The 60,948-nt window shown below is 44.8% G+C and overlaps 1 protein-coding gene across 1 annotated transcript; it reads left to right on the forward strand.

The window, feature by feature from the left end:
- Positions 1–30,280: 30,280 nt before the first annotated feature.
- LOC310792184 (NACHT, LRR and PYD domains-containing protein 3-like) lies at positions 30,281–60,190 on the forward strand (the record flags this gene model as incomplete). The annotated part of the gene is made up of 11 exons (XM_083653913.1): positions 30,281–30,305; positions 31,273–31,345; positions 32,773–32,848; positions 33,018–33,246; positions 36,564–38,352; positions 38,484–38,657; positions 40,181–40,354; positions 41,946–42,119; positions 42,850–43,020; positions 43,511–43,557; positions 59,601–60,190. The coding sequence occupies 11 exons, from the start codon at positions 30,281–30,283 to the stop codon at positions 60,188–60,190; spliced, it is 3,522 nt and encodes a 1,173-aa protein (XP_083510039.1).
- Positions 60,191–60,948: the final 758 nt, after the last annotated feature.

Genomic DNA, 60,948 nt, shown 5'->3' on the forward strand with positions numbered 1-60,948 from the left:
CCCTGTAAAAACTAATTTCAGTGTTGGCTTTCAGCCAATTTATTTAGTGTTGCCTGTTTCACAATACAATAATATGTCCATCTTCGGGTTACAGTACACTGATAGGCTCTGGTTTCTAAGAATTTATTTTTTGGGTGCACTGGTCCTTTTTAAGAGCCACTCAGCCAAGTGTGTTTTTTTATCCAAGCCCTGCTACAACACTGACTGACTTTAGCTTGAAAATATGTTAATACAAAAAGCCAGCACAGGTCCAGTAGGACAGTAGGATAATGAGTTAAATTAGATAAAGTTTCAGACAAGATGTAGGCTAAGCCTAGCCTGGTAAACCAGCTCATCACGTGAACTCACATTTCATTTGGTTCTGCTTTTCATGGTACTCAAATATGCTTAACAAGGGGGTTTAAAAAGATCAAGGAAACATCACCACATTAAAAACATAATACACAATATAAATGATCAAAGAATGAGGAAATATCATGTTAAAACAATACAGAGTACAATACACAGTTATCACAGGTTAAAAGCATTTTTGAACAGGTGAGTTTTGAGTAATGATTTGAATGTGGGCAGATTGGTGCAGTCTCTGATGTGTTTGGGGAGGGAGTTCCAGAGGGAGGAGGCAGGAACGGTCACCCCAGGTCCGGCGCTTGGTCCTGAGTGGTGGTAACAAGAGGTTTGCATCTGAGGAGCGGAGGCTACGGGAGGGGGTATGGTGGTGGAGCAGGTCTGTGAGGTAGGAGGCGGCCTGGTTATGGAGGGCTTTATGAGTGAGGAGGAGGACTTTGAACTGGATGCGTTGTGGGACAGGGAGCCAGTGGAGGTTATGGAGGACAGGGGTGATGTGGTCACGGGAGTGGCTAGTAGTAGTAATAGTAGTAAACGGTTTTTATTTGGTTGAAGGTAGTAATGCACTAATGGCAACACGAGTTGAATTGATAGTACATTTTACAATGCAAGAGTTTACATACACAAAACACAGATAATGATTGGAAGCAGGATCTCCAAAAAAGAAGAAACTATGTCTAAAGATATCTCTAATCTAATACATAATATATTACAACAACAATAAATCAGACATACAAAAATATTTCAGCAGTGCTTCAATTATTTAGGAGTCTGGTCATGTACTGTAGGGAATCGCGCTTTTTCTGTACCGCTCCGTTCTGCATCGGACCAAGTCCAGTTGGTTTGCAGAACGTGTCTGGCGGTGGCTGATGGTTGAGCGCTCAGAAGGAAGCCAGCTGCGGTATTGGGAGCCACGGAGCGATGAGGCAAAGTTACGTGTAAGGTCCACGCGTCGTGAGCTGAGGTTGGGAAGCCCAAGGCGGTCACAGGCTTCTCCGTATGAAGTGAATTCACGACCCAGAATGATGCGCACAGCTCTTCTTTGGACTTTCTCGATTGATTTAGTTTGAGCTGCTGTGAGGCCGGAATGCCACACAGGGTGGGCCGGATATAACCCATGAAAATGGAGCTCAGATCATCTGGGTGGACACCAGCATTTTTAAGCCGTCTGAGCAAGAAAAGGCGCTGGCTGGCTCTTTTACAGATATAGTCCACCTGTTCAGACCACTGCAGGTTGGCCTGAATATGGACACCCAGGATCTTTAAGGACGACACACTCTGGAGATCAATGTTGTTAATTAACAGCCTTGGGGGGGTGGGGAGAATCTTTGTTGAGTTAAAATGCAACACCTTGCACTTTTTAGGGTGAAGTATCATGGAGCTCACTGATGACCACCTCTCCAGGTCAGTTAGGTCGTGCTGGATGGTGGATGGGGCAGACACAGGTCTCATCTCCAGCAGGTTGAGGTCATCCACATACTTCCAGCACATAGCTGATGTCTGTTCAGCTGCACTGTTGATGTAGGCAATGAAAATTAACGGGCCTGTCAGAGTTCCTTGGGGTAGTCCACATGTATTATTAGACCTTTCCGAGAGCATTCCATGGTAGCGTACTGACTGGGTTCTGTTGGTTAAGAAGTCTGCTATCCACCTGGCGAGGGATGGACGGAGGCCGAGGTTCAAAAGCCTGGTGATAGCCAGGCTGTGATCCACTCTGTTGAAGGCTTTGCTGAAGTCAGTAGTAACAAGGGAGCATGTGAAACCCGGATTATCCAAAGACCTGAAGAGGTGGTTTGTCAGGTCAAGGAGGGTGTGTGTTGTCGACCGGCCTTGTAAACCCCCAAACTGTTGGCTATCAATCTGGGGTAGGATGTCATTTAAAGCCCACTCGAAAATAAAACTCTCAGCTACTTTGCCTAGTAGGGAGGTGAGTGAGATTGGGCGTATTTCACTGATGGAGGGGGGTCTTGTTTTAGGTAGGGGGACAACAGTGGCTGATTTCCATTCAGTGGGAACTAAGCCTTCCTGAAGGGAGTGATTTAATATGTTTGCCAAGGGTTTACTGAGTTCATAGGCAAACTCCTTGATCAGTTTACCTGGAATATCATCAGGCCCCGCTGCTTTTCGAATGTTTACCTTTTTTAGTCTTTCATAGACCTCCCAAGGCTGGACTGTTGGTGTTGGTCCAGCAGGCAGGAAAGCAGGCAGAGTTGCCAGGTCTATAGGTGGTAAAGACTGAGTCACTGTAGACAATGTTTATTTATTATGTTAGCTATTACTTTCGGATCATCATAGTCATTGTCTTCAATGTGAACGGTTGCTTCACCCTGTGAGAGATTGGCCAGTTTTTTTATATGTTTGTGCCATTCAGAGGCATTCTGATTTTTAAGGTCTTTTATTTTATCGTTATAAAACCTTTTTTTTGCTCATTTTATTTTATATTGCACTTTATTTCTGAGATCCTTCCATCTGTCGGTCTCTTTGTTGTGGAAGGCAAACTGGCGTTGTTTGATCAAAGTTTTAATCTCGGGTGTCATCCAGGGTTTATCCCGGTTGTGAAGGCGTGCAACTTTTAAAGGGAAAAACTCCTGGATTTTGGAGTTAAGTGTGGCATACATAGCCTTGGATTTCTCCCTTGGATCTGATTCCGAGTAGACCTCAAGCCATTGATGTTCTGTTATCATTTGACCAAAGCGTTGCATGCTAGAGTCTTTTAAGGGCCTGGACACTTTCAACTCAGTGTGATTCAGCGTCATCCTCTGTGCAGGCTGGAGCAGGACACTGTTATGATCGCTAGAGGTCAGGGGTTCAGTAATGACAGGGACGGCGTAAAGGGAGGATAGGTTAGTGATCAGAAGATCTAGGATATTATTTTCCCGTGTAGGTTTGGTAACAATCTGCTGCAAGCTATGGCCTTTACACAGGCGGTCTACCTCGAATTGATTGAAATCCCCTCCTATGACTATGCCACTGTCAGGAAATGTAACTCTTAAAGCATCAACAGACTCAATTAAATGATCAATGAGGAGTTCAGCATGTGGGGAGTTGGGTGGAAAGTATACTGCACAGACAATAATGCTGTGAACTGATCGTGGCAGTCTGTGAGGTCTTGTATATATCCACAGGCACTCTAGTTCAGGGGGGATTGGAATGTCAAGACATTTTGAACAGATTTTGTTGTTGACATACACAGCCACGCCACCACCTGTTTTGCCAGTATGTGGCTGCGAGTAGGTGGTAAATCCATCAATGGTGGAAGCCTCTGTTGGCGTATTGTCTTTAAACCACGTCTCAGATACAATGGCAATGTCAGATTCAGAGTGGTTTAGTCTGAATTCAAAATCCTCCATTTTGTTGCACAGTGAATGTGCATTGCAAAGTGAACGTGCATTGCAAAGAAAAAAAGAGGGTAAACGGCATGCACTTAACATAGGTTCATGCTTTGGTATTGAAAGTGTAATGACTTGGAGGTTCACTGGGTTACAGCTTTGAGTCACAGGTGTTTTGTTGTGATGTACTGGGCGAAATCCAACAAGTTTGAATCTGACTCTGCAATACCAGGGGTGGGTGATAGGGGGAGCTAGTGCAGGGGATGGGCATCGCGCTGACCAGAGCTGTGGGAGGTGAGGAAGAGTGCTGGAAGTGGTCAGGCAGTCATGTGCTTGGAACGGACAAGACCACATGCTGGATATTGTATAGCAGCATTTGGCTACCAAGCTTATTATGGTGAATCCCGTCTCGATTAAACAGAGGCGCGGTCCCAAAATAAGTTAAAATTATCAATAAAATACAAGCTGTGGGAACTGCACTCAGATTTAAGCCAGGTGTGCAGATGGAGAATACGGCTAAAGCGTTCCGACCCTCGGCCAAAACAGGGGATGGGGCCACTGATAAAAATTGACTTTCCGCTGCCCTTTAAAACGTTAAAAAGGAGATTAAGATTTTTTTCGGTGTTCACAGACTCACGCCGCGATGCGTCATTTGACCCTACATGCACGATTATTCGTGTTATGGAGGATGGAAGAGAGGGTAAGAGGACAAGGAGTTTGTCTATAATGAAGGGGACTGTGGCACCAGGGAAGCAGTGTGTGATTGCGTTAAAAAAGCGGATTTGTCTCACTATCGAGTCGCCAATGATTAACGTGGTGGTAGGGAAAAGAGGACGTGGGGGAGAGTCAGCAGTCTGGGCAGTAAAGTGATTTGGTGGCGGAGGGATGGTAGCTGACTTGAGGGGCGGGTCATTTTTCTGGTGCTGGGGGAGACCCCCGTTCCGACTGATGACAGCTGACATCAGCATTTTGCGGCGGGCGGAGGAGGACGTTGATGCCCGTCGTCTATGCTCCTGGTCAGAGGTGGGCTGGACTGCCCCCTGACCAGTGATGGCTCCAGGTGTAGAAATGGCACCGGCATCAGTTGTCATCTCAGCCGGGGAGGTAGAAGCAGGATGGGGGGTGAAGTTGATTGAGCCGAGTCGAGAGAAGGGGGCGCGTCGCTGGGAGCGATGATCGGCAGCCGAGGCGGACAGTTTGGACACGGCTGGAGGGAGAGGAGTGATTGGAGGATCATCGGACTCCGGAGACACAGGGGGGGTATTGTGATCAGAGAGTGGGGGGAATTCCTTCATGTCCAGGATGGAGTATTTATTGCTGGTGGTGAGCTGGGGGACAGAAGGTGGATGGGAGCGAGAACGGGGATTGTTACAATGTTTTTTACAGTGTTTTCCCTGACCGGCCATTGTCCAAGGCACCGACTGGGCAGGTGTGGAGCTGGCCGGGGGCGGGGCTTTGGGCTTAGCACCCAGGATAGCCCATCGGTCAGTAGCCTCCAGGGACAGGACAGTCGAGTCCAGCCCGCCCACAGCTGAAGTGGTGACAACGGGGCCCACCAAGACCACGGAGTCTGTTGAGTCAGCCCCGAGGACAGAGGTGACAGCAACGGGAGGGCAGGCGGAGTGCGAGTATGAAACCCATAACCAAAAGAGTCATACATTCCGTCCTTGTGTTATACTTATGGTTGGAATTCTAGTGAGAATAAATTACCCTTTTTAATGGGGACCACTGGCTTAAGCTACCAAATACTTCACACTGGAAAAATGTGAACTACAGTAAAGCTAATATAGGGAGATGTTTGGTTAACTAAAGCTACTTAGAAAAAGCAGTTCAAACTACTTTGTGAAAAGAAAATTGACAATGTAGGCCTACATGTGAATCAAAATATAATACAAGAAAGTCACATGCCAGCAGAAAAATATCACTCAATTCAATGTATTCCAAAGAAATGCCTAATTGTTAATAGGTCACATGAGCAAAAAACATAAACTACCCCACTATTCATGGGAAAGTGCAAGCAATGTCAGGTTTTTATTACTGTTCATGGTCTTTACTGACAACACCAAGTCAGTCAAACTTCAGGGATATCAATCTGTCCATTTAGGGAACGTTGATTTTGAACTCTTAAATGTTTCTCATAATCCTTTGTCTTCTTTGCAGGGGCATTGGCGTCATTAGATCTTCACTCATTGCATATAGGCTGACTAGGTTGCACCATTTCTTCGCCCCTTTGGGGTCCGATGTTGAGTCTGCACCCTAGGGGCCCTATCTTCCGTTTAACACCGTGTGCAATGCAAATTGGGGGCGGGCACAAGCGCATTACTGTTATAATTGTACTGGGCATAGGCGTGCCACATGCCAAAGCAGGAGTTTCAGCGCTAAAATGTGGGGATAGATGGCATTATCCTATCGTGAGCAGCGCACAATTACTTTGCGCTAAGAGCTTTGACAACCACCTCTTAACTGCACTCTTAGGCGCTAAAACTCGCTGCGTTTGATTGCACCATAATCTCCACACTGTGCAGCGCAGAAACGTCATTACGCACGGACGTGCCAACCCAGGACATCAAATTCTGCTGCTAAAATTGAGTAACCAGCACATTATTCGGTGAGGCAATCAACTATAATTCACTGGGAAACTTTTATCACATTGCAAAGAGGGAAATGAATTGAGAAAACCTGTTGGACAATGGACATAGGCTATTCACCTTCACCTAACCCATAACCCGGAGGATCATTGGCACCACAGATGAGAGAATTACAGCATATAGAGAGCCGCAGGAACGAGTCCGGAAATCATCGATGCTAACACTCCTGGTTCTTCACTGTTTTCGTCTATGGGATTTTTGAATGGGTTTTTGGCGCGATGCTTCTAATAAGGTATCTGGCCAATGCAAGCTTAATCAAACGCGAACCAGTGTTTAGTAATATCATTTTCACACATGAGGACCACTTTTATGAGTTTTGAAGGTTTTACGTGCCGTTAAACGGGCGGCTAGCTAGCAAACGGCTAAATGAGACTACACTGTTGAGTCGACGGGGATATTATACGTCAATAACGTCATCACTTCAAAGGATGAACACGGAAATTCTCTTTCCCTCACCTGGTTCAGCCCGTTCAGCCTGGGGTAATCAGTGCACAGCAGCGCACACATCAACAACAGTCCAGGTTGAGTGCTGACGTGACGGGGAAGCCTATGCGACACTGTGTGTAGTCCTGGATTAGCTTAGCACAAGCTTTTTACTTCTAGGGCTCGCATTTACGCTTCAAAACTCATGGATTCAGATTCAGATTCATTTATTTAAAGAATGGGACTTTACACATTAATGAACAGTACAGCCGTACAGTAAATATGCCAGGTTATAGCCCAAGGGCTAGTTTCCACCTGTAGTCCCATGGCAGGTTGATGTAATCATGAAAGCGAAAAAAAATTAATAGTACAAAAAAGATTAATAGTACAGAAGGTTAGTAAAACCAAAAATGATTAAAACACACACAATTAATAGTACCAAAAAATTAATAGTACAAAAGGTTAGTAAAACCTAAAATGAATAAAACACACAGAGCATGCAGCAAAACATGGCAGATGATATGTTAAGTATGTTAACCCTAGAACACTAACGTGATTTAAAGTCACACCATCACTAACGTCGGGTGTATTTCACCCGATGCAATATACCCCATAAAACATACTTCTCATCAAAATATCTTAAAGTACAACAATACATGGCAAATTGAGGTACTCTTCTTCTGTTTTTAAATGTGAAATATCACAAAAAACACAAAAAAGTTTATTATGGGGGACACTATAAAAAATATGTCAAATTCGGGAAAAATGAGGTAATCACTATAAAAATAAAAATAAACCCAAAATAACAGGAGCTCCCAACTTCTCCTTCGGTCCACCCATTCATGGGACTTGTGTGGTGAAAAAAAAAAAAAGTCACCACAATACCATTGTAACTAACCAGAAGATATTTTACCCTCTATCACTAACGTCGGGTGAAAATCACCCGAACACGTGGCCGGTAGAAAAAACCATGAATGGGAGCAGGGAAACAAACCTACATTCAATGACGTCAGTGAGCATCCTGAAGGTACCTAAGGACCCGCCCACCTCAGACAGCAGCAAGACAATGAAAATCACGTGAATTCAATTGTCCGGGTGAAAATCACCCGACGTTAGTGTTCTAGGGTTAAGTGTGATCACATTGTTGGTTTGATCTGAGCCATATTTTCAACTGGCCTTTGAAGGTGGCGAGACTAGGGCATTCTCTAATAGAGGGAGGTAGATTATTCCAGAGGGTGCTTCCCATGAAGGATAAGGTCTTCTGGCTAAAGGAAGTTTTTCTAAAGGGGACCTCACAGACCTTGTTCGTGATGGCCCGAGTGACACGGGTCGAGTTGGCGGTCGAACGATATTTGATGAAGTCAGCAAGAGGAGGCGGCGCCAGTCCACGTAGAACTTTGTATATTAGACAAGCAGAGGTGAAATTTCTAAAGTTCTCAAAACTTAGCATGTCATATTTACGTATGACATGACAGTGGTGATGAGAAAAGGGTTTTTTATCTAGTATTTTCAGGGCTTTTTTATAAAGTAGTTCGGCTGGTTTGAGAGTGGCTACTCCTGTCAGCGACCAGCTAGTTATACAATAATTCAGATGGGAAAGGATCATCGAGTGTAGAAATAACAAGACCAGGAGACCTGGTTATGCCAGACCCAGAAGGAACAAATTCCTAGTAGGCAACACACCTACAAACCACTTTATAAGTTAAAAGTATAAATCATTTTAGGCATTTTGTGTGTGTGTAGCATTTTGTGTATAGGGGTATTTGGTTGTAGATTTGTGTATAGGCTAGACCAGCAAACCTTCCAGTCTGATTACATTCACCTGTCCCTTGTCAGTCAGTGCACAGAATATGGGCAGAAGGGCTTTTCCTCCCCAGCCATTCAGGAACGCTTCAGATTTCAACCACCAGGGGCAACAGAGTAGGTCTGGTTTTGAGACCAACACACCTACAACAAACCACTTTATAAGTTAAAAGTATAAATCATTTTAGGCCGTATTAACATTTTGTTGGAATTAAATGGGAATACAGCACGGTGGGGGTGTATAGGGGTATTTGGTTGTAGATTTGTGTATAGGCTAGACCAGCAAACCTTCCAGTCTGATTACATTCACCTGTCCCTTGTTGATTAGACCCTCATTGATTTTACTTGCTCACCTGACCTGCCCAACGCAGCTTCCCAATGCAATTTGAGTGGCTAAAACATTTTCAACTCATGAATGTTACAAGTGTGTTGTGGGTTTATGGTTGTGTAAATATTAGGGGTGTCACAATATATCGTCCCACGAAATTTCGCGATAGTAAAACGTCACGATATGTATCGTTGAGATGAAATATCATATCGCAAAAAAAAAAAAAAAAAAAAAAAATCTTCAAAAAATAGACTAAGAAACGTCTTTGTTTGTTGAAGTTCAATGTGTGGAAAGTAGTTCAGTTGAACAAGTCTCTGAAGAGACACATGAGAAGTTATACAGGAGAGAAACCATTCAATTGAGTTTCTGGCAAAACTGTTTACCGTACTTGACAGGAAAAACTGAAGATGCATAAAAAATAGATTAAGAAAAGTCTTGTTGTTTGAGTTTGAAGAAAAACTGAAGATGCATAATGAGAATTTATACTGCTGAGAAACCTTTTAGTTCAAAGTAAATCTAAGTGGGGTAGACCCCCTCCCAACCCGGGAGGGGGCCACCGAGGCCGGGACGAACCTCTGCATGATAGAGCGAAAAAAAAATATATTTTTTTTTTTGGGTGGGGGGGTGGGGGGGTAGGTCGACCCCCCTCCCAACCCGGGAGGGGGCCACCGAGGCCGGGCATACCTCTGCGCCATGACGGGGGTCCGTCCTGGAGCACCAGGACCCCTGGGTCTGGCAAACAATTTTTTTTTTTTTTTTTGGGTGGGTGGGGGGTAGGTCGACCCCCCCTCCCAACCCGGGATGGGGGCCACCGAGGCCGGGCATACCTCTGCGCCATGACGGGGGTCCGTCCTGGAGCACCACACGAAAAATGGAAAAAAATGGAAAAAAGCTCCATAAAAGGAGGCTCTCATCCCGCTCAATCTATCCGCCAATAGTGCATCCCAGCCTGGATGACTCTTGCACGGTCCCCCTGTGTACCTCCAGGGAGGAAAAGAGGGACAGACCGACCGACAGACCGACAGACCGACAGACCGACCGACCGACAAAGCCTTCTGTAGGCCGACCCCCTGGGTCTGGCAAAAACGCAGCGTCTGTGGACAGACAGCTCCTTATTTGTCTGAAATTATACAGGTGGAATTTAATTTTTTTGGAGATCATTTTAATGTGATTGCTGAACGTTAGGTTGGAGTCCAACATCACGCCTAAGTATTTAAACTCGTTAACTACAGATAATTCCTCTGACCCCAAGAAGACATTGGAGCGCGGAGGTGCAATGTTTCTTTTAGAAAAGAACATACAAACTGTTTTTTTTGCATTCAGCACGAGACAAGATTTAGTTAGCCATGCCTGGATATGAGAGAGAGCTGAAGATAAGACACGTGCCGCCTCCACTGGGTTTTTAGCCCTTGTGAAAATAACTGTGTCGTCAGCATAAAGCTGGACATCTACATTAAAACAGTAATCTGGAAGATCATTAATGTACAGGGAAAAGAAAATTGTGGAAGTGGTCCTCATGTGTGAAGATTATCCGGTTGAGCACTGGTTCGCGTTTGATTAAGCTTGCGTTGCCCAGAGACCTTATTTGAAGCATCGCGGCAAAAACCCATTCAAAAATCCCATAAACAGAAACAGTGAAGAACCAGGAAGTCCGGGACTTCCGCGTTCTGACTACAAAAATACGTCATCCCTGCGGCTCTCTATTCACTGACACATTTGACCCCGCCTATATGATTAGCATGTCAACTACAATGAACCTGACTCACATGTTTGACCCCACCCACATTTAGCATGGCACCTTCCTGCATGCCTGCACTGGATTAGGCAATGCTCATGTGGGGACTTTGACATCTCACCAGCAATGAATCAAAGTTTGATCCTTTCCTCCCGAAATGATCATAGATATACAGCTGTAAGAAGATAATGTACAAAATAGACAATGGAATGCTGTTATAGTTGAGGTTTAGTAAGAATTTATTCTCCCCAAAGGGAAATTTCTGGTAGCAGTGACAGTGTTCTCGCACAATATAACTTAACTTAACACGTTCACTGCCGTGGACGAGATATCTCGTCAAGCAGAAACCAACGGTTGACTGCCGTGGACGAGATATCTCGTCCAAATTTTTTTTTTTTTTTTTTGACGGTGGGACGTGGATCTAACCCTTTTACATCTCCTATAAAAATATGAGAGCCACCGAACGTGTATAACCCATTCCACCGACCCACTAAGTGGCGACAGTGCTCTCCAGAGTAGAAAAAGCCGAGCCAAAACTGCAGGGGAAAGCGCGAGGAAACCATTCTCATACTGTAGAATGGTTTGGCGAAAACGCTTTCGGTGGCGCACAACGGTGGGGGGTTCCAAAAATAGACTGGGTGCACACTTTGAAACACGCAGCATAAATAAGCCCAGAATCGCAAAAGCTTCATCAAAGCTCTCAACCGAAACCCCAAGAAACGAGCGAGCCCATCCAGACTCGCCCGACGAGGGGCAGCCAGGCAGCAGACAGGCAGCAGCAACTCGCTTGTGACACACCCGCTGCAGAGCAAAGGAGGGAGGAGGAGAACGCCCACGGAGGGAGGAGTTTGAAGGAGAGGGGGGTTTCCTGCTGTTATGGAGGAAATTACTGTTCAAAACTATTGTTTAGATGTCTGACGTCTTACTGATGCCAAAAATAAATGGTTAAAGTGACTGTTCTATCGAATTTCACAAAAAGCCATTTATCTCAGCTTAAATTTTCAGACGCTGAAACCATGCTGTATTCAACTGCTAATGCCTCCATAACTACTAACTCTACAAACTAACTATTTTAGACAGAGAAAGCACACATTCTATTAGTTCTTTTGAGATATTTTGTATTCACAAAATCCTAGCAGAAAATAATACTCGGCTCTTGAAAGATGAGCCAGAATCATCAAAAAAAAACCTTGGCAGAAGCTACCTACAGTAAAAAAAAAACTGCTGGCAGTGAATGTGTTAACAGTATGGCTTGTATTTGAAATAGTGTTTCAGTACAGTACCACTTTAACCCTTTAGTGGAGTATGCGAGGGATCAGGCTTCGACAGCTTCTGGGGGCAACTGCCCAAGTTCAACGTGAAACCATGCCCTCTTTGAACTCTAACGGCTCCTTCATACTTTAAACTAGACACCCCATTTAAACTTTAAATTAGTCAGTGGTTTTAGGACTCTATCCAATTAAATCAGCTCATGTGTTTCAAAGTCAGTGGATGGAAGATGATCAGATAACATATCAGTGTCATTATGATAAATAACCCTTGACTCAAATAAACAAGACCCGCCTATATAAAATAATGGCAGGATCAAAGTCCAAACAGTGTCTGATATCCAACTTGAAGTCTGGCGAAATCAGGAAGCAGTGTTATCAAATGGTGACATTAACCACGTCAGATACAGTGAGAGCAGCCGTCCTGAAGCTACAGCATAACATTTGTAATCATGTACAAGTAGCTTCAGTTGCAAAATAGTCAACTAGCTGTGAATCATGAAAAAAACAGGTCAGAAAGAAAATATTTACATGAAAACTGAAGTAATGTTAGGCAAGGCAGGCAAGTTTATTTGTACAGCACATTTCCTACACAAAGGCAATTCAAAGTGCGTTTACATAAAATGGATAAAAAGAAGAGGACAGAGTGAAATATAAGGTAACTTTTTTTTTTTTTTTTTACTTTGTGAGTGAATTCATGTGCATACTTATATCTTAAATCATGCACTATTGTGAATGAATTATGTAAGAGTGTTTTTTATTTTTTATTTCCTCTTCCCCATATCACTTATTCACAGTATGTATTTTATTTGACAAAGGGCCCTTCCTTACAGTATTCCATCACAGTCAGTGCCAAGGTAAATATTAGACAAGGGCTGGCTGCGGCCCCTGCATACAAATTCACTCAAGAGTAAAGTCACATTTAAAATGAAATAAGTAGTGAACCTGTTCAAATTATAGAATATCTCTACATAGCATACTTTTTTATATTCAAGTTGAGTATGTACTGTGTACAGCATAGAGACTGTGGGCTTACTCAATATACTCATCTCCCCCATAGTGCATTGCGACTCTTCAGGTATAGACTGAAAACAGTAGAAACGACGCCAATATCCACGGTACATTTGTAAAAATGTTGCACGCTATTTCATCACTAAATTAACGGAATTCACTTCTGACACCATTTGAGGTGGGTAACGAGGGGTGTATCTTAATTTGGCAGCATTACAAAAATCTGGGGGGAAAAGCTCCAGACACGGGCTCGTCAGCAGCTATCCCCTGCGTAAAGAGGCTCTCTTATTAGTTGCAATTAGTGGCTCCTGAGCACATTTATTTTTAAAAACTTTACATCATTGATGATGTCACTGATGATGTCAATGATGATTTTACTGATGTTGACATTTTAATGTCTGGGGTCCCTATGTTTGTCATGTCAAAATGGGGTCACAAGCCAAAAAAGGTTGGGAACGCAGTACTAGTCTATCCTGATTGAAGCTGTGTAGTCTGACTGCCTGGAAGCAGGCTGCGGGTTGAAGCTCTGCCATTGGCTCAGAACCACTCAGAGCATTTCAGTCGGAGCGGAAAGGGATTTTATTCCGCATACTCTCAAATGCCTCTGCTGCTCTGAAACAACAACAATGCTAGCTTGTTGCTAAATGCTGAAAATGGCAGGTTTTGAGGAAGATTTGGATTGTGCAAGAAAGCAGGCCTGCTTGGTACTTTCGGTGGATGGTTGTAAAGATAACACAACCTTTTAGTGCAGTCAGACTCTCTCCTGGAACGGAGATAGTCTGGCAAGCGAGAGAAGCTGTGTGTGCTACAGGCCTGGATCGCTTTCCAAGCGGACATCAGGAACTGCAATGTAATCTGTCAGACTGAGATGTGGCTGTCAGCTGAGGTACCAAATCAACCATGAAGCTCCCGGAAGACAAAGGAATCTCTAGTCCAGGGGTGCCCAAATTCTTTCCCATGAAGGGCCAAAACTCAATCTGGGTGGAGGGCCGAGGGCCAAAAATAAACGTTGTGGAATTACATTAAAATGTATTGTGTTTTATAGAAAATTAACATTCTAAATCTAAAATAACATTTCAATATAATAATCTACTTTTTATCTCTTTGGTAATTGTAATAATTTGCAATTGGTTATATATATTTAAAAAAACATCTGCATTTGTGGGGAGCTTAAACACCCAGTTAAAAACAGTTGTATTTTCCACCTTTGTAATCAAGAGAGAAATTTGACTTAATTCACAACTTGAAAAATCCTCAAGGTACTTTGAAAATCAGTTTCGTAGTGGCGACGTATATTGTACTCTTTCAAAACAGCCACTCTCTGTCTGCAAATGAGACGAACCGCTGTTGAATTTACTTCAGTAAAAAAATACTCGTCTTGCCACTCCGTCCTAAACTTTCTTTTGTCAGTGTGCCACTGCCGTGATGATGATCTGTCCATCTTGCTGAGCTGGTGTAAAGCCAGTGACTGGGGAGGGATCAAATATCAGAGCTCACCCCCCAACCAGGTGATTCAGCCAACCAATCAGGAGCAATCATCCTCAGATAGCAATGCCTCACACCCGTGTGATAGAGTCGGGGAGAGAGAATACCAGCTGCACAAAATTAACGTTAATCGTAGATAGAAGAGTCCCGACATCTCCATTCAGGCGCGGACTGCATAATCGGGCACGTCGGGCAACTGCCCGGTGGCCTGGCCTGCAAAAAAAAAAATAAAAAAAAAAAAAATATATATATATATACCGTATATATATATATATATATATATTTTTTTTTTTTTTTTTTTTTACCCCCAAATCCGTGGCGGGCCAAAAAAAAAAGAGCCCGCGGGCCAAGCTTGGCCCGCGGGCCCCAAATTGGGCACCACTGCTCTAGTCTATGGCTGTGTGTCTCATGGTTAACCGGGCCTGGTGATACTCCAAGGCCTATAAAGTAACCCTTCAGCCGGAGCTGGAACTTGCCATCTTCGGCTGCTCTGAATCTTCTCTGTTCCTGCCTACGGTGCAGCAGTCTGTGACGCAGGGGACGACCGTCGCCAAGAGACTCATCTTAAGGGAGTGGAAGTCCTCCTCCCCACCTTCTTTTCAGCTATGGCTGTCGGACATCGTTTCAGTTATACGTATGGAGAGACTCAGGTTCCTGAGGACCAATTCACTTAGGAAGTTCTCTACCATCTGGGACCCATTTATGGCCTACTTGGGCGACGTTCACCCCGCTGATCTCTCATTGACTCCTTACACGGGATTCTATCGTCTCTTAGAAGCACATAAGCGCCTTATGCAGCTGGTAGCAGCACCTCACGATGATGTTGTAATGTTGATATGTGTATGCTTTTTCTTTCTTTTCCTTTCCGGTGACTGAGCTTGTTGGAATACCTTATGCTACAGTGTCGGCCCTTCTGGCTACCACAGGAGTTCACATCGGTTGCACTAGCCACTGTGTTTTCCCCCTCAGGCTGCTTGAGGAACTACACCAAGCGCTTAATGTGGAGGAGACCAAGTAGCCGAACACCGCACTTATTATTGCTGTTTACTTCCACCGGGCCAACCTCAGAAAAATACCAAAAATCTTCATCAACACATTGAGTCCACGTGACAACACTGCCCTGCAAAGCTAAAAGGGGGTAACTCGCCAGAGTGTAGAACTGAGAAAAATGTCTTTAAAGTTTTGTTGTTGTCCAGCCAAATGTATTGTAGGAAGAAAACTGGAAATGTGTTAATTATTTGTTTATTTAATGTAGTTATTTATCTACATACTTTTTTTTGGCTCAAACTTGACCTTTGACCCTTATTTGGAAGTTACCTTACTCTGGCTTTGCATTGTCTGCAAAATAATAAGGGGTGATGCCAAGCAAAAAGACAGTAACTTCAATTTGATCCTTCATTTGGTTGCTTATCACTATATAAAACCAGTATATATGAGAATAATGATAACATAGACATGAAGTCTCATGTTCATGGCACAATTACGCTTAATATAATATATGTATAAATATAATATAACTAGATTATCAGGCTGCTACACATCCTTAAAGCCTAGTTTGGTGGGACTCTTGTTGGCCTGTTATGTGTCTGTGTGTTGGCGCCTCGGGGGTTAATGTCGTATGAGCTGGCTCCTCAGGGGTTGATGTCGTATGAGCTGGCACATCTGGGGTTAATTTCATATGAGCAGCACCTCAGGGGTTAATGTTGTATGAGCTGGTACCTCAGGGGTTAATGTCATATGAGCTGGCGCCTCGGGGGTTAATGTTGTATGAGCTGGTAGCTCAGTGGTTAATGTCATATGAGCTGGTGCCTCAGGGGTTAATGTCATATGAGCTGGCACCTCTGGGGTTAATTTCATATGCGTGGCGCCTCGGGGGTTAATGTTGTATGAGCTGGTACCTCGAGGGTTAATGTTGTATGAGCTGCCACCTCGGGGGATAATGCCGTATGAGCTGGCACATCTGGGGTTAATTTCATATGCGTGGTGCCTCAGGGTTAATGTGGTATGAGCTGGCGCCTCGGGGGTTAATGTCATATGAGCTGGCGCCTCAGGAGTTAATGTTGTACGAGCTGGCACCACAGGGGTTAAATTTGTATGAGCTGGTGCATCGGGGTTAATGTGGTATGAGCTGGCGCCTCGGGGGTTAATGTCGTATGAGCTGGCGCCACGGGGGTTAATGTCATATGAGTTGGCGTCTCTGGAGTTAATGTTGTACGAGCTGGAGCCTCTGGGGTAAATGTGGTATGAGCTGGTGCCTCGGGGGTTAATGTCATATGAGGTGCCTCGCGGGTTAATGTATAAGGGTTAGGGGGTTAATGCCATATGAGCTGGCAACCTTGGGAGTTAATGGGTGTCTGTGTGGGTGGGGGTGGTATTGGTCCGATGTCACAATCATTACATTAGGCCTGCCCAGTAATGTAACTCATACCTCAACTCAACCTGAGCATTCTGGTGAGTTACCCCCTTTTTGCGTTGCAGGGCAGAGCATTCAGAGTGCAGTCAAACCAAACCAAACAACCGTAACTGATGTTACCTTAGTCTTGCTTGGCTTTTCTAGGGCTTTTGGAAGTTACTGTAAATATGACCCCCTATTTTCTCCAAGAAACAACACAATTGACTCAAGATATTTTTCGACATGATAAAGCAGATCTTCAATGTTCCAAAAATGACAAAAACTAATTTTTGACAAAAATTGAGTTACCCCCTTTTAGCTTTGCAGGGCAGAACAGTACGCTGATCATTGTTACAGCCGCTACATGGTCATGGCTACAAGGCCCTCCCTCGCCCCTCATTTGGCAAATCAGATCACTCCTCCATCCTCCTCCCCGCCTATAGGCAGAGGCTGAAACAGGAAGCCCCTGCCTATAGGACCGTCCAGCGCTGGTCGGACAAATCAGGCGACATCTGATTTTTTTAATATTTTATTTTCAAATTTTGTATACATGCCTCAGGAGGTCCGTGAGGATAATTAAGAAATATACACGCAGCGGTGCCTCAGGAAGTCCCTGAGGACCATTAAGAAGTATACACCCAGCGGTGCCTCAGGAGGTCCCTGAGGACCATTAAGAACTATACACCCAGCGGTGCCTCAGGAAGTCCCTGAGGATCATTAAGAACTATACACCCAGCGGTGCCTCAGGAGGTCCCTGAGGATCATTAAGAACTATACACCCAGCGGTGCCTCAGGAGGTCCCTGAGGATCATTAAGAACTATACACCCAGCGGTGCCTCAGGAGGTCCCTGAGGATCATTAAGAACTATACACCCAGCGGTGCCTCAGGAAGTCCCTGAGGATCATTAAGAACTATACACCCAGCGGTGCCTCAGGAGGTCCCTGAGGATCATTAAGAACTATACACCCAGCGGTGCCTCAGGAAGTCCCTGAGGATCATTAAGAAGTATACACCCAGCGGTGCCTCAGGAAGTCCCTGAGGATCATTAAGAACTATACACCCAGCGGTGCCTCAGGAGGTCCCTGAGGATCATTAAGAACTATACACCCAGCGGTGCCTCAGGAGGTCCCTGAGGATCATTAAGAACTATACACCCAGCGGTGCCTCAGGAAGTCCCTGAGGATCATTAAGAACTATACACCCAGCGGTGCCTCAGGAGGTCCCTGAGGATCATTAAGAACTATACACCCAGCGGTGCCTCAGGAGGTCCCTGAGGATCATTAAGAACTATACACCCAGCGGTGCCTCAGGAAGTCCCTGAGGATCATTAAGAACTATACACCCAGCGGTGCCTCAGGAGGTCCCTGAGGATCATTAAGAACTATACACCCAGCGGTGCCTCAGGAAGTCCCTGAGGATCATCAAGGACCCAATTCATGGTGCACAACAGCCTGTTCTCCCTCCTGCCCTCATGGAAGAGCTACACAGACACTACACACACACACACAGGCCATAAGACCTCTCAACAAATAACTGTATCTCTCTCTATCTCACACACACACACACACACAAACATCCCCCCCCCCCCCCCCACACACACACACACACCCTGCACGCACGCATGTACACACACACACACACACACACACACACACACATATTACCTTGTGCAAGTTTGGAGTGCAGTATGACTGACTGGTTGTAATATTGAGTAAGGGCAATACCTGATCCATAGAAATATGACATAGCACCTTGCACTGCCATTGCTGTTGTTCATTGTTCTTTTTTGTATTCTTATTGCTCTTGTGTGTTTCTGCTCTTTTATTCTATGTTTCATATTTATTACATGTTGCTTCTTTTTTCCTGCGACGAGCAGCTCTATAAGTCACCCTGTCAGGGCAAATTTCAAAATGTAGGATGACGGCAGTAGGCTGAAATTTGGCATGGAGGTCAAGTGTGTGTGGTGTGTGTGTGTGTGTGTGTGTGTGTGTGTGCGGTGGCGGCAGAGGAAGAGTAGGGTGGGCTGCCTCTACCATCCTGCATTTAAGAAATTTGCATATGTGGTGGCAGCTATTGTGAATTTGCGCTTGTTTGCTCAATATTTTATGTCCTGTTGAGCCTTTGTCTCTTAATATCTCTCTTCTTTCTGCCTGCCCTCTCTCTCTCTCCTTCCCTCTCTCTCTCCCTCCCTCCCTCCCGCTCTCTCTCTTTCTCTCTCTCTTGCAGAACTCTTTCACAACCACATATTGGCGTGGAGCAGAGCATTTCCAGCATGAAAAGGTATTGTCTTATTGTACAGTAACATTGTATTCTGTATTGTTGTAGTAACATTGTATTCTGTTTTATTGTAACATTGTATGATATTGTAGGGTATATAGTGACATGTTGGTTTCTGACTGTAAGACAGTGCTACAGATGCAGCTTGTGTTTGGTTGTAAACACAGCTGTTTGTGACAGTGTGTGAACAGGGCAGTGTTTGGTGTTAACAGTAACTATACTGAGCATTGGTAGGTCTGTACTTTTATTAATCCCCCAGGGAAAATTCCGTTACAGCAGTGACTAAATACAAATAAACATGGCGGCAAAATAAGAATAAGTAAAAATAAGAATAAAAATATGCATAGCATTATGTTTAGCAGCAATATATATATATATATATATATATATATATATATATATATATATATATATATATATATATATATATTTCACAATTATATGTATCAAATGTACAGACTTATGCACCTATACCTACACACACCACACTAATAGGATAGTAATAATAGAATAGTAATAGTAGTAATGATAATATAGTAGCAACAAGTGACCCTGTCCGAAAGTGACTGTAAGTGAGCGGTGGGGTTGTTAGCCAGGGTGGTGCACCGAGGTAGAATGAGCATGTTGCTGAACGTGCTCCCACTCCAGGCTAGTCCCCAGGGCAGACCGCCACACTCATAGGGTCCAGGCTTGCCCCCAGGACAGACCGCCACACTCACAGGGTCCAGGCTGGTCCCCAGGGCAGACCGCCACACTCACAGGGTCCAGGCTGGTCCCCAGGGCAGACCGCCACACTCACAGGGTCCAGGCTGGTCCCCAGGGCAGACCACCACACTCACAGGGTCCAGGCTGGTCCCCAGGGCAGACCGCCACACTCACAGGCTCCAAGCTGGTCCAGACCGCGCCCTCCTCAGCAGCTTTTTAGCCTTGTCAGTTGTGCAATTGTGAGCCCCGCGGAACCCCTCACCTTATTAAAGTAGTGAGATTATTATTATTATTACTGTCATTGTCTCTCCACTTGATGCTGTGACTGACTTGCCTCCTCTCTGTGTACCAGGGTTTCACTATTATTATTATTATTCTCTATGTACCAGGGTCCAGCAGGAGAGTCCAGGCTCTCCTCAGCCCAGCTGTAAGTCCACGAGGAATGAGCGCTCAGAGCATGACTCTACTGATGTTACACACCACCCTTCTTCTGGAAAGGAGTAGGTTGTTCTTACGATTACAATGTTTCTGTGTTCATGTTTTAATCTCTCCTTTTCAGCATTAGACTACTGCTCTTCACAAGGGTTGGGGGTGTTACTTTAAAAACAAGGCTAGGTCGAAATCTAGCATATGGTCAGTGTGGGAAAGCGTTGATGAGCCTGTTGTCAGCCAACGTGGCTGGCTGAATTGTACCAGCATACACATTTGTTTACCAGGCAGGCATATTTTGTAAACCCACTTTTGTGTGTAAAGGACAGGTTGTTCTTTAGAAGGGGGGGGGGGGGGGGGGGGGGGGTCACTGGAGGGATTCGGAGCGCTCTCAAATTAAAAGATGTGACCCTTCGCTGACCAAAATATATTTTTCCTTGACCCTCCACAAGTGATTGGAAAAATATGATTGACAAATTGCTTGTAAAACATTGCCATGTAGCCTCGTCATTCAAGAATTTTCTTTCAACGGTGCAAACGGCAATTTTACATAGCTATTCTTTTGAATAGACGGACCTGCAAGAGTTTATGTCATTAGTGCAAAACATTTTAGATTTCAGATGAAATCTTCTGAACAAAAGGATCATTATTGAAAAGTATGACTGAGGAGCTGTGATTACAAGTCTTACACCTGCAATAGCCTACTGTTGTAAGCAGGGTTTGTACAGCTTTTTAAGAGTAAAATTCAAGCACTTTCAAGGTACCTAAACCAGGCTCTCGAGGCCTTTATCATCACATCCAAATATAGTGACAGTGTGAACAAACAAATGGCATTGTTACGCCTGGTGAGTGAGGAACTTTGGGTGCTCCCTGTCTTCCTGCGCACCGTCTACAGCCTCTCGCTCAGGCTGCTGTAACATGACACCGGCTGGTGGCTACATAGGGGGAGAGGCAGCGGCGGTGCCAGCGGACTGGAGACTCCGCTGCTGAGTTTACTCACTCATACAAATAGCTTTGCGCTGCAGTGTTTCGCGAATACGGGACAAAGCACATCTTTGTTTACAAATACGGGGCGATTCCGTATTTTAAGGGACGGTTGGCAACCCTATATGAGATCGAGATGTGCTGATAACCATCGCGTCACCAGGTTCTATCACAGGAGAAAGCTCTGTGACCTTTTCTCACCCAGCCAAACAATCAGCTCATCAACCCGTGTTCTGTCATTTCCTTAACTCCGAGGGTGCTATGTGGGACTCAGTGGCCAATACAATGGGCAAATTTATGAAGCCAGTCCTGAAATTTCATTCTCTCGAAAGGCCGGAGGCATGTCACGGTCCGGAAGTGACGTCACGTACATTGGCCTCAATGGAAAAATGAGCCGACTTCTCTCTCGGTCTGTGTCTTAAATAAACATTTTCTGAATGAGTTTCAGTTTAAACAATTTCAAGTCTTTATAAATTGAAGAAAATAACCACCGCACACTTAAATTGACTTACTGAGATTTATTCAGTGAACAACGCGTTTCGCGTGTATGCATCAGGTTCACTCAAAATGCCATGAGGACCACAGGTGAGTTAAGTACAGTAATTAGTCATGTGACCAATTACTGTATGACCCTGATGTACTTAACTCACCTGTGGTCCTCATGGCATTTTGAGTGAACCTGATGACGCATACACGCGAAACGCGTTGTTCACTGAATAAATCTCAGTAAGTCATTTTAAGTGTGCGGTGGTTATTTTCTTCAATTTATGTTTCATGTTCCTGCAAACCGACCAGCACCTGATCACACTGGCTGTGCGTGGGGATTCCTTCTTGCTATATAATTTAAAGTCTTTGTCATGGGCTCCGTTTTCTAAATGATGAAATCCCATTTAGAGTAAAAGAGGCGATAAAAAAAGACTTTTGGAGCGAGGTTTCCTTGATTGACACCAGCCACAGCAAACCAGATGATCCCAACCACAGCACAGCCAGTTGCCAAGGCAGGCTAGCTAGCCTAGCAACGTAGCCATAGATTAAAAGTAAACTACCAGAAACAGCATTATCTTTATGATCTTTTAATGATGTTAGTAGACACACGTAACAGTATAGACCCCCGTTATGAGGTCAGTTTATCAAAATAACACCTATATCGAAATTGGATTTTAGCGGACGGGCAGCGACCATACAAGCCGGGGCTTCAGGGCTGACCTAGACACATTTTACGGCGAAATTATCTGATAAACTGGTCTGTGCAGCTCTGTGGTGATTAGCTAATGTCTTCATAGCATTGTGATTATGATTTAATGCATTATGGAAGATAAATGTTGGTTTAACATAATGAAAACAATTCCCTACCATACACCATACCATACCATACGCACCTGAGAGTAGATTATATAGCCGAGTCCGGCCAATCAGCATGCAGGCGCAATTGCACCCAGGTGGTGCTAGTTAGTGTCTTAAAGAGTAATCCACGACAGCTGCGCTGGATCAGATAATCTCATCATGAATGGAATTCAGGGAGGGAGAGAAGTCGACTGATAGGAAACTCTGGTTCCCAAATCCGTGACTAAATCGGCCTGGACAAAGCAAGATACAGGGCCGTCTCCGCCGGCCAAAAATGTAATCCGTTACAATTATTAGTTACCTGTTAAAAGGTGTAATCAGTAACATAATCCAACTATCACAATATTAAAGTAATGTAACTGATTACTTTCCACAACTTTTGGATTACTTTTGAACACGTTTCCTGCATTTGGAGTATGGGCGGGGAATGTTCCTCAGGACAAGCTCACAGTTCCCGTTTCTGGTGACCTGTCCCCCGCTGGAGCTGTCCCCGAAAATGTCCCCGATTTTCAGAGGCTCCAGCATGATCTTTTTTAATACAGTAAGTAAATAACATTCCACATTTAGGCAACATTTTTGGCATCGATTTATTCAGTCCTAACTGAGTCCTAACTCTCACCTCAACAGGGCGGCTTTAGCTCAGGAGGTAGAGCGGGTCGGCCAATGAAGCAAGGGTTGGCGGCTCGATCCCCGCTCCCTCCCAGCTGCTGTCGTTGTGTCCTTGGGCAAGACACTTAACCCTCCTTGCTCCCGATGGTGGTGTGTAGGCATCCTGCGTGGTAGCCTGCCGCCATTGGTGTATGAATGGGTGAATGTAGACTATCTACTGATTGTAAAGCGCTTTGGATAAAAGCGCTATATAAATGCAGGCCATTTACCATAAGATATCTGGATGAGAATGGGTTCTATGGGTACCCACAAGCTTCCCCTTTCCATACTATGCAGTATACCAGTAAATGTGTTATCTTAGTCTATTCTATTTATTTGAATATCCCTGCATACTCGGGTCACTAAACAGTCTTGGAATTGCATAAATTGGGTATGACTGGAAAGCGGAGACTCTTGTTTAATCAATGAACCCAAATTGTATTCATGTGTGGTGATGTTAGTCCCCTAGTAGTCTTTTCATTGTAGTGACAAAACTTGACCTCACTGTATAAAATGACGTATGTGACTTCTAGGATAATCACAGCCTCATGAGACTTTACAACCACAAACTAGAGACCGAGGGCATTCAGGGGAGTGTGCCACTAAGGCTTAGTCCTTTGTGTGCCCGACCCAGGTTCGAATCCGAGGTCCTTTGCCACATGTCATCCCCTCTCTCCCTATCTTTCCTGTTTATCTACTGGCCTATCCAATAAGGGCAAAAAATCCCTTCCCCCCCCACCAGGAAAATAAGAGAAAAAAAGTCCAAGGTTTTTTATACCAAATCACAATATGAATTGTGGTGTTCCTCAGCGCTCAGAAGTGAAATCATGAATCCATCATTATTCAGAGTAAAATCTCTATCTGTTGTGTTGAAGCCTGATCCAGCAGGAAAGACCAGACTCCTCTGTACCCAGCTGTGTATCCATGAAGAGTGATGCTGCACTCTCTGATGCTGGTTGCCCTCCAGCATGATCTGTCTCACCCACTATACAGTCAATGGTCTCGCCCCTTGATGTGACGTCACCTAAAAACAAGCTATGGGTTGAGGAGGAGCGTGTGCGTCCACACCGCCATGTTGAAATGCCAAGCCACACATGGGCTGTGTTCGAATACCTCTACTAAGCCAACTTTTTGTACTCAAATTGAGTAGGTAGTGTGTTTACACTGTACAGTACATACATTTTGTGTAGGCGACATTTTCCCAGAGGTCTACTACATTCGCAAGAATTTCTGAGTAGACAGCGGGAGGGTCCTCTGCTCTACTCATCCGCCCATAATGCATTGCGAATTTGCGACTTCAGTGGATTAACAACTTATCCTTCACCTCCATTACCGACCACGGTACGTTTTTACAATTTTCACACGCTATTTCATCACTAAATTCACTTCTGTCACCATTTGAGGCGGGTAACCATTGGTGTATATGAATAATTTGCCATCTTTACAAAAAATTTTGGGGGAAAAAGCTCCAGACACGGCTTGCCAGCAGCTATCGCCTGCGGGGAAAACGGCTGTCTAACCAGATTACTTGGTAGATGGCCCCGGTCCAGTCTGCTCAATGGTGCTCAAATAGGCTACCAGTGTTGTTCTCTTCGCCCCACAGTCACAATATGTGGTCAAATAATATTCAAATGACGGGGGTTACGCTATATTCACAATATTGTTGTTGGCATTGTATGTAATGTTACCGACCAACTGGCCTTAGCTAACACAGGCCTGCTGTGTTAGCTAACGTTAGCGTAATACGCTAATGTTAGCTAACATTAGGGAGTTTGCTAAGGCTTGGCACCGTTAGATAACTGCAACTGAATGTGTAACGTTAACAGTGATTAACCACATGGTACCGCAAGGAACTGGACTGATGACATGACACCGGACTGATCTGTTGAACCCGACTGAGCGGCGAGCACCATGAATGGAAGCTAACGTTGCAGACGAACAGGCACAATGATGCTGTCATGAAAGGCTTTGTGAAAATTACGTTTTAAGTGTGTAACGTTAATCTGCATGTGCATGGCTCATCATAATTTGTTACTCGTATACTCTCTTGAGATGTAGGTTATAACGTTAAGTACATATTGCTGATGAGTTTAGTCATTAACCTGGGAGCTTTGCAAATAACCAGTCAAAATACTGCTAGATTTGAGAGATACAATACAATGATTTACTATGCCGAGGAATTTCAACATTTATCTGTGTCAGTACAATGGTAGATTTTCATGACCGGAGAATATTATTGGATTGCTTCATAATTGCTTGCATCATAATAAACAGATTGCCTCCAAAGATTGTGTTGTTGTGTATAATGTGCCACAGGGATGACATCTTTTTGAGGTGTGTGTGTGCCACATGCCACAGCGGATCAAAGGAACTTCATCACTCACTCATTCACTCACTCACTCACTCACTCACTCTGTGACTTAGTGACATTCGAGTTTCTAGAGCTGGCCGCCAAGCCATCCAGCTAACAATACATTCACACACACACACACACACACACACCACACTGCATTAAAGTATTATAGCTGCTTGTCTCTCAAAATATACTGTACTATTATGTGGCCCTCCACACACTATTGGTTAATCAAGCAAGTTCACTTTGCATTTTTTCCCGTTCACCTAACGATGACAGCACTATCATACAATTAGTAGACAAGCACCAAAAGCACAGGCAGAATGTTTTCAGATGCTAAACAAAATCCATAGAGTACAATTGTATTGTATCTGTGTATTTTTTATTTTTTAAATAACCCATATGACAGGAGAAGCAGCTGGCACCCCAGTATTTTCACATTAGTGTGTCTGTGGCCCTAGTCTTTGCAGTGTGTCTGTGGCCCTAGTCTTTGCAGTGTGTCTGTGGCCCTAGTCATTGCAGTGTGTCTATGGCCCGAGTCGTTGCAGTGTGTCTGTGGCCCTAGTCTTTGCACTGTGTCTGTGGCCCTAGTCTTTGCAGTGTGTCTGTGGCCCTAGTCATTGTCTATGGCCGTAGTCTAGTCCAGGGGTTCCCAAATGGTGTGGTAACAGGTCGATGGAAAGGGAGGGAGAAAAGGTCAGATAAGAAACTGGTTTAGTAACAGAATACTCTGATATTTTTGCTTAAACAATTGGATTGATTAAAATATGGTATGTTGCTGCTTTGATGTAATTTTGCAAAGTTTCAAATGGATTCTTCTATTATTTTGTTAAGTAATTATGCTTGTTAAATAATTAAAAAGCATTTACGGACTATTTGCATCGATATGAATACAGGTGTGCCTTGAGATTTTGGCTTGCCATTTGGTGTGCCTTGGGCACAACACGTTTGAAAACCACTGGTCTAGTCTTTGCAGTGTGTATATGGCCGTAGTCTTTGCAGTGTGTATGTGGCCCTAGTCTTTGCGGTGTGTCTATGGCCGTATTCTAGCCTTTGCTAATGCTTGGGGTTCGATTACCCAGGCCTATAGTGTGTGTGTTCATCCACAGTTGTATGTCAAGCCTTGCCTCTGTGACATTAGTATTATATTAGCAGTTAAGTGACCACCTGCACTCGGGGTCATATTTATACTATAGAAGAGTACAAAACCACAACATGGTGTCAGGAGAGCGGACTTACGGAGCGCGCCAGGCAAAGTAATGTGACAAGCTAGCTCAAGATTAGCATTGCGAGCTAACGTAAACATGGAGCAGTTCAAGCCGCCGTCACCGATGTATGTGGTCGCTTCAGGTGCATGTGCCAAAGAAGAGGGGAGAATGCTATAACGTTAGATAAGATGCACAAAGTTTCATTGATTTATACAACTTGTAATAGCAATTAGCAAGCAACTTTGACGTTCACCGCTAGTCTCTGCCTCGGTATTCCTCAGTTCTGTACAGGTCCACTATGCTCGGTTCTATAGGGGTCGGGTCCGACATTTGTCGGTTCTGACGGGTCCGGGTCTCAGCTTTCTAATAATAGACTCTTGTAACGGACAAGCCCGTCTTTTATTGTCACACGAACACCACAATACATGCATGCGGCCACAACACACTCATGCTGACGGTGGCCGGTGAAAAGTGTCCTCTGCATTTAACCCATCCAGGCATGTCCTTTCCTCCGAGGGGCAGGCCAGGAGCAGTGGTCGCTTTCTCGTACAGTGCCCGGGGACCAACTTCGGATGTTGTCGTCACTGGTCGTATGACGATGACGATCTGATCTTCTGCATGTTTTTTTTTAGTGGGGGGGTTATATACGGAGGAACCCCCTGGGGGGTACGGGGAGAACATGCAAACTCCACACAGAGAGAAAGGCCCTTACGAGACGAGATAACCCACCTGGGCAGTAGGCACTGAAGATATGGGGGGGAACACAACCACAGCGCTCACAGTGTCCCAGGCGAGAATCGAACTCAGGACCTTCTAACTGTGAGGCGACAAGCGCTACCGACTGCGCCACCGTACCCCTAGACGGGTCCAGTCCGGGTCAAATTTCCTGGGTCCATTAGGGTCCGGTGTTCATCATTTTGGATCTGTGAAGATCTTTACTTGACAATACTACACTAACTTTGATTCAACTCCTTTTCAATAACTCCATGTCTCAACTGTCCCATAGGCTTAAAAAGCCTATATAAAGGCCAGGCAGACTGAGTATTACATACACTCTGTCTGTGACATGGTACTGACAGGATCAGCCCCAAGAATCAACCCTTGATGTGATGAAACCTTGTTCTCACGAATCAGCCCAGTATGTTGTGTAAAGGTGTTGGCTCTATATGAGTGAGTGTAAGGAGGCTCTCTCTGTCTGGGGATGACAGCCGGAACAAAGCTAAGAGGTCAGATGAGGATCACTAAATGTCCATGATTGTTCTCCATCTCAGGGCTCAGCATTAAATCATTGACCCGCCATTATTCAGAGTAAAAGCTCTGTCTCTGTTGTGTTGAAGCCCAGTCCAGCAGGAGAGGTCAGACTCCCCTGCACCCAGCTGTGTGTCCATGAGGAGCGACCAGTCTATGGTGGACCCTGTAAAATTTAAAAATAAATATCCTGGAAATAAGTAAGTCATTATTTTCTCTGTATTTTAGGATTAATGAAAACATGAAATTGTCTTCTTCATAAGGGCACAGATACCTTCATATGTTAAATGTTTCTATTAGTATCCAGCAGGAGAGAGCAGACAACTTGTAATAGCAATTAGCAAGCAACTTTGATGTTCACCGCTAGTCTCTGCCTCGGTATTCCTCAGTTCTGTACAGGTCCACTATGCTCGGTTCTATAGGGTTCGGGTCCGACATTTGTCGGTTCTGACGGGTCCGGGTCTCAGCTTTCTAATAATAGACGGGTCCAATCCGGGTCCGGGCACAAATTTCCTGGGTCCATTAGGGTCTGGTGTTCATCATTTTGGATCTGTGAAGACCTCTACTTGACAATACTACACTAACTTTGATTCAACTCCTTTTCAATAACTCCATGTCTCAACTGTCCCAGAGGCTTAAAAAGCCTATCTAGATTAACCTGGTCAGTGTATTGGATGTACATAAAGGCCAGGCAGACTGAGTATTACATACACTCTGTCTGTGACATGGTACTGACAGGATCAGCCCCAAGAATCAACCCTTGAAACCTTGTTGTCATGAATCAGCCCAGTATGTTGTGTAAAGGTGTTGGCTCTAGTATGAGTGAGTGTAAGGAGGCTCTCTCTGTCTGGGGATGACAGCCGGAACAAAGCTAAGAGGTCAGATGAGGATCACTAAATGTCCATGATTGTTCTCCATCTCAGGGCTCAGCATTAAATCATTGACCCGCCATTATTCAGAGTAAAAGCTCTGTCTCTGTTGTGTTGAAGCCCAGTCCAGCAGGAGAGGTCAGACTCCCCTGCACCCAGCTGTGTGTCCATGAGGAGCGACCAGTCTATGGTGGACCCTGTAAAATTTAAAAATAAATATCCTGGAAATAAGTAAGTCATTATTTTCTCTGTATTTTAGGATTAATGAAAACATGAAATTGTCTTCTTCATAAGGGCACAGATACCTTCATATGTTCAATGTTTCTATTAGTATCCAGCAGGAGAGAGCAGACTCCCCTGAACTCAACTCTGTGTCCGTGAAGAGTGGCTCGTCTATCACCCACCATTTTAACTTCAAAGATGGTCACCACTCTCAAAGGTATTTATTTAAAACTGATGACAACAACAGATGGGTTTGCTGTTGTCAGTTTCAGTCATCAGATATAGAATTTGTCAGATCCTTGAAATTCTGTGGATTGAGTTTATAATAACTAGGCATCTCGCGTGCTACACGAGAATGGGTTGTCAGCAGGCAGAACAATGAAGTGGTGCATGCTGTCAGCTGATTAGCTATCAGCTGTCCTATCCAAACAGCAGCTTACTCTCATGACCAATCACATTCAGACAAGTCACTGAGGCTGTTTATAATGTGCCAGCTATCTGCTGATCATTCTGCACTGCTGCTGTTGACCCAAGTTCATCCAAACATCTCAGCTCTCATCTGCTCACAGGATGCTTGCACCTGTCCTGGAGCACCAACACCACGGGGCTGATAAAAAAAAGCGCAGCAGAGACTTTACTTCCTGAGACTTCTCAGGAAGCACCACCTCCCCCAGAAACTGCTCGTAGCTTTCTATCACTGCTCCATTGAAAGCGTCCTCAAATACGGCGTGTGTGTGTGGTACGCCAGCTGCACGCTGTTACTTCTTAAATGCACTTTTGTTTTTGCTGCTAATCCTTAGTGCAATTTGGGAGACGTGCAATATGTGGCCAGGGCCAGAAATGTTTTAGATGTATGGATGTTTTACCCCTCTAATTCTTTTTACCATGACCCCCTTTTTTATTACCTTTTACCCACTGTCTGTCTTTGCGTATTGTCTGTCTGTTACTATAGCACTTTTTTAACCTTTTACACTGTAGAGGATGCATTTTTCAATTTCATTGTTGTGTAAATGACAATGACAATAAAGGATCTTGAATCTTGAATCTATCTCTGAATTATCTCTGTTTTTATGATGGTTTCATGTTATTTAATGAAATATATGTCTGCTGTGCCCTGGGGGGTTTATTGTGTTCAGGATCCAGCAGGAGAGACGACACTCTCCTCAACCCAGCTGTGTGTCTCTGAAGAGCAACCACTCAAAGGATGACCGGATGAATTTTAAAGATGGACACCATTCCTCTGAAGAGAAGTAAGTTGTTTTTACTGACTCATGCAGAGAAGGTTTGCTGAGCATGCATTGCTTACATTTTAAGCAATATCATGAGAGGGAGTGATGTTCGACTCTAATATCGTCACGGCTGTCATTCGGTCAAAGCCATGAGGCCGCAGGCCGAATGCCGAAGATAATCAGAGCCATGATGATTAGAGCAGAACATCACAACCTTGAGTGTGATTGCTTTTATACAACAGTTGTACAGCATAAACAAAGCTATTCATCAAGTAATAATACAGTAGCATTCTGTCCCCGAAATTGCTGAGGTTGGACATGTGGGTGGAGAGAAGGCCGGCAGAGGTGGATCTGAGGAACCGGGAGGGTTGGTAGGGGGAGAGGAGGTCAGTGAGATATGGGGGGGGGGGGGGGGGATTGGTGAGCAGCTTTGTAACTGATAAACTGAAGCCAGTGAAGTTCTTTTAAATCTGGGGTGATGTGATGCCAAGATTTGGTGTGGGTAAGAAGTCGGGCAGCTGCGTTCTGGATCAGTGTTAGAGTCTGTTGATGAGGCTGGTGTTGATGCCATGCAGGAGTGAGTAACAGTAGTCGAGACAGGAGGAGATGAAGGTGTGGATGAGGGTTTCAGCAGAGGGGCGTGAGAGAGAGGCACGGATCTTTGCAATATTATGGAGGTGGAAGAAGGAGGATTTGACAGTTTGGCGGATATGGGGCTGGGGGGAAAGGGTGGGGTCAAGGATAAAGGTTGCATGCCTAAGAGGATCGGGAAACAGTGGTGCCATCAATGATGGGTGTGGGGTTGTTGATTTTACTGAGGGTGGACTTGGAGCTGATAAGGAGGAGTTCTGTTTTTTTACTGTTGAGTTTGAGAAAGTTGTTTTGCATTCAGACTTTTATTGCAGACAGGCAGGTTTTGATGTCAGAGAGGGATGGGTTGTGGGGGGATTTGGTGCCGAGGTAGATCTGAGTGTCACTGGCATAACAGTGGAACTCCAGGTTGAAGTGGCGGAGGATGTGACCGAGAAGGAGGATGTAGATGATGAAGAGGAGAAGGCGGAGTATTGAACCTTGCTACCTCAAGGTTCAATACTCCGCCTTCTCCTCTTCATCATCTTGTGTGCCAGTGGATGTGACAGAGTGGTTGTGGAGGGAAATTAACTGTGATCGGTTGGAGAGGTAGGAGCGGATCGACCTGAGTGTGGTGCCTACGACACAGAAGTCTTCAAATCTGATGAGCAGGATTTTCTGGCTATCGAAGGCAGCACTCAAAAAGAGGACAGACAGGAAGTTGAGGGAACCGGTGTCAGCAGAGGTGAGGAGATCATTGAGAACCTTGAGGAGTTTCTATACTGTGGAGTGGGTCCAATCCAGACTGGAGGGGTTCAAATAGGTTATGGGAGTGCAGGTGGTTTTGGAGTTGAGTGGCAATGAGGTGTTCAAGGGTTTTTGAGAGCAAGGGGAGATTGGAGATTGGCCGGTAGTGGTTAAGACAGGATTGATCGGGACCAGTTTTTTTCAGGATTGGAGTGACAGCAGCAGTTTTAAAGGCAGATGCGACAGTGCCATGGGACATTGAGGAGTTGAAGAAGTTTGTGATGTAGGGGCAGAGGACAGAAAGGCATGTCTTCAGCGGGGGGATGGGGAGGGGGTCGAGGGAGCAGGCTGTGGGTTTGGATGGGCTGATGAGTTTGGAGATGGTGGAGGGGGCAACTGGAGTGAAGCGGGAGAGCTGGGGGGGGGGGGGGGGTAGGGAGGTCAAGAGGGATGGAGAGGAGGAGGGCCCCGATAGGGGCTGGGTCAGACAGAGAGGAGAACCGTGTTTTTGTGTGTGAAAAATTGAAGGAATGAGTTGCACTGTTCAGATGTGGAGGTGGAGAGGACGTCGGCACAGGGCTTGAGGGGGTTGTTGAGGGTGCTGAAGAGGGTTTTAGGGTTGTGGCTGGAGTCGTTAGTGATGGTGGAGACTTGACGGTGGTGAGGGCATCTTTGTAAGCAGACAGGTGGAGTCTAGGCATCTTGGTGAACGGTGAGTGATGTTTTCTTGTAGAATCGTTTGAGTTGGCGGCCAGTCTGTTTCATTGTGTGGAGGTCGGGGTGAACCAGGGTGCAGCGGTGGTGAAGGATACTTTTTTTAGCGGGGGGGGGAGGGGGGCAGTGAGTTGAGGGAGGCAGATAATGTGGAGTTGAGATAGTTGGCAAGATCATCAGGTGAGGTGGAGGCTGGTTCCAGGGAGAGAGCAGTCGAGAGCAGGTCTGAGAGTTGGAGGGGATTGACTGATTTTGTGTTCCGGAAGGTTAATTCTCTGAGGAGTTGTGGATGTGGGGGATGGAATAGTGAACTGGATGAGGTTATGATCTGACAGAAGAAAGGTTTCTTCTTTCAGAACATCACATCTAAGCAGAGCAGCATTACAGTTGTGTGTGTATGTGTGATAACATAACTTATTATAACTTGACCTAATATCTGATATGTTTTTCCCCTCAGAGTTTGCCAGGAGATGTCAGAGGTTCCCACTGGGTCTGACCAGGAGCATCAAACAGACATAGACTCCATATTTATCGTATGTAAATCAACATAATCGCCTTTTACTTCGCCAAGTGAAATTCAAAACAAACATTCAGGCTCCACGCTAGAGTCTTTAGACCAACAGGCTTTCAATCTATGCAAGATGGTTGTAATGTGTTCCATGTTTATTATGAACGTTTGATTTTTATGTTATTCTGTTGCAGCTGCTTGAGGAGAACATCGTCACCTTTGTGAAGAACGAATTGAAGAAGTTCAAGAGGGCTCTGAGTGCAGATGATCCAGAATGCTTAGAGAGTCAGAGGGGGGATGAGGAGGTGGTGGACGGTGAGGAGGAAGAGCAGAAGAGGAGCAGCAGAGAGGCTTTTCTAGACATCACACTGCTCTTCCTGCGGAGAATGAAGCAGGAGCAGCTGGCTGACTCTCTGCAGAGCAGTAAGAAGCTTTGAACATGTTTGACTTTCTTTCTGCAGCTGTAAATACAGACATGTCTAAAACAAGATTGGAAGGTCAATGATGAGCACAATCTTTACAAATAATCGGGTAAAATTATGTGGTGTCGTGCTGCACATCATCAGATGTCATGCCCATTGAATCTGAGGGGGCAACAACGGGTGCAGGCGCAAATTGGAGGCGTGCCAAGTCATTTGTGCATGGCGCAAAGGGGATTTGGGTGGTGTTAACCACCAGAATTATTCACAGGTGTTCCCTGGCAATGACTGGGCGTTACATCAATCAAACGAATCAGATTCCCGTCTCGCAGTCCCTGTAATACATCCCTGTAATACAGTTTGCATGAGGCATATGCTGTAATTCTCCCCATGCGTAATTTGGATAGGCCTATCTCCATTGACTGTATATATTATCCCTATCTCACAACAACACCATCACATCATATACCTGTTAAAAACATGTGATTTGATGCAATTCGGGTTATTTTGTTCACTGAAAAATAGAAACGTGTTTGCAGTGGGGAAACGGGGGAGACAAAAGAAAAGATGGGAGGATTTAGAGTGGACTCAATTAAAACTCAGTGAAACAGTGAGAGCTGCCAAGGACAGAGAGATAGAGAAGAGAGCTTGTCGACAGATAATCTGTGGTGCCCCAACGACCCTCCGGGTTATGGGATAGGTGAAGGTGTCCAAGTTTTCTCAATTAATTTGCCATTAACCCCTCCTTGCGATGTGTTAAAAGTTTCTCAGTGAATTATCAGTTGATTGCCTCACTGAATAATCTGCTGGTTAACCAATTTTAGCAGCAGAATTTTATGTCCTGGCGTGGCACGTCCATACGTAATGACGTATCCAAAAGGAATTCCCCTGCACTGCGCTGCGTAGCACGGAGAATAATGGTGCGCTCAAGCACAGCTGGGTAATTTTGCGCTAAGAGGTGCTTTTCAAAGCGTATTTTGCGCGGACATACCTGGTTAAATCATTATAACGGGCGTAGAGGTAATACTGCATGGCAGGGGGAGGACAAATGTGCTTGTGCATGCCCCCAATTTGCATTGCGTGCGGCGTTAAACGAGTGGAAAACAAGCGTAAACGCTAAATTACTGCTTTTGCGATGATAGGGCCCACAGTCTTTTTATGTGAATAACGTTTTGTGGGAATCGAGATTTAGCTTTGTCAAATATGTTTTAATAGAAATAAAGATTAAAAAAGATGTAGGACATAAACGCAGTCTACATTTTACATTTTTCATTTCTGAGAAACAAAACCAGACATAGAAAAGCAAAGGAATACAACACATAGTCCAACATTTAAACCCCATAAGAAGAAAAAACACCCACACACCTTCCCTCCCTCCCTCCCTTTCTGCTCAGTACAAGTGAGTGACTAAGCTAATAACCATAACAGCACAACTAATTGACAAACATCTCTAAATAAATATACAGTATTTACCCTAATGAGAAAAAGAGCAAATATTTATGGTTAAAACTGAATAATAGAATCACAACAGTCTAATGCTAATTTTAAATGAGATATTCTGCTAAATCTGGCGTCAAACGGCCAACTTTTTAGAAAAAGCTAAAATTCACCAAATATTGCCCTCTTAGAATATTGGCTTGCATGACACCCCACATGATAATAGAAACATGGAAAAAAGAGAAAACAACAACAGAACAGTTGCCTTTCGCATTGAGCTCCACACACAATCAGGATCTATGTGTCCACTGAGCTGAAAACACTTTCAAATTTCAAATTTATTAGAAGGATAAACCCCTTGAGATGAACCATCTCGTTTTCGAGGCGGTCCTTAGCACAAATATACAGAAAGAAAACAGGTGTTACATAAAACAAACAACATAAAAATACACTCATACATACATATAAGAAGCACTCCCAGGCCTAGCCACTCCCCAACCCCTTAGTCCCCAAAGATAGCATAATATATACAGTGAGAATAGATAATGTAAGTGTACACATACCCAGATAAGGTGAAATTACATGCATGAAGTATCATGAGCAAGTTGTTTCAAAATTTCAAACATAATTAGAAGCAGGAGCAGGTTGTTTGAAGATAAGTGAGGAGAGATGCCTTGAAGGAATGAAAAGATGTGATAGATCTAAGTGAGGTAGGCAAATTGTTCCAGTCAGATGGAGCTTTAAATTTAAATGCACAACGTCCAATTTCTTTGTGAATTCTAGGAACGAAAAAGAATGGATGCTCAGCATGCCTGAGACTATATGATGATCTAAATGGAATTAAGAGTTATTTTAAGTATAAGGGATAATTAAAGAAAATACATTTAAAAACAAACTGCAGCTAGTGTGAATGTCTACGAGCTTTAGGAATTAACCAGTTAAGTGACTCATACATATGACAGTGGTGGGTTCTATAAGGACACCTCAAAACAAATCTGCAAAGGCTATTGTAAACTACGTTGAGAGCTCGAAGATTAGCCTCTGAGGCGCTCTGATAGACGACATCTGCATAGTCAAGTATTGGAAATATCAGTTGTGAAATAATTATTTTCCTGACATGAAAAGTGAAGCAGTTGATGGAGCGATATATAATTCCCAGGCTGCAGTTTATTTTCTTAATTACTGCATCAATATGGGGTTTAAAAGAAAGATGAGAATCAAGCCAAAGGCCCAGATACTTAAATTCCTCCACTTTCTCAAGTGGAGTCCCATCTGAGAAAGTGATTGACCAATTATTGGTTACAAGCAGAGAATCAGATTTGGGGCCAAACAACATGCTGTAGGACTTCTTCTTATTTAGTAAAAGTTTGTTGGAAGAAAACCATTTTTGAACAGCGTCAAAATCAGTCTGAAGAGCTGTCTGAATTTGTGCTGTATCAGTATTGGAGGAATAGATCACAGTGTCGTCTGCATATAGGTGAATATGACAATTAGAGCAGATGTGTGGAAGATCATTAATAAAAATAGAAAATAACAATGGACCTAGTGATGAACCTTGGGGTACGCCTTTTTCCATAATCAAGAAGTCGGACTGATTGTCATGAATAGAGACACACTGACGTCTGTTGTGGAGATATGAGTTAAACCAAAGTAAGGAACTCTGTGAGAGACCGATAGCATAAAGTTTGTCAAGGAGGAGGTAGTGATCAACCATGTCAAATGCCTTAGTGAGGTCTATGAATATAGCACCTGTAAGCATGTTTTTATCCAATGAAGATGATACATCATTGGTAAATTTTAACAGAGCAGTGGTTGTGGAGATCAGGAAATTATCACATTTACTGTAACATTCACTCATTGATGTTATTTTGTTATTTCATTCAGGAACGCCTGCTGCCATTTGCCAACATAAACACAAATCTAACCTGAAAGAGAGGTTTCAGTGTTTGTTTGAAGGGATTGCAAAAGCAGGAAACCCAACACTCGTGAATCAGATCTACACAGAGCATTACCTAACAGAGGGAGGGAGTGGAGAGGTCAATCATGAACATGAGGTCAGACAAATTGAAACAGCATCCAGGAAACCAGCAAGACCAGAAGCACCAATCAAATGTGAAGATATCTTTAGAGATAAACCAATCAGAACATTGATGACAAAGGGAGTGGCTGGCATTGGGAAAACAGTCTTAACACAAAAGTTCACTCTGGACTGGGCTGAAGACAAAGCCAACAAGAGTATACAGTTCATTTTTCCATTCACTTTCCGAGAGCTGAATTTGCTGAAAGAGAAGAAGTTCAGCTTGGTGGAGCTTATTCATCACTTCTTCATTGAGACCAAAGAAGCAGGAATATGCAGGTTTGACAAGTTCCAGGTTGTGTTCATCTTTGATGGCCTGGATGAGTGTCGACTTCATCTAGACTTCCAGAACAATGAGATCCTGACTGATGTTACAGAGTCAACCTCAGTGGATGTGCTACTGACAAACCTCATCAAGGGGAAACTGCTTCCCTTTGCTCGCATCTGGATGACCACACGACCTGCAGCAGCCAATCAGATCCCTCCTGAGTGTGTTGATGTGGTGACTGAGCTGAGAGGCTTCACTGACCCTCAGAAGGAAGAGTACTTCAGGAAGAGATTCACTGATAAGAAACAGGCCAGCAGAATCATCTCCCACATCAAGACTTCACGAAGTCTTCACATCATGTGCCACATCCCAGTCTTCTGCTGGATCGCTGCTACAGCTCTGGACCATCTTTTAAGATTGGATAAGAGAAGAGACCTGCCCAAGACCCTGACACAGATGTACATCCACTTCCTTGTGGTTCAGTCCATACAAAGGAATGTCAAGTATCATGGGAGAGCAGAGACAGATCCAGTGTGGAATCGAAAGACCAGGAAGATGATTCTCTCTCTGGGAAAACTGGCTTTTGAACAGCTGAAGAAAGGCAACCTCATCTTCTATGAAGACGACCTGACAGCGTGTGGCATTGATATCAGAGCAGCCTCAGTGTACTCAGGAGTGTTCACACAGATCTTTAAAGAGGAGCGTGGGCTGCACCAGGACCAGGTCTTCTGCTTTGTCCATCTGAGCATCCAGGAGTTTCTAGCTGCTCTTTATGTCTTTCTGACATTCATCAACATCGGTGTTGATTTACTGAGTGAAGAACAGTTAACCGCGCCACTGCCCATGGTATTACACCAGAGATCTGAGGTAAAACACATCTACAACAGTGCTGTGGACAAGGCCTTACAGAGTCCAAATGGACACCTGGACTTGTTCCTCCGCTTCCTTCTGGGTCTTTCACTGCAGACCAATCAGCCTCTCCTACGAGGCCTGCTGACACAGACAGGAAGTAGCTCACAGACCAATCAGGATACAGTCCAGTACATCCAAGAGAAGATAAGGGAGAATCCATCTCCAGAGAGAAGCATCAATCTGTTCCATTGTCTGAATGAGCTGAATGACCATTCTCGAGTGGAGGAGATCCAACAGTACCTAAGATCAGGAACTCTATCCAGAAAGAATCTTTCCAATGCTCAGTGGTCAGCTCTGGTCTTCATCTTACTGTCATCAGAAGAAGAGCTGGATGTGTTTGACCTGAAGAAATACTCAGCTTCAGAGGAGGCTCTTCTGAGGCTGCTGCCTGTGGTCAAAGTCTCCAATAAATCTGTGTAAGTGCCTTGATAATTGGATAGAAATACATGACACAATCTTCTATACAGGAGAGAAAACACTTTCAACATTATTGTTTGTATTGGTTTTGTTTCTGACTGTTTATTTTATTTCACTAATTCTCCTACAGGCTCAGTGGCTGTCAGCTGTCATTGAGAAGCTGTGAACCTCTGGCCTCAGTTCTCTGCTCTCAATCTTCTTGTCTGAGAGAGCTGGACTTAAGTAACAATTACCTACACGATTCAGGAGTGATGCTACTCTCTGCTGGACTGGAGAGTCCACAATGTAGACTGGAGACACTCAGGTGAGATGATGGTTTTGTGTAACAGTATGTTGTAACTACAAGATTACATGCTGGTTATTTCATTTAATTCCATTTTCATGTATTTATTGTTTTTCTGATCATGATCATACTTGACACGAACATTATTACAATTTACAATTTACACATTCCATGGCCGGAAAGGAGCAGGAAGAAGAAAACATATTTGACCTGCCCCTTACTCAAAACTTTAATAAACAAATGATAGATGGTCTGCCAATTTCAGTAACCATACTTCCAATAACAAGAGACAACAATGAAACCAAACACCAGTAGTTCCCAACCTTGGGGTTGCGACACACTCATAGGTCATATGTCAGAAAAAAGACAAGATAAAATAAAGTAAATTTGTGGTCATAATTGTGTGTTGTATAAACCCTGCATTATACAAATGTATTATGTTGTATTCATGGTTCCTTCAATCATACTAAAAGCCTGGGCAGTGTTAGGCTACATTCAGACAGAGTCCGACGTGATGCAGTCCCCCCCGCGCTCCATTCATAGTCAATGGGGGTAGTCCACCAGGCTCCGGCAGTGGGTGAAGCAGAGGTCAAGACTGACCTCCAAGTGGATACAACCCAAGACGTCGTACAAGCAGCTGAATACGACCTAAAATCACGTTTCAATGTTAAACAACCTCTAGCGCTCGTGTGAATAACAGCCCAGTCATGCGGGATTTGAACCTGGGGCCACTGGCTTGAAAGTCTTCTGTCATAACCAGTCGGCTATCCGTGTGTTGCTATCGCTACCCCGAACCCAACACCTATCCCTAACCCTAATCCTAAACCTTGTTCTTTGTCAGCTCGTTTTTTGGAATAAAAGTTGCTTTTTCAACTTGCTTTGGTATGGAAGTAGCATAGTGCTTTTTGATATATGGTCGTATTGCACTGATACGACATCTTTGGTCATATAAGTTGGAGGACATGTTGCAGAGGTCATACGGCAAGAGACTTTGGGGGGGTGCAACCCTACATCAAGCTGCAGCTGGCCAATCTAGATGCCACACACAGCTCTGCTCTGTTTCACTCACGTCTCTTCTCTTCCCTTCTCTCTCCCTCTCTCTCAAAAGTTGTGGCTGTATATCTGTTCTTCACAATAAAATTCCTCCAGTTAGTTTGTCAATAAAAGTGTGCCTGCCTCAACCACTGTTTCAACATACTCCATACGAGTGAAAGTGATCAGCATGAAACAGTAAAATAGTATGGAGAGATATGTGTCTTTATTCTGTGACTGAAAGTCTTTGGTTGTAAAGGATGTAAACTTTCAGTCACAGAATAAAGACACGTATATCTCTCCATAAAATAGCAGATATCAGCATGCCACATGCTTGTTTTGAAGTGGAGAAGGCAGAAAGGGGGTGAAGTGAGACCCACCCACCCCGAGGTACTACAGCCGCACTACACGCAGTGGCCACTACATCTCGTCGGCGTCTATCTGAATGTGGCCTTAGAGCAACCCACATTTGATCAGTGAAATAACAAATGAATGAACATATATTTTGTCAGGTTGAATCAAAACAAGCTGACAGAGAAATGCTGCCAGGAGTTGTCATCATTTCTCAACTCCCAGTCCTCTAATCTGAGAAAGTTGGACCTGAGTAACAATGACTTGCAGGATTCAGGAGTGAATCTTCTCTCTGCTGGACTGATGAGTCCACACTGTAGACTGGAGACTCTCAGGTAAGTGTAGTTTACAATTTCTCTCAATAGATTTGACAAGTTCCTCCTAAGGGCAATGCTCTGATCCAATGTAATTTAGATTACAGCACCATTCTGTATTATTGTCTCAGTCACATTCACTGTCACATATCCATCTGGTTCAGAATGGATCAGCTAGAATTGTATCTAGTGCTAGAAGAGATCATCTATCTAATAAAGGTCTATAAATATAGGTCCTTTGTGTATCTCGAACTGTTCGGCGAATCGACATCAAGGTTAAGGAGTGCAGCACCTCATGTAGTGCAGTGCCAAATGCTGTGCAATTTGAATGCTGGCATAGTCATACGCCACCTACTGGCAACACAAAAACTGGTTTATCTCGATAACAATCTGCCCGATTGACTTCAAACTAGGGGAGTGTGCTACTGGAAACACGAGAGAGTGTAGTGCCAGATTTCATGCAATTCAGCATAGTGCCACCTACTGGCAACACAAAAGCTGTTTATCTCGAAAACCGTTTGTCCGATCGACTTCAAATGTGGGGAGTGCACAGCTGGGAATCCGACGGAGTATGAAATTCAGAGATGCGCATATGCATGTACGTTCTCGTGGGTCGGTAGTGCTTTGCAGTAGCATTACTTTGCTTGTTCATATATATATGTAGTGGAGGCCATGGCAAGGCCCGGGTTTACCTTCACAAGTTGAGGTCCTTACACATCAAGAGGGATGGGAATATACGCCACGAAATTGCGATGCGAGTTTTGACCCACCTGTCAATCACAGCCACAGATGTGTACACGTCGGAAGCGAATTTCTGAAAAATCGACCGTGGTTCGAAAAAATAAACACCGCAATAACGCTCAGCGAAACTTCGCCATTGGTCTGCACGGTTGCATTGACTGATATAGGTTCGGAAAATATTATTGACGTGCAAATTAATCGCACGGAAAAAACGCTCCCGATGTGTAAGGACCTTTAGGGTTGAACTTTCCTTTAAATACTCAAACCAGCAACAAAGCTCACAGATTCTCTGACGTGTGACCAGGAATGATGGGCAGAGATAAGGAATTCCCTCAAGATTACACAATTTATTGGCTATTTCACAGGAGTTGAACAAGACACCAAGCTTTATTATTCATCAGTTAAGAAATTAATTAGGTTGGGCCGTGCACTATATTCTACTTTTATCATCTCCCTCAATTAGCAGTTAACTGTATATTGATATAAGAGATTCACTTAACACATTTGCAGGTCCCATATTGTAAAAAAAAAAAACTTATTTTATACATTAATATATATTATTATTCTAATTGGTAGCTTTTTGCACAGCATAACATATGCCATTTGTTGGATGTAATTGTCAAATCACTTTACTTATGTGAATACATTATTGCATGCATGACCCCAGTGGACATCAAAGTGCCGTTAGTGCTACACTCATGAGCTGTAGCACCATGCAAAGCAAACCCAACACTCTGGCTTTAGATAAGTGTCACATACATATTTTCTTATTAGTAATAGTATTAGTGTGAAAGGAGAGCTCTAAAACACAGACAGTAATGACAATGATTGTGAGACAGTAACCTTTTTGTATATGTTCTTTTCCATTGAGGCTGAGTGTCTGCCAGCTGTCAGAGAGAAGCTGTGAAGCTCTGGCTTCAGTTCTCAGCTCCCAGTCCTCTAGTCTGAGAGAACTTGACCTGAGTAACAATGACATGCAGGATTCAGGAGGGAAGCTGCTGTCTGCTGGACTGGAGAGTCTACACTGTAGACTGGAGACTCTCAGGTCAGGATTACTGAACTGTTGAAAAGATGCCAGTTTAAATTCTGGTTTGCATAGACAATAATGCCAGTGAAGAGGGGTTGTGTGATTTCCTTCATTACAAATATTTAAATAATAAATTAAATAAACTTCCAGGCCTGTCTGCACCACTTTACATGACTATATTTATTTCCTCTGACTCTGTTGATCCAATCTTATAATAATAAATTTGTGTTTATATTAGAGACAATTACAGTTTTTGCATTAAACTAGGGATGCAACTCTTAATCAATTTACATAATTGATTAATTGATAATGTTAACAACCAATTAATCGATTAATCAATCAAGAGCTTTTGATATACAAAACAGAAAATACAACATGTGGGACAAGTTAATCAACCAACCAGACGTCCTGCATTAGCTGTGATTATGCTTGTATACGTGGTGTATTTCAACATTGTATTACATTGTTTACAATGAATACTGTTGTCTTTGTGGGTGTAACTATCCCACAATGGACTTTTTGCCTGCTTACTTGGCTTTCTTCTTCCTCTGTATAAGGGGTGAAAATAAAATGTTGCCCCTGTGGTATTAAATAATTTCAGCAAAATTTACAAAGAACAGCTTACATTGTCGATCAGTTAATATATGTTTGGAATTCATAACGAGGGTTAATCGATTGTATTACCATCCCTAATCACAACCTGTGTGTGTGTGTGTGTGTGTGTGTGTGTGTGTGTGTGTGTGTGCAGGTTGTCAGGCTGTCTACTCACAGAGGAAGGGTGTGCTTCTCTGGCCTCAGCTCTGAGCTCCAACCCCTCCCATCTGAGAGAGTTGGACCTGAGCTACAATCATCCAGGACCCTCAGGAGAGCTGCTCGCTGCTGGACTGGATGATCCACACTGGACACTGGACTCACTCAGGTATGGAGAGTTGACATCTGCTAGAACAGGCTGAGAGTCACACACATTTTCTTTGTCACAGTGTTGAATATTGATTAATGTTGAACAGCAATTATGACTCTGAGGGTTCGAGTTATGTGGGGGCTTGGGAGAAAAGCCAGCATTCAAAATGTCCTTGTTTTGTCTTTTAATACAACTGGGTCAGCACAATAGCAATGGACGCGTTTCAGCATATAGCCTTCATCAGCGTTGTGTTACATACAGCGGAAGTGATGTTTAAATACACACATGTGGACAATCTGGTAAAAAAATACAGGGTCAAAAGACAGAATTAACAGTTTCCAGTAAGTATATTCACACCAGGAAAAGACATCTTCCGAGATGCCGAGATGGCTTCCCATCTCAGTACGCATCAAATTCAAGACACTGCTACTGGCCTACAGTGCAGTGCAGACAGCTCCTCCATCTCATCAAGGAGAATCTGCTAAACTGACTTTGTTTATTTCCCCAGTGTGGACCATGGTGGAGAGCAGAGGCTGAAACCAGGTCTGAGGAAATGTAAGTTATTTAGTTTGATTCGCACACACACACACACACACACACACACACACACACACACACACACACACACACACACACAACAGATTGCTTATAAGATTGAAGGCTTTGTCGATTTTCAACCCGCTTTGTATCATTACAATGTCAGTAATATATGCAGATGAGCAGCTGTCTTAAAGGATGGCTTAAAGTATTGTCTTAAAGGATGGCTTTACCGGTAATCAACCCACTTTGTATCATTAATAATCTCGGTAATATAACCACATGTGCAGTGTTACGCGTCACAACAGAGCTACGGAAGTTGTGCTGGAGAAGCAGAATCTACTCCGAGGGCGGCTGTTATTGTTTATTCTTATCTTTTTAAGTATGCGCACATCCACGGAGAATCGCATGGAGAGCCTTAACGAGCCCTAATGACTTGCAACTGGTGGGGGAGGAGTTTCTGCCAAAAGGAGCAGGAGCAAATTCGCTGTGAGGTAAACAGAGAGATTATATATGATACAAAGTGGGTTGATTACCAGTAAAACCATCCTTTAATGTTCTCCTGCCTGAGAGCTCTGCAGTTTATTGCAGGAACTTCCATCTCAGAATGACACACATCATTGTGGAAGTGAACACTGCCCTACAAAGGAGAAAGCCAGTAACTCACCAGAGTGCAGAGCTGAGAAAAATGACTTTAAAGTTTTCTTGTCGTCCAGACAAAATAGTTGCAGGCAGATCATTAAATATGTGGCAATTCTTTGTTTTTTTAGTCAAGTTATTTATCCATATAAAAATATTTAGCTAACTCTTGACCTTTGACCTTCATTTGGGAGTTACTGTATTCCTCCTTTGCATGCCTTACGAAAAAGCATGGGGTTATGCCAAAGTGAAGGGCAGTAAGTCAAATTTTATCTCATCTTTTTAGTTTTAAAAAGCAGTACAATGACAAATATAATAACATCCTTAGTCTAATGATGATATTAGATGAAATTGCACTTTTTACTGTTATTCATTACATTAATATTATTATATAATAACATTTGTTATCATATTTGTATGCAAGCATGTTTGTGATATTCCAAGTATCTTTTTAAATCAAATTATTTCAATTGTTTTTGGATATTTTTGAACATTTGAAGCAACTAATAATTATATTCTAATAAAATAATATCACACTGATTGCTTAATTTTAATGCTTCAATATAGTTAAACAGTTAAATTCAGATAAGTGACATTGATACGATTGATTGATATGATATGAGTAAAAGACAAATACAATTGAAATGAGTAACATTTGAAATGTTTGTCACCTTTGCCACCAATGACAATCACAGTAACTTTGAAGCGCGAAAAATAGAGTGATGCAAAACAAAGGGCACGGGACAGTAACTCAATTTCAGCACAGCTAAACAAAAGAGGAGTACAGTAACTCAAGTTACAGTGATTGGCCTTGGTTTCACTAGGGCTTTTTTGAGTTACTGCAAATACGACCCCCTATTTTCTCAAAAACACAACACATTTGAGACAAGATATTTTTCCACATGACAAAGGATGTCTTTAATGTCACAAAAATGATAATAACTCATTTTTGACAAAAAAATAGTTACTGCCTTTCTCCTTTGTAGGGCAGAACAGATGTTGCTCGAGGGCTGCTTTGAGGGAGGCAGTTATTGTTTATTTTTATTTTTATGTGTTTGCACACCTCCATGGAGAATCGCATGGAGAGCCTTACCGAGCCTTAATTACTCATACTAGTGTACTCTAGAGAGAGAGTGGCGTGAGTGGAGGACCGAAATGCGAGACTCATTAGCCAATGAACAGCCAGGAATGGGTTTCGCTCTACTTTTGCATGCTAAAATAAAGCTGATAATGTACAATTTGATTCAAGAAGGAAAAAAAAAACTTTCAAAGTACAACACAAACTGTCCATTTTGCTGCAACTTGACAGTGCTGCTTAATCCAGGACCTTACTTCCTGGAACTCTTGAGAGTAAAAAAAACTGGTCCATTGGAGAGAATGGAGATGTCGCAACTCTTCTTACATGGCTCTGACTCATACCAGCTGGTAAGGGTGAGGTTTCTGGGGGACAGAGAAGAAGGATATTTCTCTGTGTGGAAAACATATAGAGACGTTAAGCACTGTCCATTTGCTTATATTACCAGGATTATGATGATACAAAGTGGGTTGAAAATCGGCAAAGCCTCCCTTTAACTAAAGAACTAAAATAATAGTGGAGCTGTTCTTATTGAATCAGCTCCCTCCTCAGGTACTTTCTAAAAGGCTTCGTGCTATCGTCTGCCCCACGCTATTTTAGTGGCTGCGGGTGCGAGCGACTTATGTGGCATCATCGCCCCTCGCAACTGTCAATTTGGAGCTGCGCCGCCATGCGCCAAGACACTAAACGGGTTTGCGCCTGAGATAGCGTGCCAGATAGCTGTGGGTGTGCCCAGGTTCAACAAGGCGTGGCCGGCTTGAATCCTGGCATTATGCTATCTTATGCGGGGGTGCAAAAAATGTTGCTTAGACGAGCTGAAACCACTTCTTAACTTGGTGCAAGCAGTCGTGCGCGTGAGCTCAATCTTATTCCCCTGTGCAGGGGAAATCCTTGGATACATAGTTACTCACAGATGTCCCATTAAAATACAAACCCCAGGACATCAAATTCTGCGACTACAGTTGTGGAACAGCAGAGTATTCAGTCAAACAATCAACTATTATTCATTAAAAAACGTTTCTCACATGTAAAGTGCCACAAACATGTTGATATCGTTTTTTTGCCCTCTCTCTCCCCTGAAATTGAATATTTTCACCTCATATAATACTATATCAAAGCAAGACAAATAAGATAAAGTCCAACTTCATTTCTCTCCCACCCCCACCTCTTAACAGCTTCAGCATACGTCATTCCTCTTTCCCCTCTAATCATATTCCCTTCCACTGAGCGCTGTGGTGGCTGCTCCTCACAGCAAGAAGGTCCCGCCTTCGAACACCGGTCTGTCCCAGGTCTTTTCTTTGTGGAGTTTGCATGTTCTTCCTGGGTTCGTGTGGGTTTCTTCTGGATGCCCTGGTTTCCTCCCACCATTACAAACATGTATGTAACTTCGAGGCTTGTGGACCCCAGGATGAATAGCTGCTGCACTGCTGTAGCTAATAGTGATCCAAATAAACGTATACTTCCTTCTTTCTTGTTGGACACTGAAAGGTCCACAGTGAAGACACTTTGCTTGCTCCTTCTCTAATATGCACCTTTCTAAACCACAGCCATTCCCACACCTCCCACATATCTTACCTATTACATACTGCAGCCGCATGCCCATTCTGTTTCGTCCGCTTTCTGTTTGTTCTGTAGTTTACAAAGAGATCTACTGACAGTATTGTAACGTTCCTGGTAACTCATGAGGCAGAGGCTTCTTGCTGGTACAGGGTTCTTTATTATCAGTTAGTCATATTTACAACTCTCAGCGGTTGTCACGCTCATAGCTAGCAGCTTTCCCTCTAGGCAGTATCTGGAGACTGCCCGCGCATGCTCAGTCTCCCCCGGAAGTCTCCCAACAGCATAGTGTTCCCCAATAACACTCCCACACATCAGTTCCTATCTGTAGTCGAGACACTACCATTGCTCACCACTGTATGTGTAACACTGATTCGCTACATACTCCCCGCCCAACAATAAGGTCAACGCCCACGTTGATACCACATCACACATCCCCCTGTACCAAAACACACCCACATCTTTCTTTTCCTTTTTAGCAGCTTCTTTGTTTTTTAACCACATTTTATGTCACCACATTTTATGTTTCAATCTCAGGCTTCTCCCCCATCTTTCCTCCCCCACAATATCTCATGCCATGCACATCATTTACTTTTTTTGTTACAACATTTCGAACCACCATCTCCTCCTTTTTTTTTTTTTTTTTTTTTTTTTTTTTAACACGTTCACTGCCATTGACGAGTTAACTCGTCAAAAAAAATCCAACGGTTGACTGCCAATGACGAGTTAACTCGTAAAAAAAAATAGAAAAAAATTTGACCGTGGGACGTTGATCTAACCCTTTTACATCTCCTATTATTGTTGTTTATTGTTTATTAAAAGGATCCCCATTAGCTGGACGCCTTGGCATCGAGCTAGTCTTCCTGGGGTCCATGACAGACAAACATAGAACATTAAAACATTCAAATCATTAGTAAAACCATATCAATACATTAGAAACATTAGAAACATACATTAGAAACATAGCCTACATTAGAAACATCAATACTTTCATAACATTAAAATTACATTAAAATATAGCAGTCCTACGGTCATGTCAAAACATTCATAATCAAAACACTGGAAACAATTGCTACCACATATTTGGTTGGTCCTGCAGGTGTGATTGTAGGTTTCTCTTAAAGCAAGCCAGTCCACTGATTAAAGAAATGTTTCCTGGAAGATTATTCCACATCTTCACAGCCCTATAATTTAAAGCTCTTTTTAAGCTGTTTGACCTTGGAAGGGGAAGGGTCATCTGCCCCCTGCTGGCCGCTCTAGTAGCGTGCAGGTGAGTCTCAGCACTGTAGACAATTGTTCTAGAAATAAATCCAGGTATCTGAGTGTTGATGACTTTGTGAAAAAACACAAGTGTGTTGGATGTCAGTCTTTTCTCCACACAAAACCATCTTAGCTTTCTATGCATTTCGGCAACATTGGTCCTCGAGGAGGATTATTATAATATGGGAGCCACCGAACGTGTACAATCCATTCCACCGACCCACTAAGTGGCGACAGTGCTCTCCAGACTATTGAAAGCCAAGCAAAGACAGCAGCATGAGGAAGCAATTCTCATGAAAATGGATGGGGCGAAAACGCTTTCGCTTTCGCGCTGGGTGCTGGCGGTGGGGGATTGCAAATTTGCATAATAGATTATGGGTGAAACGCACTTTGAAACACCAGCAGAAAGGCCAGAATCGCACGCAGCTTCATTCCAGCTGAGCTCAACCGAAAACCCAGAAACGAACGAGCCTCATTCTCATACTGTAGGCGAAAACGCGTTCACGCTGGTGCACAACGGTGGCGCACAACGGTGGGGGGTTCCAAAAATAGACTGGGTGCAAAACACACTTTGAAACACGCAGCATAAAGCCTAGAATCGCACAAAGCTTCATCAAAGCTCTCAATCGAAAACCCAAGAAACGAGCAAGCCCCATCCAGACTCGCCGACGAGGGGGCCGCCAGGGAGGGAGGCTGCTCAGACAGGCAGGAGAAACTCGCTTGTGACAAACGCTGCTGAAAGCCACCAGAGACACGCCCACGGAGGGAGGAGTTTGAAGGAGAGGGGGTGCGGGTGCTGATATGGAGGAAATTACTGTTCAGAACTATATTGTTTAGATGTCTGATGTGTTACTGATGCCAAAAATAAATGGTTAAAGTGACTGTTTGATTGAATTTCACAAAACTGCGATTATCTCAGGTTTCTGTCTCAGACGCTGAAACCATGCTGTACTCAACGGCTAATATCTACATAACTACTAACTCTACAAACTAACTCTTTTAGACAGAGAAAGCACACATTCTATTAGTACTTTTTAGATATTTTGTGTTCACAAAGTCCAAGCAGAAAATAATCCTCGGCTCTTGTAAGATGAGCCAGAATCCTCAAAAAAATCCTTTGGCAGAAGCTATCTACAGTAAAAAAAAAAAAACGGCTGGCAGTGAATGTGTTAATATAACTCAAAGTTCTCAAAGTGTCCTGGAGCCCTTGGCTCTCTCCGTGGCCGTGTTAGTCTCTGTGAATCTGTCTGCGGGGCTGATCCCACCTGCAGTCTCTGGGGCTTCAAGTCCCTGAGTGGGGGCCGCCCGGTCATGGCCGGACGCCCCTCTCTGTGGGAACAGATTCCTTCTTTCAGCATGTCTAGGTGAAACCGCTGGGCGGCCGAGATCTGGGGGAAGGGTGCACCCCCCCCCGGTATGGGGCCAACCTGTCTCGGTGGAGTACCTTCTTGCCACCAAGTGGCATCTGCACTCGGTACACCACCTCCCCCATTCTCTCCATGACCCTGCATGGGCCTGTCCAGTGACAGTCCAGTTTAGGGCTACGCCCTTTTTTCCTCTGGGGTGTGTACACCCAGACCAACTCCCCCCCCTGGAAATGGTTTCCCTTTGCCCTCACATCATAGTTCCTTTTTTGTTTCATGCCCGCTTTCTCCAGCTGGTCCCGAGCGAAGTTGTGTGCGGACTCTAATCGATCTTGTAGCCTCCTGGCGTACTCTCGCCCCGGGGGCGCATCCAGTGCATCTGGTGGTTTGCCGAACGCCATTTCTGCTGGTGTCCGCAGTTCTCGGCCCAACATGAGCAGAGCGGGTGTGCAGGAGGTGGACTCTTGTGTGGCAGATCTGTAGGCCATGAGGATGAGAGGCAGGTGCGTGTCCCAATCTTTCTGGTGCTCCTCAGTGAGGAGGGCCAACTGCTTTTTCAGCGTCCGATTGAATCTTTCCACTAGGCCATCGCTCTGGGGGTGCAATGCTGTGGTCCGTGTCTTTCTAATGTTCAGTTTCTCGCACATGGTGGCGAACACTCGTGACTCAAAGTTTCTTCCTTGGTCACTGTGTAGGGTCTCTGGTGCTCCGAACCTACTGAACATGCCTGTTACTAGTGCGTCGACCACCGTCCCCGCCTCCTGGTCGGGCAGTGCATATGCCTCTGGCCATTTTGTGAAATAGTCCATGGCAGCTAGGACGTATCGATTTCCACTGTCTGAGCGTGGGAACGGTCCCATCACGTCTACTGCCACCCTCTCCATGGGGGCTCCTGCTGCTAGCTGTTGGAGCGGGGCGCGAGACTGGTCTAATGGACCTTTGTACGCTGCGCAGAGGTCGCAGCGTCGACAGAAATCCTGCACGTCTCTCCTCATCCTCCCCCAATAAAAGCCTTGTCTGATGCGACGGAGGGTTTTGCTTACCCCAAAGTGCCCGGCCCCTACAGTTCCATGGCAGCTCCTGCACACCTCCTCCCTCAGCGTCGTCGGCACTACTTTCCGCCACTTGTTTTCTCCCGTCGTTGGCTCCTTCCAGGACTTCATCAGCACTCCGCTGCTCAATCTCAGGGTGTCGAACCCTGCCCACAGCCCTTTGGTTGTGTCAGTGGCCCCTGCCACCTCTTCCCATGGCGGCTTCTGGCCCTCTTCTACCCATTGCAGTACTGGCGACAGCTCCCTGTCGTTTTCTTGGTGGCCTCTCCAATCTGCTGCCTCTGCCATCTGCAGCGTCTTGCACACTGGTCCATCCCCCGTGTGGTTGGGGCATATCCTAGCTTCCTCTTGGAGCTCTCTCTCTCTCCCCTCTCTCTTCTCGCAGTACACACACCCCCTTTCTGCACAGGGTCGTCGTGACAGGGCGTCTGCATTGACGTGGTGTGTCCCTGCTCTGTGCTCTATGGTGAAGTTGTAGTCCGCCATTCTCTCTAACCAGCGGCACACCTGTCCCTCCGGCTCCCGAAAGGACCATAACCACTGCAGCGCCGAGTGATCGGTCCGTATGGTGAACCGAGGCTGTCCCAGGAGGTAGTATCTAAAGTGTCTTAGTGCTTCTACGACGGCTAGGAGCTCCCGGCGTGTGACGCAGTAGTTTCTTTCTGTCTTATCAAATGTCTTGCTGAAGTACGCCACCACCCGCTCCCCTTCAGGCCCTGTCTGGGACAGCACGGCCCCCATACCCCCATTGCTGGCATCAGTGTCTAGTAGGAACGGCAGTGCGGGGTCTGGTGCTCTGAGCACCGGGGGCTCGGTCAGTGCTTTCTTGAGGGCTTCGAACGCGAGGTGGCACTCTGTTGTCCAGTTGAAGTCTGCATTATTTTCTTTAAGCCGGAACAGTGGCTCTGCGATGTCAGAAAATCCTTTCACGAATTTCCTATAGTAGGATGCTAACCCTACGAAGCTCTCGAGCTCTCTTTTGTCTCTGGGGGTGGGCCACTCTACGAGCGCCCGTGTTTTTTCCTCCAGAGTGCGAATGCCCCCCGCACCGATGCCATGCCCCAAGAACTCCACCCTCCTCTTCAGGAAGTGGCACTTATCTGGGTGTAACTTTAGACCCGCCTCTGCTATCTTCTTTAGGACCTTTCGTAACGCCCCCACCGCTGCCTGAAACGAGCCCCCGTGTGTCAAGATGTCATCTAAGTATACGACGCATTCGGTTTGGGGAATGTCCCCCAGCAGTTTCTCCATTAACCTCTCGAACGTTGCGGGTGCGTTGCACAGTCCGAAACAGAGTACTCGAAACTGCCACAGTCCTCTCTCGGTGCGGAAGGCGGTCTTTGGTTTGGCCTCGTCGCAGAGGGGCACCTGCCAGTACCCACTGCGGAGGTCTAGGGATGAGAACCAGGATGACTCCCCCACTATGTCTAACAGCTCCTCGATGACGGGCAGCGGGTACGCGTCTTTTTTTGTCACTTTGTTCAGCCCTCTATAGTCTACGCAGAATCGCATCTTCGCGCTATTTTTCTTCTTCACCAAGACTACCCCTGACGCCCATGGGCTCTCCGGCGGCTCGATGATCCCCGCCCTCAGCATGTTCTCTACAGCTTCGTTCGCTACATCTCTTCTTGCTGCTGGGACTCGACGGGGATACGACCTGATGGGCCGCGCCCCTTCAGTGTCTATCTGGTGTTCTACCAGGTGGGTACAGCCTAGCTCATCGTCCGACATCGCGAAAATGTCTTTATATTCCTCTAGTACTCTCCACAGTTCATCGCTCTGCTGGGGTTCTAACCCTTCGCTCTGGCGTTGGTGTAATCTCCTGAGCATCTCTAACCTCTCTCTCTCCCCCTCTGCCTGTTGCGCTGGCTGAGGGCAAGTGTTTGGAGGTGGGCTAGGGGCGTGGCTTTGGGGAGGGGCTTGGTCTGCTGGGTGGGGCTCATGCTCTACGGTGACGCGGTACACGGTGATGTTGTTAACGTTAGGCCGCTCCCCTGGAACAGTGGGAGGGTGGCCCATCTGGACTACTGGCCCCCCTGCAAATGTCAATGTGCTTTTTCCTAGGTCTACTGTGCATTTGTTCAGCGTTAAGTAGTCTTCCCCCAGGATGCAGGGCCCCGCCATTTCTACCACCCACACTGGAAAGTCCACTGTCTGTCCCCCCACTGTTATCATTACGTGTCCCCTCCCCCTCATTGGCATCAACTCACCGGATACTGTTCTTAGCAGCTGTGCTGCTGGCTGCTCCAGGCGCGTCCCCTCGGGCATCATGTTGACGTTCACCAGCGTTGCCGTACACCCCGTGTCCACCAGGGCGGCGCAGTATCTCCCCTGTAGGTAGACTGGAACATGGCAGCCGTTCATCGCGCGCGGCCCGCTCTGCATGTTGACAGCTCCGGCGATGTCGTCTACTTCGGGGCACGGCGGAGCCCCACCTCCCCGTTGCTGTCGGTGGGCTCCTTCCTGCGACGACGTGGCTACGGGGACTGTGACATCGTAGACCCGTCTCGCCCCATCTGGACGGGTCCTGTGCCGTTTCCCTGGTTCCACGCTCTCCGGCGGCAGTCTGCTTCCCGATGCCCGGGGCGTCCACATCCCCAGCAGATCATGCTCCCTCTGGCCCAGCTGTTGTTCCGCTGGGTGGGCTGCCGAGCGGGGTTAGGCTGCAGGGTCGCTCTGCGGAGCAGTTGTTCTTTGAGCTGTTGTACTGACTCGGACAGTTCTTTCACCATGTTGCCTTGCTCTGTCAACGCCGTCTTCCACGCTGGCTCTTCTTGTATCGGGCTTTCTGCTGCCATTCTCGCCACGGGGACAGCTCTCCCCTCTTCGCTGTTCGTGGCCCAGCCCTCTACTGTCTCTCTTTCAAACGCCAGCTCCAGCGCTACTTCTAGTGTCTTTGGCCGTTGCAGCATTACTTGCTCTCTTAGTCCTCGCGGCGCGATAGCCTGGACAAAGTAATTTCGGGCTAGCTCGTCTAGTGCTTCTGGCGGCAACCGGCTGTATACGCGCCGGCTGAGGATCTCAATGTCTGTAGCCAGCGCCCGCAGCGACTCCCCTGGTCGTCTACGCCTGTTACACAGTTCCGCGACCATAATGCCTTCTTCTTTGCACTGTCCGAAACCCCTCCTCAGGGCCGCCATCACAACGTCTAAGTCTTTTGTATCTGCCATTGCCGCCACACATGTTATAGCTTCGCCCTCGAGTGACATCACCAGGTGACTGGCTCTCTCTCCCCTCGACCAGCCATTCATGTCAGCTGCTACGTTAAACATTGTGCAATATGGCTACCACTCGCCTTTACCGTTGAATTTTGGCGGGGTGATTTCCTTTCTTCCTCGCCGCCCGCTGTCCTTTGTCGCCTCGACCCATGTCCCGTCTTTGTCCCCGGCTCGCAGGCTAGCCCCGCTGGGCTGTGGCACAGCCTCCATGGCTACAGCGGCAATGTCAACCCGCTCGGTCTTCACTCTCACCGGCCCCGGTTTTTCCGCTCCTTCTCCCGCCTCGCTAGCTTGCCTGCTAGCCTCCTTGAGCCGCGGAGTAGCTTCCGTGGCTACGGTGATAGCGCCGTCTAGCTCGGATTTTATCATCACCAACCCCAGGCTTTCTGCTGCTATCCCCGCTTGGATCTCTGTGGTAGCGGCCGCGTCTACCCAGTCATCTTCCTCTTCGGATGCTTGGTAGTCTGTTCCGGCTCTTTCTTTTCCCGCCTCCCGTTTGAGTTTTTTCCGCTCTTTCTTCAGGAACTTGTTAACCATCTCGCCGATTCTGGAGGCAATATTCACCGTTTAAACTTCTGACGCCAGTGTAACGTTCCTGGTAACTCATGAGGCAGAGGCTTCTTGCTGGTACAGGGTTCTTTATTATCAGTTAGTCATATTTACAACTCTCAGCGGTTGTCATGCACGCTCATAGCTAGCAGCTTTCCCTCTAGGCAGTATCTGGAGACTGCCCGCGCATGCTCAGTCTCCCCCGGAAGTCTCCCAACAGCATAGTGTTCCCCAATAACACTCCCACACATCAGTTCCTATCTGTAGTCGAGACACTACCATTGCTCACCACTGTATGTGTAACACTGATTCGCTACAGTATGTTAATATTTAGGTCCATTGGCTAGCTAGAGGGCTAGCTGACCATGCTATATTCTCTTGTCTTGGTTTTAGATTTGCTTTTCATTATTTTGGTTTTTATTTTGGTTTTTCGATTTTATTTCATTGCTTGTCATGTAATATGTATTGTCGTCTTGGACCACAGCAGAGTAGCTGTCGTCTAGGTGTCAGCTATAGATCCGTTTAAAAAAACTAAACTAAACTAACTCCTGAGAAACACCTGAGAGGAGCTCTCTCAAAGGGCCTCACTGTGTAACAGACATAATCATGATACAGTCTCAATGGCAATTCCCCTTCAACACACATAAACGCTCCTCTTTCTCCCCTTCACCAAATTGCATCATTCTCCATGCCTCAGAAGCTCACCTGCCACCTCCAGGAATGATCCGGCCTCGACTGGCACGTTACTTACTAATCTTTTTTTCCTCCTTTCTGATCTTCCAGGCTATTTTCATCTGCTTCTCAGACACACACTCAACCATTCCACTCCTAGTCCTGAGCTAACACACTTCCAGCGTTTTTCCTGAATAGAGAATTACAGGACGGCCACCTCTGTCAAATTTCATGCCACCTCCAGCTCTACACAAAACTCAAAACAAGTGTTTTACTCGTGGATTCCTGTCATTTGTAATTGTGGCATTACGCCCATGTGTTGACAATTTAATGTTAAATATTTTTTTTATAAAGTTATTTGTTTAAGAAAGCAGCCTTCTGAGTACCTTTGCATACAGTAGTTATACCAGTGCACAATCCACATAGAAAACATGCTTTCATTCCAGCAATAATAATAACAATAAATAAATGTCATATCGGTTGGACTCGAGCACCACCTCTGCCTCATTTTGAACCAGGAAAAACCCTCACATTCACGACTTTCCCCCAATAAACTTTCCGACCGCATGTGGATCCTTAAAAATCCTGTCCGTCTGTGTCACAGCCACCATTTCCATGAACAGACCCCCCCTGAATTACTAGAATCACCCAGTTCCTTATTCTTCCTTTTCCTCCTATCCACTCCTCTTGCGTCCTCTTCCTCCGATGCCATTTTCTCCACCGTCTCCACCCCCCCCCGTCCCCCCCCCCCTCCGCACTTCACTTCCATTGATTGCTTCCCATCAAGCACATGTCTTCTTCTGTCTTCTTTTTCTCATTGCTATCTTCTCTTCTCGCAATGACTGCCCTCTACTGGATTTTAGCCTAAAGTGTAAAGATCCTCCAGGAACCTTAATTGAAAATGGGTTCTTTGAGGAAGCAGAATTCATACTGAGGAATAAGTAAAGGTTCTTGCAGGCACCTAAGAGCATTGAGGAACTTCTGAGTTCTTGGGGGAGCCCCTAGGTCAGTGGTTCCCAAAGTGGGGGTCGGGGGTTGCAGAACACCGGTGGGGGGGGGGATCTAGAGATGATTTCCATAATGTGTGATATTGACCTAAATAATGTGTGCAGAATGTGTGAAATACAATGTAAAAACTATAAAAAATAGCCCATTTTAACCATAAGTGTTAGGTTTTGTTTTTGTTTATTCTATTTAGCGCATCTGTGCACAAACGTTTGTATTCTTCAACCTCCTGAAGTATGGAAAGTGGCGCTCCTGAGCCTCTGGCACCATTATTTTTGGCGTCGGGGACTGAAAAGTTTGGGAACCCTTGCCCTAGGTTCTTGGAGTAACCTAGAGGTTATTCAAGGAACTGCTCAGTTTTTAGAGTGTAATAGATTGAATTCCGTTCCACCTTACTTTGAGCGGCATTAAGTCATATTTAATGGTAAATGGTAATGGTAAATTTAGCACATTATTATTTGATTTGATTTGATTTGATTTGACGGTTACAAATTGTAATACAATGTACTAAACAAAGTACAGACACGAATCTCAAGGAATAACATCAAGGATAAAGCACAATAAAGTCAAGACTTATTTCCATTGTGGTCCATGGTCTTAAACAGGTATAAAAAAGCAATATAAACATGAAAATAATTAGCAGTTACATTCATACAGTATGAAGTATGCAGTGAGAGGCAAGAAAAATACACATCAAAATACACAGAAAAAAAAGGCACATCAGAGCTTAGGCATGGACTTGTTCAAAAAGCCATAATTTGACCGTAGCCTATTCTTAAAAACACTAAATAGCTGACTGAGGCTTTTGCTGCAAAGGACTGGCCCTCAAGGACAATAGTAGGCGAGACCAATTTGCGTAACCTGGGTTTAGAACCGAAAATAACATTCTGTTTTGGCCATATGAAGGGAAAGTTTGTTATCTGTAAGCCAGGATTTTATTTTCTTAAATTCCTCACAAAGAGTAGCTTGAAGCCTCTCCACATCCTTGTCAGAGGACAGGATGGCAGAATCATCAGCATACAGAAACATGTTGACATTGCAGGCAGTTTGTAGGTCATTAATGTAAATTAAAAATAATAAAGGGCCTAAGACACTCCCCTGCGGGACCCCACAGGTCACAGGCAAGGCAGTGGATATTTGACCATGAAAGACTATTTTTTTATCTCTACCTGTCAGGTAGGAGATGAACCATCTCAGACAAGGGGGGCTAACGCCTAAAGCAGACCATTTAGAAAAGAGCAAATCGTGGTCAACAGTGTCAAAGGCCTTTTGAAGATCGATCAAAATCATACCGCAGAGCTTGCCAGCATCCATTTCTGTTCTAATCAAATCTGTTAAGAAAAGCAGGCAGGAATCGTTAGAGTGAGACTTTCTGAAACCAGACTGGAATTTGAATAACAGTTTAGAGTCGTTTAAATACTCATACAGCTGTTCCTGAATGACTTTTTAAAGGACCTTGGAAGTGACACTGAGAATAGAAATCGGCCTGTAGTTGCCTGGGTCAGACCTGCAACCTTTCTTAAAAAGAGGAATTGTTTTAGCATGTTTCATGTCATCTGGAACAATGCCTTGTGCCAGGGAGAGGTTAACAATATAAGCAACAAATTGTGCTATAGAGTCGGCCGCATCCTTAAGGAACCTGGCTGAAATGTTGTCGAGACCCGTGGCTTTAGCACATTTAAGGCCTTTTAAAAGTTTGCCGATGCTTTCAACTGAGACAGGTTTAAACGAGAAATTGTTGGGTGTAACACCCAATCGTGCGTAGAAATCAAGGAGACGGTCCTGGCCAAAAGTTACAGGGCCAGAGGGCAGGCAATCAACAAGTTTTCGAGCAATTGAGGTAAAAAAGTTGTTAAAGTGATCGGCAATTTGTTTCTTGTTACTGACAATCTTCCCATCAACCTGCAGGGATAAGCAAGGACTGGAGTGAATATTGGATTTGGTTGTACAACCCAAACTTTTTAGGGTTTTCCACAATGCCTTTCGATTATCCTTATTCTCCATAATCTGGTCAGAGAAATAGTTCGATTTAGCCTCTCTGACTTTGAGCTGAACCATATTCCTAAAATTTTTAAACAGAAGGAAGTCTGCTTGATCCCTAGATTGTTTAAAGACAGACAAATCTTTATCTCTAGTGCAGATGGCTTCACAAATCTCCTGATTGAACCATGGGTGGGATCTCTGCTTTACTCTGACAGATCTAGCTGGGGCTACTAGATCAATGGCTGAGATGAACAAGGATTTCAAATTTACCCAGGCAAGGTTGACGTCGTCCGCGTCAATGACGGATGACCAGTTCAGAGTACGGATAGCCTCATTTAGCATAGCAGCAGAGTAGCGTTTGAAGGACCTGGCCTTTATGAATTTGTGAGAATTAAAATTTGACCTAGGAACCCTCCTACAACAGAAGGTCAGAAAGTGGTCACTGATTCCATAGGTTAAGACACCACTCTGAGAGATGGACTCTGGGTCCGTGACTAGGACTAAATCAATGGTGCTACAAGATGAATCACAAACTCTAGTATTCTCATGGATCAGTTGGGTGAGACCAAATGTTCTAGAACATCTATCCAGCCCACTGTAAGTAGGACAGGATTTATTGGTTATAGCTGTGTTAAAATCCCCCATTAGGATACATTCCCTTGCTAGAAAGTGTGGACATGAACAGAGAGTGCTTTTAAGCAGGTCATAAAAGGAATTTTGCTGTGGGGGGCGATAACATACACCCATAAGAATGGGTTTGGTTTTAGGTGGGCAAATGTCAATCATAAGAATTTCAGACATGTTATCAAGGTCAGGCCTCAATGTAAAATTGAGGTCAGCTCTAATGAAAGCACAAACTCTGCCTCCTTTCCGGTTGCGGTCCTTCCTAACAAGGGAGGAGTTGTTTATGTAGATTTCAGCGTCACTGATGCTAGCATCAAGCCAGGTTTCTGAAACACAGAAAACACCTACTTGGGTAGACTTGAGTAAGACCCTGATCTCATCGATCTTTGGCAGCAAGCTCCTAACATTGAGATGTAAGAGGTGAAGCCCCTTTTCAGTGAAAGGTTTACATAGACGCATTAGGGGTGGAGCCAGAGAATCGAGCATTTGGACAGGGCCCAGATTGGGCTTGACATTGCCAGATAACATTAACAATAAAAGAAATAAGATATCTTTTCATAATTAAAGCACAGGTAGCATCCTTAGCTTTTGAAGAGGAAGCCACACAAAGTTTCAGAGCTTAAAAAGCAGTCCTGAAGGAGCTTTATAGAAGTGAACTGTGCAAGACACCCATAATTACTGGGATCGATGAAAACAGAACATAGAACAGTACTAAAATGCTCAGAAATAAAGCTGGAACCTTTGCAGGGTTCCAGTTGGTGCATTTCTGCTTTATAGCCAATGTTTTCTTTTGATGGTAGTGAATAATTAGGATATGGTGTCGGTGTTGTTAAATATTTATCTTTTAACTTAATTTATTCCTGTTCATGACATTTTCCTAATTGTTAAACCATGTTAGCCCCCTCAAAGGCCGTTTGCCTTTTCTTGTAATTTAAATCAATAAACAAATATAAATCACAAAAATGAAACTGTTCAACAGTGATGTTATTAATAATACACAATAAACACAAAAGTTGTATTAGATGAGAAGCTGCTGTTGTACTGAGTCTTGTTCTCTCATCAGATGCCTGTGAACTCACACTGGACCCAAACACAGCAAACAGACACCTCCTCCTGTCTGAAGACAACAGAAAGGTGACATGGGTCTTACAGAAGCAGCCATATCTTGATCACCCAGAGAGATTTGACTGTGGGCCTCAGCTGCTGTGTAGAAATGGTCTGACTGGTCGTTGTTACTGGGAGGTCGAGAGGGAAGGATGGGTTTCTATAGGAGTGACTTACAGAGGAATCAGAAGGAGAGGAGGAGGTCATGACTGTGAGCTTGGACATAATGAAAAGTCCTGGATTCTGGAATGTTCTGATGATGGTTACACTGCCTGGCACAATAACAGAGAAGCAGGCATACCTCCCCCCTCCTCCTCTGTCTGTAACAGAGTAGCAGTGTATCTGGACTGGCCTGCTGGCTCTCTGTCCTTCTACACAGTTTCCTCTGACACACTGATCCACCTCCACACCTTCCACTCCACATTCACCGAACCACTCTACCCTGGGTTTAGGTTTGGGCTCTGGTCGACTGGTTCCTCAGTGTCTCTGTGTCACATAGAGGAGGGAGAGAGAAACACACACTGTGACCAAACACAGCTGCTGAGATGATGGTTGACTCTGGACAGACACACACACAGGGGCGGCTGTGTGTCCTCGGCTCCTCTAGTCCGCATGTCGAAGTGTCCTTGGGCAAGACACTGAACCCCAAATTGCTCCCGATGGCTGTGCCAGCACCCTGCGTGGCAGCTTGCTGCCCTCAGTGTGTGAATGGGTGAATGTAGGCACATTGTAAAGCGCTTTGGATAAAAGCGCTATATAAATGCAGTCCATTTACCATTTACACAAACACACACACACACAATTGAGTTGACTTCCCGCCTTGGCCATCAGAGAGAGAGAACAAATGAAGAAAGGACAGACAGACCAAAGAGTTGTTGTGTGTTGGCCACCGCAGCGTGACGTTGGGTTCCGTCTCTCCAGAAGTTGAGTCAGCTGCTCCGTTTGTTTTATACCCCCCACCCGCCTAAACACACTACCCTTATTCAAGTAAACGGAGCGCTGGAGCGCCAATCCACATGCATTAAGTGCAATGTCCACCAGATGGCGGTACGGCTGCTGGAGCAGACTCGCACCCATGTCATGTTGTCAGACACAAGTGCATCTGGGAAAAAGAGGGATGTGGGGCTCTATTCTCCCACAGGCCATCGGCGCTATTACGGGCCTTAACCGCAAAAAAACGTGCCTTGCGCCTGTTTCGGCAAGATAGCAATAGGCTTTAGGCTGCCAAATGCGCTTTAGGCCGAATGGGCGTGGCGCAGTCCCAAAGTGGGCGTGTCGGCGCTAAATACCAGCCTAGTCATATCTTG

Source organism: Poromitra crassiceps (assembly GCF_964638095.1).
Source record: "Poromitra crassiceps genome assembly, chromosome: 17".
NCBI classification, from domain to species: Eukaryota; Metazoa; Chordata; class Actinopteri; order Beryciformes; family Melamphaidae; genus Poromitra; species Poromitra crassiceps.